At 46.3% G+C, this 71,129-nt stretch overlaps 2 protein-coding genes across 3 annotated transcripts; one reads left to right on the forward strand and one right to left on the reverse strand.

The window, feature by feature from the left end:
• The first annotated feature begins 12,064 nt into the window (after positions 1-12,064).
• LTF (lactotransferrin) lies at positions 12,065-39,560 on the forward strand. The gene is made up of 17 exons (XM_019724041.2): positions 12,065-12,197; positions 15,205-15,368; positions 17,755-17,863; positions 18,181-18,363; positions 18,721-18,868; positions 19,846-19,901; positions 22,981-23,159; positions 23,613-23,787; positions 24,681-24,835; positions 26,081-26,171; positions 27,012-27,059; positions 28,019-28,174; positions 29,788-29,929; positions 34,591-34,658; positions 36,527-36,711; positions 37,754-37,943; positions 39,346-39,560. The coding sequence occupies exons 1-17, from the start codon at positions 12,155-12,157 to the stop codon at positions 39,378-39,380; spliced, it is 2,127 nt and encodes a 708-aa protein (XP_019579600.2). The 5' UTR covers positions 12,065-12,154; the 3' UTR covers positions 39,381-39,560.
• Positions 39,561-53,245: 13,685 nt separating this feature from the next.
• Positions 53,246-55,520, reverse strand: CCRL2 (C-C motif chemokine receptor like 2). Of its 2 annotated transcripts, none has more exons than XM_019723713.2 (2): positions 55,042-55,160; positions 53,246-54,617 (listed from the first exon to the last, which is right to left on the reverse strand). In XM_019723713.2, the coding sequence occupies exons 1-2, from the start codon at positions 55,147-55,149 to the stop codon at positions 53,547-53,549; spliced, it is 1,179 nt and encodes a 392-aa protein (XP_019579272.2). In that variant the 5' UTR covers positions 55,150-55,160; the 3' UTR covers positions 53,246-53,546. The 2 variants fall into 2 exon arrangements, with proteins under 2 accessions (XP_019579272.2, XP_019579271.2); XM_019723712.2 differs by lacking the exon at positions 55,042-55,160 and adding an exon at positions 55,177-55,520 and having other exon boundaries at positions 53,249-54,617.
• Positions 55,521-71,129: the final 15,609 nt, after the last annotated feature.

The following is a 71,129-nucleotide window of genomic DNA, read 5'->3' on the forward strand; positions in this document are numbered from 1 at the left end:
GGATGGCAGCAAGTTAGGGAGCTTCCTCTTTCACAATCCACCTGGAGGTCCAATCTGATGGTGTCCAGAACGGAACTTCTGGTCTACCCCTTCCCACTCTGTTTTATCCACAGTCTTGCCCATTTCAGCTAATGCACGTCCATCCTTCTAGCCTCTCAGGCCGAGCACCTTGGTGTTACCCTCCACTCCTCACTCCTGGCCTCCCCTGGTAAAGTAAGAAAATCCCGTTGTGTCCATCTTTAAAACGTGCCTAGAATCCAACCCATCTCCCACTTCCCCACTCCTGAACCCCAGAATAAGCTGACTTATCTCTCTCCTGGATTATTGCTGACCCCCCCACAGTTGTCTCTCTGCTCCTCCCTTGCCCCCCTCTCTCAATTTACTCTCAGCCACTTCCAATGGCTCCCTCCTTCCCCAGAGTAAAGGCGGAAGTTATTCCCATTGCCCACAAGACCCACAATTCCTGGTCCCCATATTCTCCCCCTCATTCACTTGATTCTAGCCAAGCCCACCTCGTGGAGGTTGCTGGAAGATGCCAGGGTGGGGGAGTGGGAGAGGGCTTTCTCTGCCTCTCCCGGAGCTGCCACAGGTGGGAGGCAGACATCCTCCTCCTCCACATAAATGGCCCTGGGCACAGGTATGATCTTCCATGCCTTTTCCTGGACATTCGCTTCTTCCCTGTGGTGATTCACTGCCTGTTCCTTTGTCTGTTGTCCTTGGGGGAAAGACTGTCTGATTCATGTTGGTGACCTCAGCTCTTGACAAGGACCTGGCCTAGAGTAAATGCTCCATGAGGATGTTTTTGACTGAAGTGAACCTTTTCTCCCCCCAACCCCATTGCCCCAGGGCAAGGAGTCGGAAGCAGGAGTCTCTCTAACCCTACCAGGGCAGGTCTGGGCAGGTCACATGTCCCTCTGGGCTTAGAGATCCCATTTGTAAAATGGCATCAAAGGAAACATTCAGCTCTGGGACTGTCCGATTTTTTTTTTTGGTCAAATTATCTCATAGGAGCAACCTCAAGCCAGAATATTTCCAAATATCCTGGAAATTGCTCACTTCCTGGACTCTTTCCTTCATTTCCAAATAGCCATTGTGTTCTGCTTCATCTACCACGTTCTCAGGCTTTGCCCAACAGTTCCTCATTTTGTGAGTCATCTTCTGCTTTTACCTCCTCTCTTGGCCTTCTGGCGTCCACCTTGCCTCCTGCTGCTGCTACCTCATCGAGCTGCACCTTCCCCGATGACCAGGGGATGATGCTTAAGAACCAGCCGGGCCTGGACTCACCCCTGGGTGCCCGGCGCTCCCCACGGCTGCTGCCACTGCCTGCTGAGAGGCAAAGTCCATCACCTGTCCTTAGTCACCAACATAGTGACCTTCAGCTCCTGGGGAAGTGGCCACACGGGTTCTGGGAAGGCCTCCCTTGCAGCCCAGAGAACCTCGGAGGAGGGAGGGAGATGCTGTGGAGCAGAGGAAGGAGCTGAGCGTCAGGACGCAGCAGGATGGAGACAGATTAGCAAGTACCAAGAGGAGCCGCTGAGGCTGCTGGGAGGGGAAGTCTGCGGGAATGTGCGGCTAAGGGAAGAGGGCAGGGCTGGTGAGAGAGACAGAGGGATGTGGAGAGAGGCAGAGAGAGAGACCTGGAGACAGAGAAAGAGGTGAAAGTAGTAAAAGAGAGAACTAGAGAGCAACAAAGAGTTATAGACAGATGACAGGACAGAATGAAGGCACAGGGAACTGGGGTGGCACGTGTGCTCGAGGATCAGAAAGACAGATGTCGTGGGTCCAGGACAGGGGTACACTGCAAGGTTCAGCTTCAAGAGGGAAACTGTGGGGAAAGTGGCTCCCACTCTGTCCCCGTCCTACCTCCCTCCTCCCTCTCGGCTCTCACAGCTCTGTCAGCACCATCCACAAATTGGCTCATGGCTCCTCTGGGGCCTGTATGTCTTCCCTGTGGAAAGGAATCTCCTGGGATCCTCAGGAGATCCTCAGAACACAAGGTTTGGCTCACAGTGGGGCTCAGAAATGCCTGAGTTACACCAGTAATAATAGTGGTGTAATAATATTATTACCAGTAATAATATTATTACACCAGTAATAATAGTGAATATTTCCTCAGTTCTCAAACCGTGGCTTGGCCCTGTACTGAGCATCTTACAGTCACTCATTGCTTCATTCAAAAAACATCAATCAAGCAGTGCCCATGTGCTGGGCACAGTTCTAAGCATATTTATCAGTTATTTCATTAAATCCTAACAATTTTATGAGGGAAGTACTTTTAATATTTCTCTTGTCACATGGGGAAACCAAAGCTCAGACAGATTAAATGACTTACCCAGATCTGGGACATGGGTAAGAGACAGAGCTGGCTTCACACTCCCATCTCTGTGATTTTATCCACTCACTGCCACTGCCTTTTGGGGCACCAGACTATCTAGTGAATAAAAGAAAGGATGAGGGAATCACCTGGAATGGAGGTGTGGCCTTGGGGTGTGCTCAGAAGAACTGGGCTACACCTGAGCTTAGAAGAGCTAAGGAGAGGAGCACAGGTTAGGTGGAGGGAGATGGTGACACTGAAGACTATAGAAAGCACTCCTTTAAGCCAATCAGAAAAAGACTGACCAACCAATTAGAGACAAATGACATGAGCAGTTACATGAAAAAAGAGGATATCCAAAGCCCCCCACCCCCACCCCAATGAAACGGTGCTCGGTGTCATTAGTCATCAGGGAACTCAAGTGAAAACCATAATGCTATATCACTATATTCTCAACATAATGGCTAAAACAAAAAAGACAGAATTCCAAATCCTGGCAAGGACGTAAAGCCACTGGAACTCTCACATGCGTTGCGTGGGCATGAGGATTTTTACAACTAACCCTGGAAAACTGTTTGGCAGAAGTTTCTATAAGCAGAACATATGTTCTGTGCATATGCCCAACAGAAATGAGTACATATGTTCACTACAGCATTATTGTAATCGCCCCAAATTGGAAATTTCCTAAATGTCTATTACTAATAGAAAAAGGTAGATAATATTTGGTATAGTCACATATAGCAATGAAAGATCATACAACAATGAAAATTTAAGAAGTGTTTCTTTATGGAAAAACATGGGAGAGTCTCTGAAACAAAGTTTCAAGTGGAAGAAATCAGACACATTCTATATTATTCCATTTATACAACCTTTATCCAAAGGTTGTATAAACAACAAAAACAAATACATTAAGTTAGATGTCAGGATAGTGTTTACCTTTTGGGGTAGTGATTGGAAAGAGGCATGTGTGGGGATTCTGGGGGCTGGTTATATTCTATTCTTTGAATTGGGAGCTGTTTTCTAGAGAGGTGTTCAGATTTTTTGAATCCAACAAACTGTACACTTCTGATTTGTGCATTTGTTATATTATGTGTTTCATTTCAGTAAAAAGTTTACTTTTAAAAGCTGAATATTACCAGGTTATCAGACAAGAATACATATAAATATATGGTTGGTTTGACATTTGAAAATAAATCAGTGCAATTCATCACAAAAGATCAAATGATTAACTCAATAGATGCTGAAATTCAACATCCATTAATGTTATAAACCAGAATCAAAGGGAATTCCCTTAATTAAAAAAATATGCAAATTTATAGAAAAAAACTACAGCATGCAGATATCATATTTCACGGTGGAAATGTTGAAAGCTTTCCTTTTGAGGGCAGTCTCAACACCTGGATACTGTTATCTCCATATCTGTTCAACATTGTACCTAGAGTCCCTTATAGTGTGAAATGGTAGGAAAGAAAGTAACGAAGCTCTCATTACTGCATTTGTGGGACTTCCCAAAGAGTTAGAATTACTAAGTGAATTTAACAAGGCTGCCAGATATAAGGATACCATACAAAAATAGACTGCATTTCTAATATTAGCAATTGCTAGAACATGAAATACAAGTCAGAAAACGGAAAAAATGGATGATCTCACACACATATGTTGAACGACAGAAATCACATAAAGAATACATATTGTATAATCCATTCATATAAAGTTCAAATATAGGCCAAAATAAACTATAGCATTAGAAATTAGGATAGTAGTTAACTTTGGGGCTGGGGAGAGGGTGTTGGTTTGAGTGGAGGTATAAGGGGGTTTCTTGGCAATGTTCTCTTTTGGGACCTGGGAGATGGTTACATGAGTGTTCTCTTTGGGATAATTTGTTTAATTGTACATTTATGGTTTTAAACTTTTCTGTATGAGAGTCATTAAAAATTTTTTTTAAAAAGGATTATTTGGCCAGCTTGAGTTAGGTGACCCATAATGGGCAGTTGTCTGTAGCCAGATCAAAAGGGCCATGTGGTTCAAGGGTAGCCCCTTGCAGGACAGTGGGTGTTGGGAAAGAGAGGAGAGAGTTGTGGGAGGGGAGAGCAAGAAGAAAGTGATCTCATCTCACGAGGAGTTTTCCCAAAGAATAGGGGTTCTCTCTCTCTGTCTCTCTGTCTCTCTGTCTCTCTGTCTCTGTCTCTCTGTCTCTCTGTCTCTCTGTCTCTGTCTCTCTGTCTCTCTGTCTCTCTCTGTCTCTCTCTCTCTCTCTCTCTCTCTCTCTCTCTCTCTCACACACACACACACACACACACACACACACACACACACACAAGCACCATACCTGCATTTCTCAACTATGTTGCTTGGCCTACCTTGTTGCTTATTCAAAGTCATGGTTTCAGAGTCTTGGGAGGAACTTAAGCTCCCTCTTTCTTTTCTCCTTCCCTTCCCTTCCCTTCCCTTCCCTTCCCTTCCCTTCCCTTCCCTTCCCTTCCCTTCCCTTCTTTTGTTTTTTTAATAGACAATGTTTTAATTGAATAGTAATTCCACTAAATAAACACACTGTATAATAAGATAAAACAGAAACCAAACTAGAGTGTATAGCGGTTGATGTGTCGATCTGACTTATTAGGAAAGCCTTAGTTTCCAGCACAGAGTAGTTTATTTCAAGGGGGGAAGGAGGAGGAGATTCCTTAAGGACGAGTGTGGGGAACAGAGGATGGGCAAGGGATGATGCCTTGGAGCCACTGTTAGCTCTGTGGCTTTGAAAGATGGCCTCAGGGACAGACTGCAGGGAAGACAAGAGGCAGGGAACTGGTCAGGAGTGAGGCAGGACCCAAGGGCCATCTCATGACCATGGAATGGAAAGGAATGTGAGGGCACAGGAAACAGGATGAAGGAAGATTGAGAGCATGGGCACCAGATCACACATCCTCAGTGAAGGAGAAGAGGGAATCGAAAAGGACATATGGGTGTAGACCCAGAGCCACTGAGAGCCTGGGCCCACCCCTGCCAGACAGGGGTGAGGAGAGGAGCATAAGGAGGGGCAGGGTTCAGAGAGGGAAGAGGAAGACATGGAGAAGGGGCAGGAAGGAGAAGCAGAGAGAAGCTCTCTGATTGCTGAGTTTCCTTTGCAAATGGGGCAACATTGGGCAACAAGCAATTGGTTCAGAGCCATTGCTCTCCTGTCTGCCCAGCCACCATCCCCACAAGCACCACAGTCTCCAGGGACTTCAAGTGTCTTTTCAAGAGGGTCAACCAGGTGCACGAAGCTTTAGAGTCTTTTCCCAAATGGATTTTCCTGGAAATTAACACTCTCTGGAGAAAGATTTTGCTCAGGGTCAAGATCTGCTTGGTGGGTCAAGAAAAGGGGGCATCTTGCTCCCCATCTCTGCCCCCCTCTCATTTTCAACATGAACACACAGGAGGTTAAGGATGAGTGGACAGGAGGCCCTAGAGAGAACCCTCAGCCAGTGCTGTGCGACCTTGGGACAGTGTAATTCCAGTAATAATACACACGCTAGGAATAAATGCCGCAGCTCATGTGCGAGCACCTCCTAATGGGACCAGAGCTTGTGCTGGTGTTACTTCTGGTTTTAGCTGAACAAGACTGGAAGGAGGAAAGAGGAGGCTAGAAACTGGAGCTGGGAGGGAGAAGGAAGGGGAGGAATAGAAGGGAGGGGGTGTGTCCCTGGAGAGAGGTCCTAGGCTGCCAAGGACCCCTCTGGAGACTCCAACCAGCCTTTGGCCGAACACTAAGCCACTAAGATGAGAGCATCTCTTGCCTTGAAAGAGGGGTGCATTAAGGTTTAGGGGGCCTGTGCCTCTGCCTCCACAGTGTTGTCAGCTCATCACTAGTGTTTCCCTGGTGTGCACTGTCCTTGTCTATGGAAGCTGATGTGGGCTGTAGGGGAGGAAAGAGGCCTTTCAGGAGACATAGGTCCCAGCATCCGTGTAGGAGAGTGCTGGGGGGATGCAGGAATGGCTTCCCCAGCCTTTCCCGTCAGCGTCCTTCCGCTGCCCTCACACCGACCCTCCTCAGGTCACCAGGCAGACAGGTACTGCACAGGACAGGGGAGGGGCCACCTCTCAACTCTCCCTGTGCTCTTATGAGGGCTCACCCTCCTCTGTTCCATTAGATCAGGCCTTGGGTTCTGCTCAGGTCTGATGAAGCTGCTCCCCCCGAAAGTCAGGGGCAGGAGGAGAATGTCTAAATTGCTGGGAGGTCTCTGCAGGGGACTTACTGGGGACAAGGAAAGGTGGGCGCAGCCCCCTTCCCCCCAACACACTGTGCTGGAGCTCAGTGCTCCCGTCACTCTAAGGGGCAAGGTCTTCCCACCTTGGGGAGGAAGAGAAGGGTGCCATCAATTAAAGTTGTAACCAAAGGACTTTTTGGGGGGTTTTGACCTCTCACCCCACCTCTCTCCACCCTCTCCCCATCAACAAGCCCTCAGTGAGAGTCTCCCCTGGGCCGGGCCTTGAGCTGGGCCTGAGGATCCGGTGATGGGTCAGCCCCAGTCCCTTCCCTCCTGGAGTTCAGTGTCAAGGGGGTAGGTGTGGGGGAGACGGGTCAGTGATGACAATGACTGTGACGGAAAGACACGCAGCCAGGGTCAGAGCAGCCTCCAGTGGAGGGGGACCCGTAAAAATTGTAGACACATGCATTTAAGAGGGCCATAGGGAGAGGCAGAGGAGATGGAGAAAGATGCTACAGAGAGAGAGGCGGAATGAGAGAAGGAGAGAGGAGGAGGCAGGGATTAGAGACAGAGACATGGGGAAGAGGCTGGAGAGCAGGACAGGATTAGAGGAACACTCTAGAAAATGTGGGTGGCTGGGGGCAGCCACATGCTCTGTTAGAAGGATGGGCTTGTGGGGAAAATAACCGCCATGGTCTCCGCTCCAGGGTGGGCTGTGCCCTTCTGTGTCAAAGCTCCCTGCAACACCTCTGTCACTGGATGGGGACTCAGCCTGCTGGACCAAGAGCTCCCGGAGGCCAGTTCCTCCTTCCCCTTATATGCCTGTGCCCAATGAGTGGCCCTCACGAGTGTCGGCAAATATGGACAAGAGCTTGCCTGCACTGAGCGCTGTGTCAGCAGCTCACACACCAGGTTTTAACTCTACCCCCTTCATGAGATGGGTATTATCTGTGTCTCTCTTTTTACACGTGGGGGAAACTGAGGCTTAGACAAGTTGAGAGGCTGGCCCAAGTCCAGGTGGCTGTTTAGGGTGGAGCAGGTTCAGACCCAGGTACCCAACCCCATCTCCTGTGCTTCTAATCGTCTCTCTCCTGTGTCCTGCAGCCTGCCAAGCTGTCCAGAGAAGAAATGAAGGGAGGGATTGGGAAGGGGAGTCCGCCTGGACCATGGCTCAAGGGGCTGGGCACTCCAGGCCTGGAGCTGGGGAGAAGCCTCTTCCAGAGAAACAGGAAGACGGTGGCTCCTTGCACCGCTGAGCATCCAGCTTAAGCTGCTTTGCAGTGAAGGCCCACCTGAGCTTCCCACGTAGGGTGCAGCCAGCTGAGCTGCAGATGCTGAAGGCTGCAGAACAGGCCCCCTCCCTGCTAGAATGCAGCCCCAAGGAAGGGGCAACAAAAGGGGTTCCAGGGTCAGGTGCTTTCGCGGGGAGAGGGGGTTTCCCTGGACAAGGACGTCTTTCTTCTGGGAAGAAATTTGCATGGCTGGCCCTGTGCCAGCCACTGCCACCCTGCAGGCTGCCCTTGGCTGGCACCTTCCCAGAAGTGTCTCTGGCTTGGCCTGCTGCACACTCTCATCTCACTGGATGTTGTGATTGGATGCCCGTGAAAGGCAGAGTTCTGTCAGGGACACGGATGCTACCCTGGCCAGGGGAATTGAAATCTTCCCCTGGGGAAACCTGGGATATTTCCACTGTCCTTTGGACCGCTGTGGGTAGTGATGCAGTGCCCCTCAGCAGGTCTGTGGGGTGCGTCTGGCACTGTGACAGGGTCTGGATTGTGAGGAGGGGTAGGTGAGGAGGAAGAGAAGGAAGAGAGCTGTCCAAGGAGATTAAAGCCCTTTGTCTCTTGGCGTTATTTAATTGGGCAACATTTGGCAACAAGACATGTTAGTTAATAAAGCCACTGTTTTCCTGCCTGTCACCCTTCAGCTGAGCTCCCTCCTGATGGCACCATCCCCACCTACCCACAGACTCACCGGAAGGCTCGCCAGGACCTTTGGCTCTATGCATGGGGGCCGCCGCGGCGCCAACATGATGGCCTTGCTCCAGAAATCATGACCATCACGTGGGCCGAGAAGCAGGGAGTCCTCTGCCCACCTCTCCCTCATTCTTGCTCACTCTCTGCTCTCTCTTCAGGGTGCTCAGCAAAGGAGTGACCAACACTAATGAGGGATCACTGGGTAGGGGTCCCTGGCAGATTGGCCACTACCCAGCTGTCTGACCGTGGACAAGTTACTTTGTCTGAGTCCCCTCATCTGGAAAGCAGGTCTAACGAGTCACCTCGTGTGCTTCTGTGAGGACCAAGGCCACGGCTGAGTTGTGGAAGGGGCTGGATGGTGCCTGGTCCACAGGAGGGGTGCTTGCCGTGATCAGGAGCGGAGGATATGTCTGGGCCTCCGTCTGCATCCTGAGCTCTTGGAGAGTTCTGGGTCCTGTGGAAGAAAGCCCAGGCTGTGGCCCCATGGGAGACTCAGGGCTAGCCGTTTCGTTTCTGCATCTCACTCATCCTCAGTTTACCTGTTCTAGAGCGGAAACAGGGACTTTCTTAACTCACAGAGCTGTAGTTACAGTTGCATGAGACAAGGTCGCCAACAGCTCTGTTTGGAGTTAAAAGTGCCACCCATATGCTGTGGATTATTACCTTGTCTCTCTCCTGGGATGGCACTCCCCACCCACCCCACACCAATATGGGCACTGGATGCCTCCACACGATGACAAACACAGGCAGTGGTGTGCTGTAAACTGGCTCTCCAGAGCGGGAAAATGCCCTGACTTATATAGATAGCATTTGCTAACTTCCATGGTGTAAACACTCCCACTGTGACTGATTTTGAGCTACCAATTGTTTAACAACCCACCACAAAATCCTAAATATTTAACAAGTGGCCCTCTACCCAGCCAGTAATCTCACATCACCGGCAAGGGCAGGAAACAAGGCCCCAGCGTGAGTGGACGTCTTGGGAACTCCTTTTTTCCTCTATTTCATCTGGAGCCAGTTCTGAGCAAATCGTTCACTTCCTTCCCAACAGTCCTCTTGGGTTTGGAAGCTAGAAGACTCCATAGAGGGCAGTGTGTGGGGTTTACTGCCCTTTGGTGGGGAGGGCTTAGCTTGGGCCAATGCTTGAGCTGAAAAAGGGTCACGGTGTGAATTTCAGGTGTGGAGAGGGCGTGTGGGAAGACAGGTAGCCTCCCTCACCTGCCTGTTAAACAGCAGCTCCTGTCATTTTATGGAGATTTGTACCATGGCCACCTTCTCTGTCCTCCTTATACTCAAGCCATCCACCGGCTCAGCATTTGGAAACCTGTACCCCACCTCTCTGCAGACTCTTCAAGATCTGGCCCAACTCCTCGCACATCAGAGATGCCCCATTGATCGAAGTTGAATTAATGGGTCCAGACACACAGGCTCTGGGTAGCCTGGCAGAGCCAGCCCTGGCCCCACTGTTTTTCAGACTTGACATGTTGCAAGCAGGATCGTCCACCCATCTCCTGTCCCCTCTCTTCCTCATTCATTCATTTATTCATTCATCCAGCCAACATTGATCATCAAGTGCCCATCACACGTAGGGCTAGCTGGCCAGAGAACTTGAGGATGGCTCTGAGGCTCTTTACTTGGTGGGTTGGTGCACAGTAGTAGAACTATGAGAGAAGGTGCAGGACTGGAGAGAGTGCCCGAGTTCCATGTTAGATGCATTGAACTTAGGTGCCTACAGGAGGAGCTGCACAAGGGACAGAGAGACACCTGGTGTGGAGCTGAGGACAGAGGAGGTGACTTTGTTAATCCTTCCAACAAGAGTTCCAGGCCAGAAAACTCAGAGTGACCTTTAGTTGTCCCTCATGCTCAGGTACTTGGTCACTGGTCACCGAGTTCATGCTCCCAAGCCTTTGCTGGGCTGTTTCCTCTATCTGAATACTCACCCTGTAGAAACCCTACTCCTTCCTTCAGGTCAAACACTCTTCTTCAAACTCTTCTGGAACCCTCATGATGGGAGCTGGCTGGTCTTTCCTCTTCTGGCTCCCACCCTTACTCTGTTTGTGCTGCGTTGCCTTTTCTAGGGCGTCTGGGGGATAGAAGTGCCAGCCTGTGCCTGCCCCCTGCCCCTGGCACAAGTCCCATTGTGCCATGAGCTCCTGAGGGTAAGGACGGACCCCTCTTCTCTGTGGCACCCACCAGTTCTGGAATGAATGAATGAATGTTAATAATAGATCAGCTGAAGTTCACTTGTCTTCTGGGCAGACCTATCCTTACATCTGCTTCCTTAGCAGATGGCCTTGGAGGGCTGCTCTGCACGTGTCCAGCTCAGCACGGCCTTGGCCTGGGGCCGGGTCATCCCCTGCAGACACAGCAGGAAACAGTCTGCCCTCTTGCCACCCCCATTCTTGCCTCTAGGGCACCCCTCAAGCTCAGCCTCTTGGTAGTGCTTCTAGGTTCTCTGGGTTCTTGCCAAAGCCCTGTCAGACACAAGAGGGTCGAGAAGCCCTTGACCTTCCAACCCATTGTTTTCCTAATTTGCACTTAGAGATAGAGACATGGCTTGTGACATTTCTTAATTATTTTATAATAATGGAAGGGCGGAACCGAGCTGGTAATTTAACTACCAAGATGCTTCAGTGCTCCTGAAAATTAGTCAATTTTGTATTTCTTCACTCTTTTGAAATAGTTTATTGCAATTATTGATGAAAGAAACTTTTAATGTTGTAATACTGTGTTTCCAAACAATGAGAGCTCCTGGATCTGTCACCCAAAACCCAGCTGGTGATTCTACCTGCGTGCCCACCCTCCACAGTGCTGCTGCCCTAGGTATTGCTCTAGGAAATGCAGTTAAAACCAGCTTTTTAGGATAAGCAGATTTCAGAGTCACATATTGGCCAGACTGATCTGTCAAGAGGGGGTGTTCAGGTGGCCCGTGATTTCCCTTACTTTTAGTACCTTACTTCTTCACTCAGTATCTCTTGGCGCTAAGTTCACATCAGCACGTACAGGTGGCCTGTCCTTGCTCTGTTGTCTGAGAGCTGTACTGTGGTCTCAGCAGGGCCGGGAGGGACCCCACGGGCAGCCTCTGCTACCTCTCCAGCTGTCCCAGGCTGCTGCTCACCTCAGGCGAGGCAGTAGTTCCTCTTTAGACCTCCAGGCTGGCTGCTGCGCCAAGATGGAGGGGGGTTTGCTTGCCCTAACTGGCTCCCAGATACTTTAGACACTATGTGCTAAAGGAAAGGTGAGTGTCACCGTCAAGATGATGCACAAATATTCACCTTAGGACCCCTGCTCTGTGTCCCACGCTGTAGGAGGCACGAGACCAGAAGGAGGGCAACTCTCCAGGGGCTTGCAGACGAATGGGAGAGAAGGAACATCCCAGCGGGAAGCAGCACCAGGTAGACTCGGGAGGTGGCTGTGGGCTGGGTGTCCTCTTTCCCATTGCCAAGACCTGCCCAGGCACCTTTCCTTCTCCCCTGCCCAGTCTGCCCTCCACCGTCCCCCTCCCCCACCAGAGTTCTTTGGCTCCAGGAACTAGGTGTGTGTGGAGGGAGGGGGGCGCAGGGGCACCTATTAGGCCACAGGGCGGAGCAAACCCTGTGAGGTCACCAAGCCCTGGATAAAAGGGTGCAGAGCACGGGCAAGTAGCAGAGCCTTCATTCGCTGGAGTCAGGACCCCAGACATGAAGCTCATCTTCCTCGCCCTGTTGTCCTTCGGGGCCCTTGGTGAGTGCAGGTACTTGGGGACGCGCCCCTGGCAGGCGAGCGTCCCCATCACTGCGCCCCGCGGGGTGGGCGCCTCTATCACTGCGCCCCGCCGGGTGGGCGCCCTGGTCGCCGCGCCTCGACGCGTTGGCACAGAGCGCCTGCAGCCAGGGAGGCACCCGGGAGTGGGGCCGGGTCCCGCCCACCTGCCTGGGCAGGAGCCAGTCGCGGCATGCCAGAACTGCGCAGAGCTTCCCAAACGGCATTCCCAGACCCTGTCCCGTTTTGTCCTACCCAGAGTACCGTGACACGAGGTTTACATGGGAGGAAAATGAGACACACAGACGGACGGTGTGTCACTTGCCCAGACTCACAGCAGAGCTGGAGCTCAGATCTGAGCTCCTGCAAGGGTCGTGTAACTTGGGCAAGACAGAGCCTCTCTTCATTTAAAAGAACTGTCCAAACATCTTCCCACACAGCTGTGAGGCGGCAGGGGTAGGCAAAGGTCTACACACGCCTCCCGCTGCAGAGGGGCCCCTGGTGGAGGCGCAGACCTTCCTCATGAGACCCCTCTGTCAGAGGGTGGAGAGAAATTGTAGATTTCTGGTTTGAAATGTGCCCGGGCTAGAAGGGACTAAATAGAAAGGACTAAACAATTGTTAATTCTGTACCTAAGTATGTGAAGTAATTTCTGGGGTACTCTGAGGGTGCTCACCGGTGATGGACATCAGTGACGTGAGTGTGTGGCGGAAGCGCTTCCTCAGTGGGAAGGAGAGTCCGAGGCAGCAGCAGCAGAAAGGCTGTGGTGGGCAGCAGCCCCCAGGCACCTAGGCCGCATGTGGGGGTCGGAGTGAAAGCACTCCCCCCACCCACCCAGTCTAGTGCAGCCTCCCTCTGTCTGAAGACATCTAGGCAGGACTGGAAGCTTCCTGGATGGAGGGGGGGCGGGCGGTTAGAGAGCAGCCGTGAGCTTATGCCCCCAAACCTAGGGAGTGCGATGCAATACCTGTGCGTGCCTCCTGGTCCCCTTTTCCAAATTCCTTCCCAGTCTGTTGCTCATGTTTTTATTTTCTTAACTGTCTTTTGAGACACAAAAGTTTTGAATTTTGATAGGTCCAATTAATTAATTTTTTTAAATTTATGGACTGCTTTTGGTGTCATAGCTAATTAATCGTTGCCTAACTGAGGTTGCAAAGGTTTTCTTTTGTGTTTTCTTCTAAAAGCTTAATTGCTTTATCTCTTACAGTAAGTTCTGTGATCCACTTTGAGTTAATTTTTCTGTGTGAGGTGGGGCTCTAAGTTTATCTTTTTGCATGTGGATATTTAATTGTGCTAGCACCATTTGTTAACAGACTACCCTTTCTGTCAATTGTCTTAGCACCTTTGTCAAAAATCAATTGACTGTAAATATAAGAATATAGTTCTGGACTCTTAATTCTGTTTCATTGATCTATATGTCTACATTTATGCTAATACCAAATTGTTTTGATCACTGTAGCTTTACAGTATGTTTCAAAATTAAGAAGTAAAATTCCTCCAATTTGGTTGTTTTTCAAAATTGTTTTGGCTTTTCTATCTAAATTACATAAAATAAATTGTATAAATATAAATTATATAAAATTGTCTTAGCTATTTTATATAAATTTATTTATTTATTTTTTATAAATTTCAGAATCTGCTTATCACTTTCTGCAACAACAACAACAAAAAACCTGCTGGAATTTTGATAGGGATTGTGTTGATTCTCTATATCAATTTAGGGAGGACTACTATCTTAATGACACCGAGGCTTGTAAAACATGAATGTTTCTCCATTTATTTAGATTTTCTTTAATTTCCTTCTGCAAAGTATTGGAATTTTCAGTAGATACATCCTGCATTCCTTTTCTTAAATATCTTCCTTAGTATTATTTTTTTGATGTTTTTGTGAATAGAATTATATTTTTAATTTCATTTTCGGATTATGCAATGCTTGTAGGCAAACATATCATTGATTTTGTATATTGATCTTGTATCCTGTGACCTTGTTTTACTTGCTTATTTGTTCTAATAGCATCTCGTGGATTCTGTAGGATTTTCTAGATAGAGGATCATGTCATCTGCAAATAAGTCCTGTTTACTTCTTCCTTCCCAGTCTGGGTGTCTCCCCCCCCCCCCCCCCCCGCCTTATTGTTGTTGCTAGGACCTCAGTACTATATTGAATAGAAGAAGTGAGAGCGGATGCCCTTTCTGTTCCTGACCTTAGGGGGACAGCATTCAGTCTTTCACCACTTTAGTATGATGTTCGCTGTAGGTTTTTCATAGATGTCCTTTTTCAGGCATCCATGTGGTTTTTAAGAGCTGTGAGCACATCTGGTCCAGCCTCTTCCCCAATTGCATAGATTCTAGCCACAAAAGCAGGCTTGGCAGGAGAACCAGTCTTTCCCATACAGAGGTGAATGGGGGTAACTCAGGCGCACTGACCCATTTGGGACATGACTTGCTGCAGCCACTGACAAGGAGTCGGGTGTATTTTCTTCCATTTCCTTGACATCCCCTGGGTAGATGCTTGTAGATACAACACTTTAGAAGGACCAGGATTCTCGGCTGGACATTGCCTCTGCTAAGCAGCCAGTCACTCAGCCTCCTCAAGAGCCAGGTTCCACATCAGGAACAATTATCCCTTTTCTGCCTGCTTCCCGGGTTCAAGTGGGACAAGGCAGGTGAAGAGCTCTGTAAACTCATGCATGGGATCACCATCATTTTTCCAGGGGTGGGAAATGTGTCAATCATAGGAAAGAAAAGGACCCAGAGGCTCTGACTGTCTCCTGCGATTTACTGAGAATCACAGCTCTCTGGCCAGGACAGAGTGCTTATTAGGCCAGCAAGACACCTCCACCTGAAGAGAGTAGCCTGACTTAGCCACCGAATGGAGAGGGAAGGGGAGGAGCAGAGAGAATGGAGGAGTCTGGAAAACTCCGTCAGAGGGGGAGGCAGTCTCTTCCGTGGGCAATGGCTGAGCCCTTACTCCTTGGCCTTTTTCTCCCAGGACTGTGTCTGGCCGCCCGTAGGAATAGCGTTCGATGGTGCACCACATCAAAACAAGAGGCAAGGAAATGCTCCAAATTGCAACGGAATCTGAGAAAAGAGCGCGGCCCCGCTATCTCCTGCGTAAGGAAAGACTCCCCCACCGAATGTATCAAGGCCATCGCAGTAAGTCAGCAAGTGCCGTATGTTGGGTGGGGCCGAATGGAAGGGAAGGGAAGGGAAAGGAACGGGTAAAATAGAAAACCTGCTTTCCAGTCCTCCATCTTCTTTCCTTCCTGGGCACCTGTCAGTCGGGAGCAATCTTCTCCTATAGGACACAATACTATTTTGAAAGCAGAAATTAACATTCTAAAGTAGAGAGGAAATGGGTAAGGAAACAGATCTCAACATAATTTTGTTATAACAACTGCACAAAAATGACAGAGCAATAGTCATATTGGATGAATATGTAAGACTGGCAAAAGTCAAGGTTACTCTGAAAGGTATTAGGTTGGTGCAAAAGTAATTGTGGTTTTTGCAATTATTTTGAACTCTTTTAAACTGCAATTACTTTTGCACCAGCCTCACAAAGCGTGCAGAAGATCATTACCCCTAAACCCTGAGAGAAACCATCTCAGCTGATTGTCGTCCCCACATCACGTTGTGCGGCAGGGCCTCCCAGGGCACCAGGCCCGGGAAAGACATTTGTCCAAGACATTGTCAAGGAGAGAGAAAAGGGAATCATAGCTTGTGGAAGATTTCAGATTCCTTTTCTTTTCTTTTTTTTTTTTTTTTTAAAGATTTTATTGGGGAAGGGGAACAGGACTTTATTGGGGAACAGTGTGTAATTCCAGGACTTTTTTCCAAGTAAAGTTGTCGTCCTTTCAATCTTGGTTGTGGAGGGCACAGCTCAGCTCCAGGTCCAGTCACCATTACTAGTTGCAGGGGGCGCAGCCCACCATCCCCTGCGGGAGTCGAGGAATCGAACCACAACCTTGTGGTTGAGAGCCCACTGGCCCATGTGGGAATCGAACCGGCAGCCTTTGGAGTTAGAAGCATGGAGCTCTAACCGCCTGAGCCACCGGGCTGGCCCTCCTTTTGTTTCTAAGATATAAGATCTACTGAAATAATTTTTACTGATTCACTCAACACATATGTTCTCTGTGCCACGGCAATGTGTACTGGACTCTAGCACAGAGTGGGTAATTTGTGTAAAAGTTTCCAGTAAGATTTCGGGGTATCAGGACAGTAATTAGGATAAAAATAATCTAGTTTGAGCAATGATTTAGAATATTATTTTACAACTGTGACCTTTGGACAAACAGGAAGGGAAATCTTTAGCTTTTAAGCAATGAACTAAATCGTGAAGTAAACTGACAGATTTTGAAATACAGAAAATTTAGTCCATTGCCAGTAAAAACATTACAACAAGAAATGTAGAAAGCCCCAGAGTGAATATTCACCAGCTCTGACAGGGGATTCCTTTTACATTCTATAAAGAAGCAATTCAAGTGGGTAAGACATGTAAGATCACATAAGAAAAATGACATGAACAGAGCATTCGTAAGAGGGAATTCATTATTAATAAAAATACTTAGGAAATGTTCACCTTAATAATCAGAGAAATACAGATCTAAGCAATTTGTTAACACCTGCATTTTCTAAAGTGATAACACTTAATAAAATGAAAGCCTGTCCTGTTGGTGATTCTATGGTGAAACTGGTCCTCAGGGTCTGTGGCAGTCTAAATTGGCATTATGGATTTTCTGGAAAGCAGAATGGCGACAGCAGTCAAGGCCATGAAAATACGCATGCTAATTCTCTGGGTGATTCCACCCTCAGACGCCTATCTCACCACAAGGGTCTTCAAAGGAAAAAAAGCTATGAGGATAAAGCTATCCATGAAAGCATAGTTTTCACAGAAAAAAAAGTCAGAAATAACCCAAGTGCTGAACATTTGGGAGAATTACTTAATAAATTTTGGAACAACCACATTATAATAAAATATTACGAAGTCTGTAAAATCAATAAAAGCTCTATAAAAGTAAAAAAAAATGTATACAGTTTTAGATGAATAAAGCAGTGCACAAAATATTATCTTTACCAGATTGCAAATACAAGAAATATGGAAGCATATGAGAAGTAACATGCAAAAGAGGATGAACATGGTTTATTATGATAATTTTAAGATATCTTAAGAGTTAAAATTTCTATCCAATGAAAAAGAACTTAAAAGAAATAAATATAGAGCTGAAACAGGGGAGAAAGCCTCTAGAACAGACAACTTTAGATATAAACGACGGTGGAGGGTGTGATCAGCAGAGCGATATAGGTGGGCAGGCACAAGAAAAAGGGACCGCGTGCCAACCTCGGGAGTTAAAGCAGTTGGTTTGGTGCTCATTGTCCCAAAAGAGGGACCCTTGGCTCATGCCACCTCTCACAGGATGTGAATGGACATAATAAAAAGCTTACCCTTTTGACATTCTTTCCAGCCACAGAGCCTTCTGTCATCCTGAAATCCTGGGTGAGGGCAGGTTTTTTCCTGCAGCCAATCTGGCCTCTTTGCTTTCAGACAAACAAGGCAGATGCTGTGACGCTGGATGCCGGTTTGGTGTATGAGGCAGGCCTGGACCCCTACAACCTGCGACCTGTAGCAGCAGAGGTCTACGGCACCGAGGAACGTGAGTCTTCCCTGGGGACCCGGAGCTGGGGTGGCCCTGGGCTCGTGCAGTCAGACTGGCTGAATGGCAGAGGTAGGGTCTCAGATAGCATCACACTTGTGGGGGACGGAATCTCTGTGCTCTTTGTGCCAGAGGCTGACCGATTTGGGAAGGATCCTGTGTGCTCCGTGGGGAATCGGGGCCGGCTCTGGGCTGCTCTGCACCAGGTGACACTGAAGCACCCGGGTCCCTTTTCCATCAGGGCCTAGGTCAGGGTGGGCTGTTTTTCTCCTTTGGGTCCAGGCCAAGAGCTTTCAATTCTGTCTGCCCCTTTGCAGAGCCACAGACCCATTACTATGCCGTGGCTGTAGTGAAGAAAGGCAGCAACTTTCAGCTGAATGAAGCACAAGGTGTGAAGTCCTGCCACACCGGCTTCAACCGCTCTGCTGGGTGGAACATCCCTATGGGCACCCTGCGTCCATACCTGAACTGGGCAGGGCCCCCAGAGCCCATTCAGGAAGGTAAGATGGTTGGGGGTTTGTGCCTGACCTCAGGCAGGGGTCTGTCTCTACTCCAGTTCATACACAGCCATGTTGGGACCATACAGGTGAACAGGTGGGATGGCTCTGAGGAGGAGGTGAGGTGAACCAGCTCGATGTGTCCTGGTGGGGACCTCTGCACCAGCTGCCTTTGGGAGCTGGGAGCTGAGTCTGCTCTCGGCCAAGGTGCATCTCTGAGCTCCCAACCTCATGACAGAGATGACACGTCTGGCACTGGACGAAGAAGGGGCTGCCCAGAGGGGATCGCACACTGGGAGGTGTAACTGGCTGTGGCCAGGCTGGCTCACACTCTGTGATCTATTTCTCTGTATTCAACAGCTGCGTCCAAATTCTTCTCCGCCAGCTGTGTTCCCTGCGTGGATGGAACACAGTACCCCAGCCTGTGTAGCCTGTGTGCGGGGACAGGGGAAAATAAATGTGCCTGCTCTTCCGAGGAGCCATACTTCGGCTACTCTGGTGCCTTCAGGTAAGTGAGACTGTTTCCTTCTCCCCATTGGCCTGAGTGCTACATGACCCCAGGTCAGGAGGCCTTTTCTCTGGCCCCAAATAGACTTCAACCAGCTTGTAGAGACCAGAGAAGCAGTCCAGGATTCCTACTGCTGTGAAGCTAGAGAAACTGAGTCCAATGAGGGTCATGACTGTGCCCAGTGCATGTTCCCCTCCAGCCCCCCAGGGCCCCACACGTGCCCACTCACCTCTACACCAGCCTGATAAGCAGTCACCTAGCAGTGGCTCCCTCATTCTTCCCAGAGAACCCTGAATCTGCTTTGCCCCCTTGTTGTCTGACTAGCGTTCTGACTGCTGACTTCTAACCATAGAGGGACTGAAGGAGTCTTGTCAAGAGACAGCCAGTGCCAGGCTCCTTGCTGGGCAGGATGGCGGGGTGTCCTGGCTGACTAGGTCTGCCCTAACCGAACCTCCCCCCACCCCTGCCCCAAGCTGGAAGACGGTGAGCCCTGCCTGATTTGCCTCTGTACCCTCTCTGCCCCCGTCAGGCTGACGCTGCTCCTCATCCCCCCCTCTGCCCCCTGGGCTCAGGCATTTTTCCAGAGGAAGGCCCACTTCTCTGCCGGCCAGGGTACATTTGCCCACTCAGTCCTGGGAGAAAGAACCACACGGCCAAGAATATGGAGTCTTTGTCCTCTGCTATAGAATCTTCAAAGCTCTCTTTTCCATAGAAAGACATAGTTTTGCTCTCTCAGCCCTTAGAGCTAAAGGATGGGGCGTCTGGCCAGCACCCCCGCCTTCCTCCTCAGGGTCTATCTGGAGGTGGCCCCTGCCATGTTCCCAGCCGGTGTATCACACAGCCTGAGGGTCCCGCCCTCCGAGGAGCAGACAGCCACTGGCGACAAGCCCCAGGGCCCTGTTCCACAGGGAGCCACCAGGAAGAATTTGGGGCGGCCTGCTCTGTGCTGATTCTTCTGGTGCCTTCTCATTTCACAGGTGTCTGAAAGACGGAGCTGGAGACGTGGCTTTTGTCAAGGACAGTACCGTGTTTGGTAAGAGCAGGGAGAAGAGCTGTGCGGGCTGCCTCCTTTCATTTTATTTTATCATCATTCTGAATGCTGAGCTAATTCGATTCCTCGGTTCTTGGCACACCTATTACCAAGGTTCCCTACAAGGCACAGCTCTTGTTTTATGTGATTTCATAGTTTAAATGACCAGTTTTCTTGAAATCTTCCTCTGCCCTTCTCTTTCCCCTCACAGACACCATGCCCCAGTATCTTCTGACATGTATGTGCTCTTGCACAATCCAGTGCTGGTTTGGGTTTCTGGGTTCTAAGCTCACAGAATTTTTCCTGAGTGTCAGAAAGCATGAGGCAGCCCAGGTTTTCCACCCAGCACTTTGTGTTAGAGAGTTGTACGTGGGTCTAATTCAGTGGTTCTAACAGCTGAGGAATGCTCCACGGAAGGCGACCACCAGATTTTATTGATCTATCACCATAGCGGTGGACGAGGTCCCCTTGTCCTTCCCTTTACCACAGACAGCATGACTCATGAGTGTCCTCTGACTGTCCTTCTGGAGGATGTCTCTGAGGGACTACACACTGAAGCACAGTAGCTGGGTACGCACGGGCTGAACGCATTCTACACTGGACCACTGGGACAGACCCCCCCCTAATTCCATCCAGGACCACTGGACAAGGCCCCCACCTTCTACCTGGAGCTATCAGGTTACTCTCAGGAATTACACCCCCACAGAATTCTGCAACTGTTCTCATTTCCCCACAACTTCAACTTAGGGTATTTTTGACTTTCATATTTTTTTTTGACTAGAGAGCAATAGATATCTCATTGTTGATTTAATTTGCATTTTTCTGATATCTAGTGAGTTTGATCACCTCAATATATTTGCTAGGAATTTGGGCTTCCCTTTTTTATTTCATAACCTTGGACAACTCTTCTATTAAGTTTCATAACTGTTTCTTCATGATTTTGATACAAGGATAGGAGTTCCTTCTCTCTAAATACCAAGCCATTGTTGGTTTTAGACTTTAGGAAGATCTTTTCTCAGTCAAAGAATCTGTTGCTAGCATCCTGTGTGGAACAGTCCTGGACATTGATAAGATCCAATCGATTGCTTTTGTCCTGTTGGTTTGTGCTTTGGGGGTCTTTGAGAGATGCCCTCTTCACCCCAAATCATAAAGATTTCCTTCAATAAGATTTAAAGACAGCCTTTCTTGCAACATTGTTTGTCTATATGTACTTGACCTAGGTGTGTATTGGGCTTCAGCATTTCCCCCCTTTATAGTGAGATCATGGTTATAATAACAACTATAAAAAATTCCACTTTCCCCCTACTGATTTGGGGAGCCACTTCTACATCAAATTTGTATATCTTCACAGATCAATTTCTGAGTTATTTTGCTTCACTGGTGTATTTGTATTTTCTGCTTTTATTACCCTGGCTTGTTGTACTGGGTACAGCATCTTAATATCTGGAAGAGAGACATGGTGGGGGGGGACTTTCTCACCCTACACTTTGCTGTTCGTTTTCAAAAATTTTAAGCTAAAATTATTTTGTTGAATTTGTAAAAATGCACAGTTTAAACTTCACAGTTTAATTTTTTTTCACAGTTTAATTTGAATTATAATTATTTTGAATTTAAATTTTTCCATGAAAAATTGAATATTTGCAATGTTAAATTGCCCAATCCCAGATTATGATAAATCTCCTCTGTTTGATAATACCTCTTTTTATATCTTTAATAGAACTTAAAAATTTTCTCTTTGTTGGTCTCACGCATTTTTGGGGTGTGTGGGATGAGGCTAATTACTATTTAATGATTTCAGTTGCTATTATAGGACCGTATAGTCTGTATTAGGTCCTGTTTGGTTTTTGTAGAGTTCCCCTGCTGAACTCGCTTCTTAATTTTATTTGTTTTTTTCTTGGTTTTGTTGGCTTTATATGTAGATGATTTCAATATTTTTAAATAGAGTTTTTCTTTTTCCTTTTAGTGTTTACATCTCCTATTGCTTTTGTAAATTGTGTAATCTAGACCTTCTGGAATTGTGTTGTCAGTGTGGTAGCTACCATCCTTGCCTTGTTCCTAATTTTTAAATGAATGTTTAATTTTTCTTATTTTAGTATGATTTTGCTGTAGATAATATTTGGATAAATGGCATTTCTCAAGTTCAATAACTTTTTCCAGATCTCTATATTACTAGTTTTCTGAAACTAAAAAAAAAAAAAATCATAATAGACATTGACCATATAAATGCTTTGTTGGCACCTACTAAGATGATTTCATGGTTTTCCTCCTTTAATCCATTATGTCGTGGATTACTTCAGCTTTTTTGATGTTTAACCATTCTTTTATTAATGGAATAAACTGATAAACCTTAATCCTGATTGATTCATTTTAAAAATACTCTTGTTAGACTGATTTAGCAAATATATTATTTGAGATTTTTACATTTATGTTTATAAGTAAAAGAGGCTTGCGATTCTTTCCTCCTGTACTTCTTTCTCTGATTTTGAGATCAAGTGTATACTAATCTCATAAAATGACTTGATCAGGTTTCTGTCGTCTTTATATTCCGAAGCCATTTATACATGATATAGATGAACATTTCCAAATTGGGCTGAACTCACTCATTTAAACAGTCTTGTCCCTTCTTTTGATGCACCCAGTGTTGGGAGGTGACTCAACTGTATTTCCTCCCTTAAAATTTTTGTCATTTTTATTTTTTCTAGAGCTGTGGGTAAGGCAGCACTTCTTGGCTGGTGCCTAGACTTGTCTCTATCATGTGACCCTTTTCTAGGTGGGGTTGCCATGGAAACAGATGGGGTCTGGCTCAGTCTCCTGGGCTCAGCAGGCAGCAGTTACAATACCAGGACAGTCCATATGATGCAGTCAGAGCAACACTGGGCTGGCCCCCAAGGCTTTCTGGGCATTGTCTTGACCTTTCTGAGTATTCTGGAGCAATCCACTGCCTTTCTGACTGCCCAGTTTTGTCAACTGTATAAGATGTCTCTTCCAGCTCAACTTCATGGGGGTCAGGAACAACAACTCCTGGTTACTGCCTGGAGTAGGCTCACCTGGGCCCCCAACCCCTCCTTTCCTCTTTCCCCAGAGAACCTGCCAGAGAAGGCGGACAGGGACCAGTATGAGCTGCTCTGCCCAGACAACACTCGCAAGCCAGTGGATGAATACAAGGAGTGCCACCTGGCCCGGGTCCCTTCTCATGCTATTGTGGCCCGAAGTGTGAATGGCAAGGAGGACTCGATCTGGGAGCTTCTCAACCAGGCACAGGTATCTGCCCCCACGGTCCCTCCACCTGCGTGGATTAGGTGGTGGGAGGTTCCTTCCTCCCCTAGCTTCCCGCCACTCTCGAAGTCCTTCTGCAGCCTCACTGCACAGGAGTTTATGAATTCAGTGGACTGCTTGCCTAGGCTGTACTCTGGACAGCAGAAACTGCAGCACCTCCAGCATTACCCACTGACAGTGTCTCATGGGCTGGAGCAGAAGCGGGGAGGACAATGCAATATTCTCAGGACTCTCAGGTGCTTGGACCCCAGCAATGCTCTAAAGAATAAGCCGTAACTGAGCTATGTCAGAGGGTCTGCATGAGTCCCTTGCAGGAGGAATCAAACGAGGTTCCCGCTCTCAGAATCGTCCTAAGTTCCAGATACTCTTTTCCAACACTATGCTTTGTGTCTTCCTTAGTGAGCGCTGACATCATAAATCCTGCTTTTCCTTCATCAGATCAAGTTTGGAAAAGGCAAGTCGTCGGCCTTCCAGCTCTTCAGCTCCCCTCCTGGGGAGAAGGATCTGCTGTTCAAAGACAACTCCCTGGGGTTTGTGAGGATCCCCTCGAAGATAGATGCGGGGCTGTACCTTGGTTCCAAGTACCTCACGGCCATCAGGAACCTGAAGGAAAGTGAGTGAGGACAGGCTGGTGCGGGAGGTGAGCCATGGCTGCGCCCCTCTGGGGACAGCACCTCGCACCGCCTCGTGTGTAGGGCTCTGCTCAGTGGTCACTCGTCCATCTCCTGGCCACTGGAGGTCTTCGCGGTGCTAGGGTTGATGCATGTGTGCATGTCTTCTGTTGACCAAGTCAGGGCATGTGGGAGTGTCTCTAAAAGGTGTCGGCCACCTGCGTCCCTTTGTACAGGCTCACCAGCCCTGACAGAAAAATCAATTTGATTCCTATGAAGTGAGAACTATAACATGAACCAAGAGAGCCAGGCCTCTTCTGGGTGAACCCAGAGGCCTGGTGGCACCTTGCCCTGTGCCTGGGCCCTGGTCTTGGCTGGGGATACAACAGGGGGTCTGCTCAGCCACGGCTCTTCCTCTACTGGGGGGCTTGGGGTGGAGTCTGGGTGAACCCAGAGGTTGCATTTTCCTTACTGGTGGTGACTGCCGGCCCTAGGGGAAGTCAGGGACAGGCTCAAGCTCCCCTAGGGCGTCTTGTGGGGCTGCCACTGTCTCTGCATCCTGGAGCTTTGATCCTGTGGGATGGAGATATCAGGCGAGTCATTATACTAAGGATTGAAGGGTGGATTAGAAGGCAGGGGAAGAACAGGAATGAAAAACAAGGTGGGCAAGCACCCCTGAAGGAGGGGCTGGGAGCTGAGACAGGAGGGGGAGAAGGGCAGGTGCCTGCCTGAAGACTCTTCTGCCCAAGAAGTAGGTCCGGTCCACGTCTGCCGGAGGGTCAAGCAGAAAAGGCGCTCTGAGCCAGCGGAGCTGTGGCCCCATCGAGGTCTGCAGCATGGGAGTGTCCCTCGCAAGACTCAGGGCTCCTGTTGACCATTGTGTCCCTCTGGGCAGCGTCTGCGGAGGTGGAGAAGCGGCGTGAGCAAGTCGTGTGGTGCGCGGTGGGCCCCGAGGAGCTGCGCAAGTGCCAGCAGTGGAGCAACCAAAGCTCGGGGAGAGTGACCTGTGCCACAGCCACCAACACTGAGGATTGCATCGCCCTGGTCCTGGTAGGGGGCCTCCCTCCGTGGGAGCCTGTGTTGCGTTCGGGTGGGTGGGTAGGGGCAGTGGGCTCCTTAGAAGATCCCAGGTCATGGGCATCTGCTTAGAATTGATGGGGCGTCAAGAGGCACTGCCAGGAGTGGGGGACGGTTAGGAAGGATGGCCTGGGTAGGGTCTGCTTGGGGACAACACACAGTGTGCAAACAGGCACAGCTTTTAGTTCAAAAGCTGTTCACTGTGGGCTTGCCTCTCCTCGCATTATATAAGAAGAACAACGCAGGATTATGGCAGGTACTTTGGAAAATACAGAAAGGAATGATGTAAAATAAATAACAAATAAATGAATAATACATACGTACATACGTACATACCACGTGGGACCTCACACAGAGGGACACCACTGTGAAAGTGTCGGTAATTTCCCACTCCAGGATTTCTGGGTACAGCGACTCAGGCTGACAACAATGCTGGATCATACCAGTTAGGTAGTTTTTGAGCCTTTTACACTTACTAGTATATCGCCACCATTTCCCCACATGAATATTCTTTGAAAACACCTCGAAGTCATAAGTTCTTTTGAAGATGCAAGCCATTCATAGATGAGTAACGTGTGGCTCAGTTTAGTTATGATGCTATTCCTCTTTGTCCCCTTACTTTGTTCTTACCAATAACCCTATGATGAGCTTCCTTGAATAGAAGTCTTTATCCACATCTCCTGTTATTTTTAATATTGTTGTAAAAACAAAATTAGGATGGGGCCAAAGAGGGAGTTTGGGGCTCTTGATAAATCTGTGTTCCCATGTTGGAGTGTGGACTCAGTCGTTCTGATGACGAGCCCATTTAATTCTTTCTGCTCGTTTGTTGACCCACTTCTGTGTAGCACTGAGTGTGGGGCTAATGAGTGGAGATGAGACAAGGCCAGCTGGTCCCATCTGTCTCAGGGAGCGAGGCTGGTCCAGGAGGGCGTCCCAAGAGGGCTTGGAGTACAGGTAGGGTTTTGTCCAGAGGACAGAGGGTTAGTGCAGCCTGTGCCTGGTTTTTCCAATGGAAATGACAGCGTGAAAGGCATGTGGGGCTGGCAGGGAATTAAGATGCACGTGGTGTCCTTTGGGTGCTCAGTTCAAACACCCCTGCCTCTTTCTGCTACTCTGTTGGGACACCTGCCATAAAACCATTCTCGCAGAGAGCTATATAGGCAGGTGGGACAGGAAACAGCCTGACCGTGGTGCAGATGATTTGTTTTGTCTTTGCAGAAAGGAGAAGCTGATGCTTTAAGTTTGGATGGAGGATTTATCTACATTGCAGGCAAATGCGGTTTGGTGCCTGTCCTGGCAGAGAGCCAAAGTAAGTATGTGTGTGGGGGTGTCCTCTCTGGTTTATTCCCCCTGGGTTATGGGGTGGAGTTCGGCATTAGTACCCCTACTCGGTGGGTCCAGATGGAGACATTAAGATGGATGGACACATTCAAACAGGAGAATCGGGAAAGAAGAAACAAAAGGGGCTGTGTTACCTACAGTGTCTCTTCTATTGAGAACTGACAAAGCACACATTGGTTTCCTCATTTTCATTTTTGAAAATATTTTTTGGTAATGTATAATGTACATACAGAAAAGTGCACATAAGTGTACAGCTGAATGACATTTCACAAACTGGTGCATGCCCAGGCACTAGTGCCCAGATCAAGACACAGCAAGTTTCACAAGTCCCTTTGTGTCCTCCTGTCACCAGCCCCCTTACTGCAGCAAGGGTAATGACTCCTGGCTTCCAAGTGCACAGATCGGTTCTGCCTATTTTTGAACTTTATGTAAAAGGAGTTGTACATCATGTGCTTTTTAAAGTATCTTGCTCATTGTTGTATGTGTGCTATTCATCCATAGACGTGTGCAGTTACAGAATATTCAGTCTCATTGTTTAGGATTCTATTGTGTGACTTTACTGCTATTGTTTACCCATTCTACTGTAGACGGGCCTCTGGGTAACTCCCAGTTGGCAGCTGTTGTAAATAATGCTGCTATGAACATCTGTGTCCGTGTCTTTTGGTGAGCAAATATATGCATTTCTGCTGCCTGGAGCAACGGGGACAGTCTCTTTGAATTTGATTCTGCATGGTAGAGATGGAAAAGTTTGTGACTTTTCAACAAACCCGAGAGTTTCACGACATTTTGTTTGTTCTTATTCTTTCAGAATCCGAAAAAAGCAGTGACACAGACTGTGTGAATAGACCCGTGGAAGGTGAGTGGGAATCGGTTGCTTTCAGAGTCAAGGATAAGTTCTTGTTGCTAGAGAAAGAGGTGGCAGGAATTTACAAAACGCACACAACAGACACAGCCTTCGAAGTCATACGTTCTTTTGAAGATGCAAACCATTCATAGATGAATAATTATAGTTAATATTTACAGTGACTTTCACACTTGGTAGAGAGCTTTCAGAGTCCCTCAGTGTGCCCTGGCCATGTGGAAGGAGCCGTGTCACACCCGCATCTCCTAGGGATGAGACGCAGTGGTCCAGATAGTCTCCCGAAGTGCCCTGGATCTCACAGTCGTAGGCGACACTGTGGCAGCTGCTGGCCTCTTGGGCTAGTCCCGTGCTGTGCACCAGCCACACCTTCCCGTCAGAGCTGGCGCTTGCTCATCTTCAGAAGGGCTCTGCAGGGAGAGTCTGCCAGGTGCATCTGGTCAGCAGGAGGATTGCCACCACACTGACCCTTTCACAGTGCAAGGCTCATTCGGACTCAGCACGGGACGGTCCTTGGAGACACACACACCCCTGCATCCAGATGGCACTTAGCCTGGTGGCTGTCATTCCTCTGGCCCGATGAATATTGCAGTTGGTGATTTTTGCACTACCGGGGTCACGCTTGTTGTTCAGTGGTTGTTGCTTTAGTAGCTCACATCTAAAGGTGAATTGCTGGTTTACAACTCAGGGACAGTGTGTGGCTGGTCAAGGACAGTCCCTAGCAACCACTTAAAGGATCAGCTTTTCTTACGATCTCATTTCATAGCCCAGATCGATCTCACTGTAACATGGGACAGCAGTGTGAGCCCTTTTGGGGTACCTAACAATGCCCGTTACCTGGGGGAGTCATTGCTGGTGATGCTTCCTGACCTACTTTGGCCTGGGTTGCAGACAGCTGCACTAGAGCCCACATCCCAGTCCCCAGGAAGGTAAGGCTGGCTCTTCTGTCCTCCAAGGGTATCGTGCTGTGGCGGTTGTCAGGAAATCAGATGCTGATCTCACCTGGAATTCTCTGAGAGGCAAGAAGTCCTGCCACACCGCTGTGGACAGAACCGCAGGCTGGAATATCCCCATGGGCCTGCTCTTCAACCAGACAGGCTCCTGCAATTTTGGTAAGGAGTCCTGAGGGAGGTGGGTGAGCCACCTGGGCAGTGGGCATGTGGAGCTGTGGAACCTCAGGGACGGGAGGGGGCAAGGGGATTTGCGGGCCCACAGCCCCTTTTGGTATAAGCAAGCTCAAGGACACTGAGTGGTGTCCCGTGCCTCATCCGCCCCAGTCCAAGGTCAAACACTGGAATATCACTCTGTTCCTCTGCACCCTAAGAATGGATGCAGGCTCTGAGAAGTACACAGGTTAGTTTTGATTTCTTCGAGCTCCAGATCTAAATTCCTTCCAGGTGCTGGCTTCCTAATTTGGGAAAAGGCACCTGCCTGCCTCATGGCAAGTAACTTCTGTTACTAAAACAGAACTGACTTCTCGCTCCACACTGCAAAGGAAATGGAATAAGATCTCAGGGATCTAGCCCCACCTGCTTCTGGGGCCTTCTCTTCCTGCCATACTTCATGCTCACACCGCATGCGTAAGCCATGCCCTTACCTGCTGCGGGCCCGGTGATGTGGGGGTGTCCGACATGTTCTTGCCGCGTTTCACTTCCTGAGCAGGTGTCTCCTCGGGCAGGCTTTCAGCAGGCTGTACTCCTCACCAGCACTGCATGCCATTGTCTCTCCACAACTCCCTGGCTGCCTCCAAGCTGGCTGCTCCCCCACCCCTGTCTGAGGCTGGCACGTGGTGTGGCTCTTCCAGGGCTGGGACTGCAGTCCGATAACAGCTGCTACTTGCTCCTCAAGGCAGGACTTTCTTCTCACCTCAATTTCCTCTCTCCTCAACCCATATTAATCCATGTTAACTCGCTAACCTGGGTTAAGTCACTGGATGCATTAGTTCAGATTACATTCAGCTAAAAGGACAGAGAACACCAAATAGTAGTGGCTTACGCAAGACACAGGTTTGTTTCTGTCTCATGTGAGTGAAGTCCAGAGGTTGATCGTCCAGAGCTAGTATGATGACAGCATGGTGTCAGGGACCTGGGTTTCAAACATCTGGCTGCTCTGACATGTGTGGCTTTCATGCTCAAAGACACCTCAATGGCCCCTGTCACCATGGGCGATCCAGTCCCTGCTTCTGCATTCCATATGCAGAATGAAAGAAGAGAAGGGGCTGAAAGCATGTGCCACGATGCTTTCAAGACACTGGCACTCAGCACTCCCACTCATATTTCACTGGCCAGTACCTGCCACATCGCTGTATCGGCCACAGGGCATGAGATCAAGCCTTTATTCTAGGGGACCAGGTGTCCAAGTAAGAAGCAGGGTTTCTCTTACGGAGGAAAAGGGGAAATCAGATCCTGGAGTAGGCAACCAGCAGGTTGGCCTACAGGTGGCCACGCTCATCAGTTGAGTCCCCAGCTCAAGGCTGTGATGATAGGACCCCCTGTGTAGTCACAGACTCTCGTCCCCTGCCCCAGTCAGGTTTCCTGTCAATGAAGCCTTTTCTGATTTCTAGTGGGCTGTGGATCGGTGGTAACATCACTGCTTGTGACAGTGACTGTTCTATCTGTCCTGCGCAATATCATGAATCTAAACCAAGCTGCGTCCCCTGCTGGGGAAAGGCCACTTATGTGAACTCAGGTAGGAAACACTGACTTCCCATGTTCCTTCCCTACAGATGAATTCTTTAGCCAAAGCTGTGCCCCTGGGGCAGACCCGAGCTCGAGTCTCTGTGCACTGTGTATTGGCAACGAGGCAGGCGAGAACAAATGCGCGCCCAACAGCAATGAGAGATACTACAGCTACGTCGGGGCTTTCAGGTGAGTGCTGTGATCGAGCTCCACCAGGATAGGGCCTTATGCCTCATCCTCCAACAGCCTGGCACTGCGTTTCTAAGGGACCACCTTGGGGGCCTGCTAATGGGCCGCACCAGTGAGGGCTCCTCCCACCATCCTCACCACCCCAGAAAGTGGGGGCTGGCACCTGGCTATCTGACCTCAGCTTTGTTGGGCTCCCCCCTGTGGCCTGGAGCCAAAGTCCACCTCAGTGGGCCTCCATGTCTTCATCCTCAAAATCAAATGGATAGAGTATGTGGTATCTTAAGTCCTTGCTGCAATTCACGTTTATGGAGAAGAGTTTTCTTTTTTATGGCCACTACCCTCACCCTCCAGTCTAGGTCATCATGTTTTACATTTCACTTTCCTCTTTGATTTTGGCCTTAGAAATGGCAAAGAGACAAAGCAGTATTGCGGTGTTATTCTCCACTAGTGAAGTGAAAAAAGAACAAATAGGGCTTCAGAATTATAAGCACTTAGTGATTTGCAGTAACCATCCACAGCCCACATTTTAGAACCCCATCATTCATTTGGATGTTTCTCAAGGGCACTTACTATATTAGGGGTGTGAAGGGCAGAGTCCTTCCCCACCCCCTTTTCTCCATTCTCCAAGAATATATTTTACCACCAGATGGCATCACATATCTGAGAATGACAGGGATCAAACTGATCTTTGAATTTCTTAATATAAATTCAGTAGCCTCTTTCTCTCCAGTGATGAGATGATATAAAGTAGCTTTTACTCTACTCTGACTGACTCCTAAGAAGATATCTTGTGAAAGTACACAGATATCTTTAAGGGATTAAGGATCTGCAAATGGAAAACTTGTGATGATTCCATTCGGAAATATTGAATAGACACACCTATCTGATAAAACCCTAAGGAAATCATGCAGTTAATTCCCCCCCTCACCCAAACTCATGGTAAGGTATTATTTCACCGGAAACACCTACGCTGCAGTATTGATACTACAACAAAATGCTTGGTCTTTTGTTCAAGTTGAAAGCTGGAACGGGAAGTCCTAGTTTCCTCTCTATTTCTAACTAATATCCCTGTATTGCTGGTTCTTAATTTTTAACTGTCAGCTGTTTTCTGATGACTTTCTATTATGGAAAAAGAAGATCTAGCCTCTTGTACTGCTCTTGTGTCTCATCCGCCCACAACCACAAACTTCACAAACTTCCCTTTAGCTCCCAGCAAGATTGCGTGCGTCGTATTCAGTGCTTATGTTATTGTGAATACCATGTTTCCCCGAAAATAAGACCTGGCTGGACCATCAGCTTGAATGCGTCTTTTGGAGCAAAAATTAATATAAGACCCGGTCTTATATTATATTATAGTAGACCCGGTATTATACTATATTATATTATATTATATTATATTATATTATATTATATTATATTATATTAATGACCTGGTCTTATAAGACCAGGTCTTATATTAATTTTTGCTCCAAAAGATGCATTCGAGGTGATGGTCCGGCTAGGTCTTATTTTTGGGGAAACAGGGTATAGAAATATTATCTTCATGTTAAATATGTGGGATCATAAGATTGCATTTCCTTTATTATACCAAGTTTTTGTACGCTCTGTACAATGTTAACAGATGTCTGATTTATTCACTTATTTTGTTTTCTGTGCTTTAAAAAAAAAAATCACTAATTCATCTCCGAACCCGCTACCAGTAGTCTAACTCTCCTAACAAGACGTACACAGAGTGGGTGCTGTCCCAGGCTTATCATTTACTTGGGAATGTTACTCCTGAAGACCTCCATCCTCCTGCCCAGTCTGTACTGGTGCCCTCTAGGCTCCTTGTGGTCCTGGGATTCCCCTTGACCATTGTTCTAGGACTTCCCTTTGTCTTTCTTCATGTTAAAGAGCCTATTTCCTGGCTCCCACATCATTAGCTCTTTCGGTTTTGTTGTAACAGAACACATCTTTTTGAGAAAGGGTGAATAGGACTTGCTAATTTTTGAGTATTCACATGTCTGAAAACATCTTTATTTTACCTAAAATGATATATAGTTTGGCTGAGTAACTAAGTGTAGGTTGAAAAACATTTTTCCTAGGAATTTTGACAGGATTTCCATATCTGGGGTACGGCAGCACTAGGCTATTTTGCCCAACTCTCCCACTGAAAACAAGCAAAAATGCTGGATTAAGTGATCTCTCTCTCTTCCTCTCTTAAAAGCATTGACTAGCTGACAGAGTAATAAGGAATTATTAAATTAAAGTCTGAGGGAGAATAGGAATTCAGAGAGCTAAGTGGGCCCACTTTGCCCTGAGGACATTTACCTTTTCTGACAAACTTACTTTAAAGTAAGAGTGAACCAGAAGTAACTTTCATGCTTACTCCTGCTAACGGGGAGGAGAATACACACTATCCCTGAGAAATTGAAACCATGAGCTAGTTCTTGCAAGGATTTGTAGCTCAAACCTGTGTCTCCTAGGATGATCCAGAAATTCTCAACTCATACAGTTTTTTTAAAAGTGGTCCCAGACTACTAGTTTCTCTAGCAACCTGTCTGAAAGACAGCATATTCAGATTAGGCCGCAAAGACTGCTCAAAAATACTCTTTCAATAATAATGAGCTGTATACAGTAAATATTAACCAAACACACAGGAGAAAAAGTCACCAGGAGCAAAATCCAGCAGTAAAAGCAAGTTAGCATTTTTAAAAGGAATAGAACTTCTATAAAGGAAAAAAATACAGCAATTGAAATTAGCTATGTAATTGACCAGATCAACTGGTTAGACATAACTAAAAAGAGTAAAGTGGGAGATAGGTGAAAAAAATTATCCAGAATATAACATAGAAAGACAGAACATATAGCAAATTTTAAGCATTAATCCACTGTCTTGTGATTTCTAGAGTTTCTGTTGAGAAATCTGACACTATTTTTGATTCTCAGTTCTTTGTACATGACTTTCTTTCTTCCTGAAAACTTTTTTTTTTTGAGTTTTCAACAATTTATTTTTGGCTTCCTAATTCTGAGAGAATAAGCTTTTGAAGACTTATGAGGTGTTTTAGACAAATAGGTCTGTACAAAGAATATTTTGTGAAGAGTAATTAAATCAGACACATATAATTTATATTTCTCTCTAAATTTTCAGATATTTAACAATGAATGAAAAATATTCTTTAGGAAAAATGAGGTTTAGAAATAGTGTAAAAACTATTTTAAAAAATTCTCCAGTGTTCTGAAACTAACAATGATTTTTCTGTATGTGAGTCTTCTGTTTAATTCATTGGATTGGGCACTTGGTGGACCCTTTTGTCTAGAAACTCAAGTTGTTTGGTTCTGGAAAATTTTACTTCATTATTTCTTTGATAATTTTTATCCTGTTTTTTCTGACTTCTCTTTAAACTTTAATTCTTAAATTATAGACTCTCCTGGATTATCATATCATTTTCTAACTATTTTTATTATTATTTGCTCTTCTTTACCTTTTAGTTTCTGTGATATTTACTCAGTTTAATCTTGTAATCATTATATCATTTTAAAGAATTTTTATGATTATTCCTTTTTACTTCCTAAAAACACTTTCTGTAGTCTGACTGTTCCTGTTTTAGATCTTCCTGTTCTTGTTTCATGAATGCTGCACTGCTTTCATCTCTTTAATGATAGCTTAAATTAAAATTTAAAAGTTTTATTCTCTTTCCTACATTGTCTCTGTATCCTCTGAATATAATTGCTCTAGTTTCCATCTTTTCTGACATTTCTTCAAATATCCAGTGGTCTCTGGCTGTTTGTCCATATGTAAGAGTGAAGTACCAGAGCTGACTGTTCGCTCTGCATCAGTTACCTCATCTTGATGAGTATCAGCCTCACTCTAGGGCAATTTTGATTTGTGTCGTTTCACTGTGGAGCATCCAAATATCAGAACCTGTAAAATATTTTCCTTGAGTGGATCAGATTTTCCAGACATGGAATCCTCCTGTCTGCTTCTTGGGAGTCTGAGAGGGGTAAAGAGCTATGATTTAACCTTCCAGGATATAGATTTTTCACTCCACTATTCTTTGATTTCTGTGTTGGGCCTCTGTCCTCAATTCTGTTTGGTTCTCTGGTCCATAGTGTTGTACAAGTTCACTTTCCCTGTGAACCCCTTCAGTGAGGGGGAACCAGCTCCAGCTGCACGGCATAGGAGGATACCTAAACTGCGTCTGTAGGCTCTATGCAGTCCTGCTGTCTCAGCCACTTGGAGTCGTGTCTAGAACTAACTTTTGAGACTTTCTGGAGTTCTGCAGTGCACATCAGTTTTCTTCTGGGCTTCCCCACTTCTAACTTACGTTACAGCTTCCTTTGCTCTGCTGGGTCCATTACTCCTCATCCATTTGCTCTCTAATTTCCAAAAGTTGTCATTATTATCTTCTCTTTTTCCCTCCTTGCTCTCCTCTTTCTCATGGGTCTATAGCTTTAAAAAATCTCATAAATGTCATTTTATTGGGAATTTAAAAGGAGGGAAAATATACATATGTTTTCAATCTTCTGTTTTAAACTGTAAGTTCCTGGAAATATTTGTCTTTATCTTTTCCATGTTTACTTCCATGTTGCAGATGTTGGAATGTATATAGCAAATATTTATGAAAAATCTAATAGCTTCTCTTCTCTGACAATGTGTTGATTTTTCTGGAACATTTTAGGTGCCTGGCTGAGAATGCTGGAGATGTTGCTTTTGTGAAAGATGCCACTGTCTTGGAGAACACTGATGGTAAGTGAAGATGTTTCCCCTTCCCCTTCACAGCAGAGTTCTGGGCATCACAACACAGCCAGTACTGAGATTTGCAACTGGGAAGATCATATAGTATACGCTTTCGCAGACTTTTGATTAAGTTAGTTCTGAAATTTTTTACCTCAATATGCAACATGGTAGCGTCTATAGATGTCATATTGATTTTGAAACAGCTCTCTCTCTCTCTCTCTCTCTCTCTCTCTCTCTCTCTCTCTCTCTCTCTCTCACACACACACACACACACACACACACCAGCAATACTCAGTAGTAAATGTTTCTTGGCATTGCCTAGACAACCACAGAAGCACACCATCTGCCTGACCCAGCCTATGGGAAACTGTATGTGGATGATACTAAAAAAAAAAACCCAACAAAAATAAACAAACAAACAAACCAAAAAACTGAACATATGCAAATAAAATTTCCCTTTTCAAAAAAGAAAGTAGAAGCCTTCATTCAGCCCCACGTGAGCCCCCCATCCTGAATCTCCTTGGGAGTGAAGGGAACAACACCACAGGCAGATGTAGATGGCGGATGATAATCTACCAGCCGGTGTTGAATCATCATCACTCTCTTCCGACTTCTAGATGAAAATCATAATGACGAAATTCAAGGCTCCTAGCCATCTGCTACCTTCCAAACGGCACGCCTCTCCTCAGCCATCACCACACAGCCTCCTTACCCATCCTCCTCAGCAGATGACTTGCCATTTTGCCCCCTAAGAAAGAACTGCCCCAACTTTCTGCCTCCCTCCTTTAAAGACATCAACAGCCACAGCCACTCCTGCCTCTTCACGTCTCTTGGGAGAGGCACTGAGGTCAGACGTATAAATTTGGAATGACCTCAATACAAATAGGCAAAGCAAAGAGAATGGTTGGAGTGCTTTCTTGAGGGGAGAGGGCAGAAGGATAGAGGCAGGGGTCTGAACAATGACCTTGCATGTACACACACTTGGACACACATGACCCACATACAATTCCATCTCAAATTTATGAACCATTAATCTAACTGGTCTCCAGGGATCAGGTTGATGTCTAATTTCATTTTAAGCTTCTGTGGGATTTTACAATTGTATTGTATTGGAATTGACTAAATATATTTGATAAACCCATAGAAGTTCTTCTCTTTCTCTGGTCAAACTCAGAGCATTTGAATAGGAAAGGAAGGAGAGAAACAATTTCTTCTTGAACATAAACCAGCTATTCTTTTTCTGGAACTCACTGGACAATATGGCACAGGTAGAGGGTTTCCTTTTTAAAAATTAAAAAATAATTAACAGTGTCATTGAGATACAATTCATATACTATAAAATTCACCCCTCCAGAGTGTACAACTCAGTGGTCAGAGCTGTGCAACCACCAACCTCAGAGCTGTGCAACCACCAACACAGTCCAGTTCTAGAATGCCCACAAAACCCCGTAAAGAAACCTTGTACGTAACAGTCGCTTCTCCACTCTACCAGAGCTGACAGCCATCACTCCACTTTCTGTCTCCCTAGACTTGCCTATTCTGGACACTTCACAAAAATCCTACAATGTGTGGCCTTTTGTGTCTGGCTTCTTTCACTTCGCATCGTGTTTTCAAGGTTCATCCGTATGCAGCATGTATCAGTCCTTTACTCCTTTTTATGGATGAATTCTGTCTCATTGTATGGATCCAGCATTAATATTTGCTATGGTTGAAGTTTGTATAGCTTGTGTAGGTCAAAGCTCCTTTCCCTCCCCTTCACATCACTGCATCCCCAGTGTGTGCGTTTCAAGAGGCCAGCGGATGGGCACACCCACCTAGAAGAACCGTTTCACGAAGCTGGGCAGCCGTGGCTGATGCCACCTTCTTTCTCTCTTCAGGACGTAGCACTGAAGCGTGGGCTAAGGACTTGAAGCTGGAGGACTTTGAGCTGCTGTGCCTTGATGGCACACGGAAGCCTGTGACTCAGGCTGACAGCTGCCACCTGGCCAAGGCCCCAAATCATGGAGTGGTAGCTCAGAAAGAGAAGGTAGAACACCTGGAACAGGTGCTGCTCGACCAACAGGTATGGACCACCAGAGTCTGCTGCCCTTCCTTAACGACCTGGGCTTGTGTTTGGTGGGGTCATCACGGAGCTGGGTGAGTCAGCCCATCTCAAGCCTTTCTTTCTAGTCCCTCTGCTTGATGCTGGGGGTGACAGTATTTGCTTCGTCTTGTGGGTCTGCCCAGTCTCAATGAGCCCGGGCATTCTGGGACTGACTTAAGTCCTGTCCTAAGTCTCATGTCCCTGGACTCGTGTTCACAGCCTGGCTCAGAGACAGTGACCGTCCTTGTCCCTCCTTTTGTTCTTTGAGCAAAGAGAGTGGTGACCGAACCTTCCTCCCACAACTAGGTAGCAAGTGGCCTACTCTGGTGATGCTTACTGAATCTGGCTGAGCGAGCAATGTTCTAGACACGGCCCTTGCATTTGTCATCTCTACAAACAACAAACCCAGAACTTCTGTAGATTTCAGTCTATCTATGAGAAGTGGTGTGAAGGAAATCCTGTGATTGCCTTTATGTCTGTGATTCTCTATTAGAGCTTCTAGTTTCGTATGGAAACATCGTCTTTCTAGGTGTGCTTTAAAGACAGGGGCCCTGGAATGGTAATGACAGGTACAGCAAGTGGCAGTCACTCGGTCCGTGGCAGAGATGATTTCCAATGCAGACCGCCTCTCTGGGAGAGCTGGCCTGTTGGAATTTGGCTGGCGATCAATTTTGGGGGCAGTTCTCAAAAAATCTTCAGCTGTCACCTAGTCACCCATAGAAGTTCTAAGGATGGAGACCACTGATTAAGAAAGGAAAGATGGTGGGAGGGGAGATCACAAGTGATGAGGGGCCTGGGTGCTGTTCAGGGTGGGTCTGCCACCTGGGGCATGGGAAGCAAGAGGACATAGGACAGAGGAGACTCTGCCAAGGCAGTGAAATGACACCAGAACTCAGCTCCCTTCACCCCGCAGTTTTCCCAGGGCTGATTCCCGGATGCAAGAAGTGTTCTTGTTCTCCTGAATCCACAAACTCTCCTGTTTTCCTCTGCTACTCACTTGCTGTGTGCCCTTTTGACACAGGTGAAGTTTGGAAGAAATGGACAAGACTGCCCGAGCAAGTTTTGTTTGTTCCAGTCTGAAACCAAAAACCTTCTGTTCAACGACAACACTGAATGCCTGGCCAAACTCCATGGCAAAACGACATATGAAACATATTTGGGACAAGAGTATGTCACGGCGGTTGGTAATCTGAGACAATGCTCCACCTCCCGTAAGTGGACCATAGGCAGCTGCATGAGAAGCCACCATGGGTGAAAGTCAGGATGGGTGGTCAAACGTCATTCTAAGAAGGAAGACGGCTATAACAATGTTAAGGCAATGTAATATCTCTATGCCTCGGGAAATTACAATCTCATTGATGAGGTGTAAGAATTAGAACATAAAGCAGTAGATAATATACTAACTTTTTATAACGCTGATAGTGACTGTCACGGAGTTTTTAGAAACTGATAATTTATTTTATTCACTAAATGAAATGTATGTGTATATGTGTGTACACATATACACATGTACATATATATATACACATATTGTATTGAGAAATGACAAATTCTGGTTTCTAGACAGTTACCATAAATACCAACTATAGAGAATACAAATGCTCAAGAAACATTTTAGCTGGGAAGTACTGACAATAATTCAATTTTTAAAGCACATTTAGAAGATGTCACAGAGTGTTATGAGGCGTCAGGTGATTCACAGTTTCCAGTGGGCATGGCCTCCCCTGTGCCCCACTAGTCATCCAGAGTCCTACCTGGCCCCTCACCCAGTTGGAGGCATTGGAATTGGTGGTGTTGGTGTGTGGGGGGGTTGGTCCAGGGATGGGGGTAGGGCCAAGAATCTCAGTGCTTCTCAACCAGGGGTGATTTTGCCCCAGAGGGGACACTTGGCAATGGCTGGAGATATTTTTGATCCTCATAACTCAGGGGACGCTGCTGGTATCTGTGGGAAAAAGCCAGGGATGCTACTAAAGAAAACACAGAACAGTCCTCACAGCAAAGAATCCCCCAACCCCAAATGCCAGTAGTGCCGAGGTGGAGAAGCCCTGCTCCCGGGGAATTGTGCTGAAGGTGGTTCTAGGACTATAGTCAGAGAAACCCAGCTGTAGGGCTATTCTTGAAAGCAGCCAACTCACGATGGTGTAGACTGCACACCCGTGTCTATCCAAGCTGAACCCTCGGCACTTAGCACAGTGACTCATTTGTGAATGAGCAGGTGAACACTGCTGCAAACAGATTTTCATGAAGGTGACCTTGTTAATTGCTCATGTTCCAGAAGTTAGAGGACCATCCCTGTCTCATGCACCTGAGAGTGTGGCAGCTGATTCAATTCAAGACAAGTTGGGTGGGTGGGGTGTATCACTTGGGCCAGAGCAGGTGTCACCCAGGTTGGTGAGAGCCAGAGCTGCGAGTACTCCCTTGGGCTCTGCAGCTGTTAGGAGGAGAGGCTGTGGGGGAATGTGAGTAGGGCAGCATTCACTTAAGGTGGTGGGAGAAGAGCAGAAGAAAGTCTGTTTTAGTAGACTCTTTGATTGCTTTGCTGATTTAAAAAACAACAACAACAACAACAAAAGAAACCAGTTTCTGAATCTCCTGCTTTGTTGTGTCCCACAGCACTTCTGGAAGCCTGCGCCTTCCTGAGGAGATAAAACCCAAGAAGATGGCCCATGCTCCCCTCAGGGAGCCCCAGCCCTTTACTGCTCCCGGCCCCAAGCCCACTGGGGCCTTCTTCTCCCTTCCTGAGGTGCAGTTCTCTAGTCACATGTGCTTTCACGATTCCCTGCTGTTATCTTAGCAAGAAATAAAATCAGAAATGCTGTTGATTTTCATTGCTGGTGAGGCGTCATTCATCTTGCCTAGAACTGTGTACTGAAATCATGGGTCTGACCAAATACCCACACAGTTGGACCTGTCCTTCCAAGTTTTCCAGGTCCAACTCCTCTTTCCTACAGTTTTCTGTGATGCCAGATGGTCTGGAATCTAAGGACAGGCCACGCAACTATTCTCTCCAAGGGCATGTGACTGGTCATGCATATAGTTGTCTCAGTGTGTGTGCGTGTGCGTGTGCGTGTGCATGTGCATGTGCGTGTGTGTGTTTCTAGGGCAGGGGAGGGAATAGAGACTAGGAATCAAGGGATCAATGAGAGAAACTGCGTATCAAGAAGATTGGTGAGTATCTGGTACTTTAAGTCAATAGCAGCAGGTATAGAAAATGTACAAATACAAGCATGATAGGAAAACGGGATAGATGTCTGTCCCTTGGCCTTATTGGCCCTCTTCCTCTTGTCAACCTCTAGTCACTAGTTTTCCCCCCACGTTTCTCAGCCAAGGTCTTCAAACATGGTCTAGGCAGGTTGCCTTCACTTTCTTCAGCAAGTGGGGTGAGGTCACTTGTTCTCTCTTCACCCCACTGTACTTTGATTCTAACCTGTTCGCTCTCCTGACGTGATTCTGGAAAAGGACACCCCTGCCCTCCCAAACCGCCAAGCTTAGGAGACTTTCGCTGTTTCTGATCCTGCTGACCACACTGTTTCCTCACTGTCCACGTCACTCCTCCTCCGTTCTGGTCTTTCTCTGCTTTCTTGAGGGTCCAAGCTTTGTCCTTTAAGGGAGTCTCCCATGGTTTTCTGCTCCAAAGTTTTGTTTCTGACCCACTGTCTTGGTGCCAGGAAAGGGAATTAAGGGAGAACCAAATGGTTTCAGTTACAAACGCACAGACTCCCCTCATTGGGGGAGTGAGCAAACGGGGCCCAGGGGTGGCCAGGTACCTGCTCCCTCAGGTTCATAACCAGGTCAGTAACCCTCAGATGAATGCCCAGGCAGCGTCTGTGTTCAGGGGAGGCGTACGGAGAGAGGCTAGCAGCCCCCAGGAAGGAAAGGGCAGTGAAGACCAGTAAGTGAGGAGCAGCTGGCGTATCGGGGCAAAAGGTGTCCAGAAGAAAGCGAGGCCCCGAATCTGTGGGAATTCTGAGAAAGACCCTGAGCCTCTAGTGTGGGAGGTAGACACCAGAGGTATATTATTTGGAATTTAAATGAGCGTTTCACCCCAGAAAATTAAAGGCTATGGAGACACTTGGGTGAGGCAAGAATAGACAGAGAAAAAGAAGAAAAAGCACAACATTTCCTCAGCTTCAGCTTTGCTGGGACAACAGTCAAAGCTTTTCGGTCATTGGAAAGACCCAGAGTGTGGACTTGTCTTAGCAAGAGAAGCGTCCCTGTGAAAGGCTGCCGAGCCCTGTGTGTCTGATAGTCTTGGAGGGAAACAAAACCAAAAGCTGTGTCCACAGTGAACTCCCCCAGACAACCATGCTCATGGATTCCTCCTGAAGTTGGAAACGTGTGTGTCACGTCCCATAGCTGCACAGATGCTTCTTTCTCTGCCCTCTCGGTGTCCAGGCCATGCCGGTCAAACCTCTGAACCACCACCAGACCAATGGTCCCACCCCGTTTCCCCCCCTCACACTGAATTGAGTGTGGGCTCCCCTTGGTGTCTCTGTTTTCACTTCCTCAGACTCCAAGTTCCCTACAGTCTTCAAGGACAGCTCACGACCTTGCATTCTGAACAGCTTTTCTCTACTTCTCGAGCCCCTGGCAGGGCCTTCAGGCCTGTGTTCAGTTGCCTTCCTCCCTGAAATTCCCTCTGCCCCTGAGCGTGGTCCCTGGGGAAGAGGCCACCTTGTTCCCTTTGTCCTGGTGGAGAATGACATCCAACAGATTCAGGAATGTAATCTGACCTTCTTGGTGCCAGACCTTTGCCCTCAGGAACCCGAAATGAAATGTTTTCTCGGCCTACTGTTCTGCTCTAGGCCCCTGGTCTAAAATGTCGAATTTTCTGGAGCTCGGTTGTGCTATTTCACTGCAACGTACAAAAACAAACAACACCCCCTACCCCAACCTCCTTAACTTTCTCTTCCTCCTAGAGTTGGGAGAGAGCCTGAGGGTGTCATTTCCTGGTCATAGCCCAGTGTTTCGAATCATTAAACTTAGGATACGAGAGAAAGGGGGAGAGGAAGGCAAAGAGAATATGAGCTTCAGGGTGACAGTGCTCTCGTCCCAGCTGCCTTTCCTCTCCAGACTTGCTCCAAGCGGATGTGAACAAGGAGAAGCCAGCACATTCCACAGCCCTGGGCCAGACAGACGCAGGGCAGCCCGAGCCTTTCCCGACACTGCCCTTCTCCTCCTCATCTTCAGCCTCCAGAATGGTGGTTTGCCACTGCTTTACAGAGATGTAAGAAGAAAGACAAAAATGGTATAGCGGGCATCTCCCCTTTTCTGAGCCCGACCTTGTTAGAGGAAGTCACACTTCCCTCATCTTCCCCCAAGTGGAATTAACCTTCTACATACGTCAAGAGTCTTCAGACAAATCGAACCACTGGGAATCCTAAGGGCAGCTTTACAGGAAAAGACCTGAGCACAGGGTGGCCACACACAGTTTGGGGTGCGGGTAAGGGGGAAGTGCGATGGTGCAGGGGAAATACTACGTTAGAAGAAGCGAGCATTTCATGGTGCCTGGTCAGAGATCAATCAGAGAGTGGCCTTGCCAGCCCATATAGGGCTTCTATGCAAAGTGCGAGGGAGGTGACCCTTTCCCGGTGTATGTATAGCTCCCTCCTGGGGATGGCGGCCTGGTGAGCAGTGTGGGCTGCATTTCAGCCCCCCTTTCAGAATGCCATAGGCAGGCTGTACCTGCACAGCTGCACAGGCCACCACAGAAACAGAAGACTGACCAGGGACAAGAGAGCCCCGACCCCTTTCTCCCCTCTCCCAACGCCTTCTGGGATATTTCACAATTTCTCTTGCATTGATAATATGTCCCCATTCAGAGAACTACACAGCAGCTTCCAAGATGGGGTTCCCTGTGGGGGAATCATTCACATTTGATCTCAGATACCCTCCCTTCAGGTTACTGCTTTATCTTTTTGTAACATCAATCACGCTCCCTGGCCCAGTAATGACTTCATTCCTCCTATTCCAGGTCACATTTTTAGGACTGGTTTGGGTACATGTCCTTATCATTTTTATATCTACTGGGGACTCTAAGTGGTATGGGTGTAGCAATTCTGAAATCTTTTATGTGTGTGTAGATTGAGAAAATGAGAAAATGTGTTGATGTTTTTGGGACCGAGAGTTACTGTGAAAGAAGAAAGATAGAAATATGTAATGGGGAAAGCAAGGCAGAATCTGTGGGTTGAGCTGGAATGGGAAGTGTTAGTGCAGACTCATAATTTGGGTACAATTTTCTTTGTGAGTGTGATATAGTGCTACTAACTGTGCATACTTATCACTTGGAAGACATTTATTAACTTGTATTAGATTCTTCTCTTGATGTTTACCTTTTAGCATGGCGTGTCGTTAAATTGTACACCACTTCCAATTGAAGATTAGATGGAAGCTCTTCAGTTGCATCATTTGATTTTGAAATATGGAAACCTCTTTTTTCCTTGCATTGAGGTCTGAAAAACTCCTTTGGATGAGTAGTTTAAGCTCAGAAAATATATCTGATACAAATTTGTAGGAGAATGGAGATCTCATGTCTTACCTTTTAATAGTATGGGAAGTGTATAAAGTGGCTTGACCTTTCTTGTGATTCAAAGCATAGTTGTCGAGTGACTTGGCTATGATATATGTTTCATATGTAAGTGCTATTTGGTCTTGTAATTCTAGGTTGAGTTTATTAAGAAACAGAATCAATTCTCCAGAAAAATATAATTTCCAGAGCCATTCAATGTTCTGTCAGGGAGATAAAGACAGTCCTTGTTCAGAAAAATTTCAGTCTTGGTCCTGAACTCAAAATATCACAATGAAACGTTACCACTGCTAAGCCAGCAAACTGCTGTGTGGCCGGGCGAATTGGGATATTAAATTTTCATTTCTGAGAAAAATCCACAGAACTGATGATGGTGGAGTCTACAGAACACTGAAGCTCATTGCTGACACTACTGGTGTAACACACAGCATAAATATAAACATTTTCCACAAAGTACAACCAATCAATAAACACTGTCCATGTTGACAATTGTTGTAAATTGTCCAATTAAGCCCCCCTTTGTTTTGTTCAGCACATATTTTCACCACCATCAATTGTAACACATCTTAGCAGATGTGTTGTGTGGAAACCAATTAGGTGTCCTACAGGTCAATTCAATTATGACACTAACCACCCAGACATAACACAGCCCACAGGCTATTATAACACAGCCCATAGGCTAAGGGCTCCGTCCCTCAAGACTGCCCTCCTCCTTCAGGTGCCAATCACAAGACACTGCTCTCACTCCTGTCACTCAGGAGGAAGACCACATACATATTTCTTATTCTATCATGACATCACAGCATGGCTCTTGAAATGCTGTTGAATTATATCTGCCTCCCTGTGATTTGAATGCACCAGACAGCAGGAGGATGTGATGCCAGTGCCACCCACCATCTCTGTCACAACTACTCAACTCAGCCACTGGGGTGCAAAAGCAGCCATCTGCAACACACATATAAAGGAATGTGGCCGTGTTCCAACAAAACTTAATTGATGGATACTGAAATTAGATTTCTGTGTAATTTTATGTGTCATAAAACATTGTTCTTTTGATTTTTTGCCCCCCAACTATTTAAAAATGTAGAAGTCATTCATTGCTCATGGGCAATACAAAAACAGGTGGCAGGTTGGATGTGGCCCAAGGGCTGTAGTTTGATGACCCTCTTTCCAGTATGTCGCTGTCTGTCCTGTGGTAGGAGCATCTCAGTTTCCTTCCATCCACTCTTGGAGGGGGGCGTCTGGCTCTGCCTGGTGTGCAGGACGAGTTCCTGAAGGTGCTCTAGAAGCATCTTCCAGTCCCCCCAGGGGGCCTCAGCGCTGGGGCCGGTGCTGGGAGCACTGCGTCAGCAGCAGACTGCAAGTATCTACCTGTGCCTGTGTAGTGTCACCGGAGCTGGGGCTAGAAGGTGCACCTGCGGGAGAACCCACCACTCTGCGGTGCTGCGAGCTTCCTGCCACATCACATCAGGAGGAACATCACATGCTTTGAGGTCGCCATGCTTTGCCACCTAGTTTAATAGTAAAATAATCCACCCTCCACAGCATCTTAATAGTGTGACGTTCAAAGCTCCCTTTTCTATTCTTTTCTTCTTTTGACATGATGGGCATGCGCTGCTAAATGCGTTAGGAAATTGACTGGCAGCCTGAATACTGTTTTCTCAGTTAGCTTTTACTCATAAAGGACATTCAGAATCATTTAGCTGGCCATTGTTTTCAGAAATAATTACAGGCCAGTCCTGAGTGGGAATAAGTGGCCTGTGCAGCCTGACACTTAGAGCCCCGTTTCAGCTCAGCTGCTGTGTGGCTGTGTGACTTTGGATAAGTTTCTGACCTTCTGTGGACTCAGTTTTGTTTTTGGTGAAGCTGAGGAATTTGGGCTTGTTCTCTCTGCAGCTCTCCTACAGATGGAGTCTCACCCCAATTGTGAGGGATTGGAAAGGAGGAGACTTTTAAAATTTGTACTTGCGGTCAATCTTTTTTCTTTGTTTTCATCCAGACAATATCAAAGTCAGTTTTCCCCTTCAACTTTGTCTTATGAAAATTTCTATTTATGCAGTGCAGGTCAAACAGGATTCAATGAACATCCATGTATTTTTCACGTAGATTTGACAATTGTTAACATTTTGACATATCTTCTTCCTCACTTCCTAGATAGGCACACGGTGTGTGTGTGCGTGCGCGTGTGTGTGTGTGTGTGTGTTGTGTGTCTAAAGTATTTGAATGTAAGGTGTAGCCACCATTACATTTTGCTCCCAAATTCTTTCTCATGCCTCCCCTAAGAGAAAGGACATTCATTCTCCTGTAGAATCATAATTTCATTGTTACTCTTGAAAATGATAAATCTATACCATCCGACACCTTGTTCATATTCACACTTTCCCAATTGTCTCTAAGATGTCTTAAGCTTTTTTTTTCAGAACTAAATCAAGAAACTTAAATTACCAGCCATCCCAAATCATGTTCCTTCCAAAAACTAACACCTTCTCCTCCCCACAAATAAGCATTATCTTGACTTTTGACTAGTTTGCCTTCTTTTGAAGTTTCAGAAGTAGAATCATATATTACAGATTCTTTTTGTCTGGCTTTCTTCTCTGTCCATATCATATTGGGAAGATGCTCCTATGTTGATGACGTGAAGTGGGGGTCAAGTTTCATTTTTTTCCCCATATGGATATTTAATTGACCCAGCACCTTCTGATGAAATGGCCCTCCTTTTCCTATTCAAGCAATTAAAAAATAATGCTTATTCTATTTTGATTTTTTTTTGCAGTGATCCCCTGATTAGTTTAGTAAATCTGTTTATGTTCCTTCTACCATTATCCCACAAACTTAAGGTCTATTCCTACACATGTTCCACATGTTCCTGCTAATTAAAAAATGAAAAAAATCGTGCCCTTCTCTCTGGTCATGCTTCTTATCTCATCCTTTGGGGCCGGCTGGGATGTAAGTCAAGTTGTAGGTCTAGAAGCAAGGAGATGTGGGAATAGGTGCTGAGAAGGACAAAGTACTTACCTCAGGGGAGCCCATCACAGGTTCTTTAGGCAAAGGTGTTAACCTCCTCACTTCTACTGGTGAAGAAATTTCAGTGAAATTTAGGGGTTTGAGGGTGTCCATCTTCATCAGAACCTGACTATATGTCTCCATCCCAATATTCAGGATCCCATTCTTTCCTAATCAATGTCATAACTTTAGCAAAAGAAATCTTGTAAGGTCGAGAATTCAGTTTGTGTTGTAATTCAGTCACTTTCAGGATTAGACTTTGGGTTTGGTTTTCAGAAATCACAGCCATGCTACAAGAGATGAGTTTCTTTTAAGGCAGCCATGGAAGCTTTCAGTTTCCTTATGCAAACTTCAAGCTGGGAATTTAAAGCTCTGAGCTTATCATTTTTTCCCCTCCAAGATCTCCAGCACAGTTGAAAGCAACCAACCTACCTTATTATAATCCTTATTTTGACCTTCTTGACCTATGGCAACAAACACTAGGTCACCCAGATCCTTGCTTCCCGTAGGCTTTGATTACAGGTATCTAAAGGTGATCATTGGAGTAACTAATTTGCAATTGTATGCCACGGACTACCAGGGCCTCTTTTACTGTTGGAAACAGGTCATTGGTGTTTTTAAATCTAATCAGACGAGGGAACCAATTCCAGAGAACCCAGAACCAGTTCAGAAAACTTATCCTTAAGATTCTGTTCCTCTGGATGACACTCAATAGCAAATGTTCCATCAGTCAGAGAAGCAGGACTGCTAGGAGACATACTTCCATTAAGGATTTGTCACCAGGCTTTGATCTGACATAATTGTGGGACCTACCTGACCAAGGTGTCTCTCTATAAGGCTGTTGTCATCACGCCCAGTGCTGGGACAGGAAGTTCATGAGGTACAGCTGGGAAGGGGAGATGGATGGATATAAACAGGAAGAGAGCAAGGATGCGTAGGGACTCACAAGCATGAGCGGGAGCCCATGAGGACAGACTGAAACCATGTCAGCTCTTGTTGCCCTGACCTTGCTGATAAGGGTGTGTGGGGACAGAACCCCAAAAAGCAGTTTCCAGGCTCTCGGCCTCACATAGACAGCTGCTGGCTCAGGTAGTAAATGGCCATCAACTATGATTGGATGGCCATCAGCTGTGGCTAGTTGGCCGTCAGCTGTAACCAGTGAGCCATTGGCCACTAATATAACTGCTGTGGCTACGCTAGCAGAAAAATGGGAGCTAGCAAGAAGATGGTGGCTGAGCTGGCAAGCGCGGATTGCAGAGAGGCAGATGCCGCCAGAGAGAATATAGTGATATGACTCCCATACTTATGGCTCCGTGGGTGTTCCTTTTTGGCCTCACCGTGTCCTGCGTTCTTATGTGGGGAGTGGGAGCAGAGACCCCGCAGGCCTCCCTGCGTGATAAATGGCGCAGCGAGCAGGGTACGGTGCTGTGCCGGCCAAACCTCCCCGAAAGGCGGTGGAGCAGTTTGTGCATATGAACACTTAGTCTCAGGAAAACCAGGAGGAGCAGCTGCCGAGAGCTGGACCCCCGTGGAGGGGTGGGAAGACGTGGACGGTTCCCCAACCAGCATAGGCCGGAGAAAGCAAAGGACATTGCGGCCCTGTGGGCTGGGAAGTGCTTGCTGAGGCAGCCCGGATGCAGGACTTGTAGTCCCAGGAGGAAACGCTTGCTGAGTCCTCCATGGGAGCTGAGGGTGAGGTCAAGGTCGTCCCTCATCCCCTGGACAGCCCTGGCGAATGACTATGGACTATGGGGAATTGCCTTCCATCCCTAATTTAATGGACCACTTGACTGTTTGGGAACATACCACCATGTAGTGGAACTGGCGGATGTTTGCTTTTGTGTCTTGACCGGCCGCCATCGAGAATATGTAAGTACCTTGATTGTGAGCCACTGTTGTTCCAGCACGGTACCCTGAGCGGCCCAGAGAGAGTGGCAGTGCCCTGAGAGCCCTGGTGGGTCCAGGAAGTCTGGCTGAGCCCAGAGAGAGTGGCAGTGCCCTGAGAGCCCTGGTGGGTCCAGGAAGTCTGGCTGAGCCCAGAGAGAGTGGCAGTGCCCTGAGGCCCTGGCTGTGCCCGGGGAGAGTGGTGGTACCCTAAGAAGCCTAGTAAGTCTGGCTGTGCCCAGAAGTACTGGTGGTGCCCTGAGAAACCCTGGCTGTGCCCAGAGGGCCTGGCTATGTCCAGGATATTGCATTCACCTCCAGGTTCCTCGCACACGGCCCCTCGTGGAAGACGCTTGTCGTGTAGATTGTGAGGTGAGAGCCTGTACGGGTGGAGTGTGGGGACAGAGCCCCAAAAAGCAGTTTCCAGGCTCTTGGCCTCACATAGAAAGCTGCTGGCTCAGGTAGTAAATGAACATCAATTGTGATTGGATGGCCATCAGCTGTGGCTAGTTGACCGTCAGCTGTAACCAGTGAGCCATTGGCCACTAATATAACTGCAGTGGCTACACTAGCAGAAAAATGGGGGCTAGCAAGAAGATGGTGACTGAGCTAACAAGAGCGGATTGCAGAGAGGCAGATGCCGCCAGAGAGAATATAGTGATATGACTCCCCTACTTATGGCTCCGTGGGTGTTCCTTTTTGGCCTCACCATATCCTGCGTTCTTATGTGGGGAGTGGGAGCAGAGACCCCGCAGGCTGCCCCGCATGACAGGGTGACCTGCAAAAGTCATGGCTATTTATCACAAAGTTAAACCCTTGCACTTGGACTTGGAGTTGGAGAGGCTGAAGGAGGATCTTGGAGCAGGCCTGACACACAACAGTGAGGGGAGATAAGTGTCAAAGTGTGTGAGCTACAAAATGGCTGCTGCTTCACTTCCACCCTCCAAACCTCTCTCAAAAATCTCTCCTGGGTCTCATCCCTGGAAACATGCAGGTCAGAGAACTCTGGGAAATGTAGTTCAGCCTAGCCAAGCTGACACATTACAAAGCCACCACACTCTACCAGGAGCTTATCTGAAGAAAACAATTTATCGTGAGTAAACAGTTCTTAAGAATGATGTTACCCATCACAGAAAAAGTTGAAATCATAAAAATATCCAATGTTAGAGTATAGAAATTAATGAGTTTAAGTATGTGAACATGATTACTTCTTACATAATCTATAAAAATAGACATTTTAGACACTGTCTAGAGACAGAAGAGGTATTTATGGGTTACAGGTGACTAAAGCAGAGTGCAAAATCCTATTGTATAAGTGCAGTTATGAAAAAACATGCCTGCAAATGGAAGGTCGTGTGCAAAAATGAAAACAGCTGGGATAGGTTGGTGGCATGTTAGGGTGACACGTTAACTGTGATTTTAATACTCCGATGTTGCCATATGGTAGATAATTATTGTTTTGGTGTTTTACTACCCTCCAGCCCCACAATTCCATCCTCACTATTAAAGCAGCTGGCATCGCTGGGACCTTGAGTGAGAGGTGGAGGGAGAGTTATGTCTTTCTGAAGCCATGAGATCATATGGATTCTTTCAATTTAACACTAACAATGTTAAAATCATCTAGAATTTTCCTTCTAATATACAAATGTTCAATTTATTTTCTCTATGATACCCTGATGAAAACTGTAACCCTTTTCAGGAAGTGCTCCTGTTACCTGTCGGTCAACCCCTTCCTCCTGACTTCCCTCACAGGCTTGAGTATCACCTGTCTCTGGGGGAAAGATAACTCCTGCTGAGTTGGCTGAGTCTTTCTCTTGGCCACCTTCTCATCCATCATCACATCCCATCTCCTCTAGTCCATTCAGAGGTGATCAGACAAACTCTGCCCTGGCGTTCTTCAGACATGAGGTGGAGACACAATGAGTATATACGTGAATCGTCATCGGATGGAGTTGTTGCAAGCTTAGGGACATAGGCTGTGTATTCTGCAGATGACGGAGGGCCTGTGTGCACGGGTTAGCTGGGAAGGTCCTGAGCCTCGGTGAGCAAGCTGTGTGCAGCCCAATGAAGTGTGAAGCAGGTGCACTGCAAAGGCAGATGCCTGAAACAGCGAGTGGGCAGGGTCTCTGGTGGGGAGGGCTGCTCACAGATTCACAGAGTAAACTAAACCCGCAGAGCTGGTCAGAGGGCAGAGGAAAACATGCTCACTGTAGGTGATGGTGTCATCCTGCCCACCAGGCCCTCAAAGAGGCAGGAGCTGAGCCACATGTTCCCTGTGCCTTTGGGCAAACGTATTAGGCATTTACCTGGAACAGCTGCAGGAGGCCGAGGTAGGAAGGAGGAGGCCTGTGAGAGCTGAAATTCAAGCACCATCAGGGTTCAGGCAACATCCAGGGAAAGCACGCTGCACACAGCATTCCCTGAGCCCATCCCTGTGGTGCTTTCCCAGCCCTCATAGCTGCCAGCAGCCCTGCAAGGGGAAGGCCTTATCCCCAGTTGTCTGAGGCTCAGGGAGGTCAATGGCGGGGTTAGGTCACACAGGAAGGGACAGACACCCCTTTCAAGGCCCTCCCAAGAGGGGGCCTCCAGGGAAGTGACTCAAACCCCAGCTGTGGCTAAAGGCCAAACCTCAGGGGAAAAGACATCAAGGGGTTTAGAGTCTGAAATTTGGATCAAAGATTTTCTTCTGTTAGAAGTGCCAGAGATGGTTCTTTGGAGAAGTTTTTTTCAGTGTCTAGAAATGGGCAGCTGAGAGGAGCAGCAATCATCGGACCGGTCTTCCCCCAATCCTCTGGACTGTTGTCAAAAATCCAGTGTAATCATACACAGGAACTCACTCTGTGCACGAAGCCCTACAGATATTTGGGAAGCACTGAGCACTGGGTGGAGGCAACGGGCAGGACAGGAAAGGACACTGATATCAGAAAATGACAAGCCCGCTATTCTGTCATGACAACCATGTGAATTCAGCCTCAGTCCCCACTTTTATAAAATGAGGCAGGTGAGACTCAATTTTCTTTGAAAGACTGGTATGTGGCACAGGTAAGATATCTGGGAAGGCACATGGCAGAGCGTAAAGTCCCGTTGAAATTCAGATGTGGCACAGTAGCCCTAGACCAGGAAAGTGTGAGCAGCTTAGGAGGGAGGACAACGCTGGCTCAGGTGGCCGCGGCACATTTGAAAACAGGAAAAGACAAGATTACTTGTTGCTTAACTGAAATTCAAATTTAACTGGGTAGCCTGTATTTTTTTCAACTTTAAATGTTATTGCTTTTTTATTTACTATACCAATCGTGTTTCCCATTTTCAAATTTGTTCAATTTGTGCCCACAAATAAATAGAATTGAGATGAACAGAAGATTGCTCATGAGATTTCAATCTTTCTTTCAAATTTCCCAAATCAGAGTTACTCTGACCTGATAGAATTTTTTTTTTTTTTACATTAGAAAATAATTTAGTTAAAACAGACACACTGTCAGTTTTTCTTGAATACACTAGCCACCTTCTTTTTGGGTTTTCACTGGTTGTTAGTTTCCTAATGCAGTGGTTTGTGGAAAAGTGGAGAAGCATGTGTTATTTTTACCTTTGGGATAATAGTCTTCTTGTTCTAACTCTGGAGGAGACCTTGCTGGATTATTAACGTTCCAAATATACTGCTCATGTGTGTGGGCTGTTGTAACTAGATTATCCATCGCGAACTTTTGATTTTCGATAACCATTTCACTCTCAGTCACTGTAAGAGTTTGCAGATCCTTTTTCTCTAGTCAGTCTATGCTTTCATTCTGAAAATTCTGACAGGATTTGTCCTTTGAGTTCACCACTGCATCTGTAAACATCTGAAAATGATGTCATTTTCTGAGATTTATGTCCCACATGTGGTAGGAGAAGTGGATGGAGAGTCCAGATCAACTGGTATAATTTGTGAGGAGAATGTCTCTGTCCCTTTTCCTTCTCCTCTTCTTGAACTTCTTAACCCTCTTTTCATATCTGCTAGGATGCTTTCTTCCAAGGTCTCACTCTTGACATGTCATGGTGCCTTTATTTGCTATTTAATATCATTCTGGATGAGTTTTGTCTTAGTCACCTTGGGCTGCCATAACATGATACCATAGACTGGGTGGCTTTGAGAATAGAAATTTATTTTCTCCTGGTTCTGGAGGCTGGAAGTCTGAGAACAGGGTACCAGCATGGCCGGGTTCTGGTCAGGCACTCTTCCTGGCTTGCAGATGGCCGCCTTCTGTCTATGTCCTCACATGGTGGGGAGAGATTGAGAAAGCTCTCTGGTATCTCTTCTTATAAGGGCACTAATCCCATCACGACGGCCCCACCCTCATGACCTCATCTAAACCTAGTGGCCTCCCAAAGTCCCCATCTCCAAATACCATCACATTGGGGGTGAGGGCTTCAACTTATGAATTTGGAGGGCGTACAGTTCATCCATAGCCCCCACTGAGGACATGGAAGAGACAGTACTTGCTACAGACTGTGCTCCTCTGGAGTCTCCCCAGGTACCACCACCTCCTCCTCCCTACTCAGCGATGGAGGTAGGAGGCTGTGGTCCATGGGCATTCTATATTTCCTCTGTCAACTCTACATGGGACATGGGACAGAAACACGGGCACTAGATCTCCCCAGGCAAATACTTATTGTGATGTTTTGTAGTCACAGGCTGCTGAGGCTGGAGGTATATGTTATACTGAAAGGGACCAAATATATATTGTGTTAAACATTTCTAAACCTAACCTTACACTTATTTTTGCTAAATAGTAGGAGGAAGTACTAGAAACTTTGGGAGGCTCCCAGTTTGGGGGTCTCAAGGGTATAAAGAGTAGCAAAGAAAGCTTAGAGAACTCCCACAGAGCTTGTCACTTTACCTCTCTTTAATCAGAACCTGCAGCTGGCCAGTTCTTTCAATCACCTCTAAGAAAATATGCCTAAAATATTCTATATGAACAGGTCACTTTTAATTTGGAATGTGGTCCAATTGGTTTTAAAATTATGTATTTATTTCATGTGTTTTCTTGTCCAGTTTTTGGAGGTCTGGCATGCTGGACACAGCATAGGCTCTGGACTGGATGGCACTGGGGTTTATGTCTCAGCCCTGCCACTCTCTAGCTGTGTGATCTTAGACAAATTTCAGAGCCTCAGTTTCCTCCTCAGAGAAATGAGACTAATTCCCCCTGAATGCACCATGGACAAGAAAAGAGCTCACTTTTTACAAAGAGCCTAGCACAGTGCTGAGATACATTCGAAGCTCAGTAAATATTTGTTCACCTCCCCCTTTTCTTCCTGTATCTATTTCATATACAGATGAGTAAAAAAAAAAAAATTATACAAAACAATGTAATGAAACAAAAAACAAAACCAATGTTTATTTATCCGGATTTTGATGCAAACTAGTTTACACCTCAGTGGAGTGGTCGTGTTCTCCCCATGACGTATCTTGTGCAGAGTCCTCGGTGGGTGGTGGGGGAGTGTTATCACACGGATAGAAAAGGTGGCAGAGGTATTTCCTAAATGCCTTGTCGAGGAGTCCGTAGAGGAGCGGGTTGACGCAGCAGTGGGTGGCTGCAATGATTCTCGTTATGTGAACGCTTCTGTCCAGGTTGTAGCTGCTCCTGCAGTCCTGCAGAGAGAAGCGTTCCTTGAAAGTAGACAGGAGAAGCGCCATACCGTAGGGTCCCCACATCAGCAGGAAAACAACCATGATGGCGAAAACAAGCTTGAAAAGGTCATACTTCCTGTCCCTGGACCTCAGTGTTATTCTCATTTGCATGTAGCAAAATATGAAAACTAGCGATGGCACGAGAAGTCCCACGATATTCACCTTTAAGGTGAGAAAATGCTTCCAGAATGTCTCATCACCTGGTAGGAAATGTGGTCTGCTAAAGAAGCACTTGTATTCCTGGCTTTGTAATCCCATCTGGGATTTGTAAGGCAGGAATTCAGGCAAAGTGACCAGGATGGCTACTATCCATGCCAGGACACTTGTGATGATGCCACAGGCCATCTTGCTGGTGGCTGAGAAGTTTCTCACGTGGAAAAACACCAGGTAGTTCTTCCCTGTCAGAAGGACATTGAAAAATGCCTCACTGTGCAGGCCCATGGAGGAGAGCGCCGCGAGAATTTTACACATGGAATCATCCAGAAGCCCCCCATGGGAGGCGCTGTGAGCCCAGAACGGCAGGGTAAGCAGGAAACACAAATTAGAAATGGCCAAGTTGAGGAAATAGACATTTTCCACGTGTCTGAGTCTTTTATATTTGACCAGGATAAGCACAACCAAGCAATTGTCCAGGAGACCAAGCAGGAAGACCGTAGTGTAGAGTGGAGGCAGCAGCTGGGCGGACAGGGTCTTGGCGTCATACTGGGGGCACTGCTCTGTTTCACTGTGATTCAGCTCGCCCACTATGAGGACGTCGTAATAATCACCGTCTGCTGCTGATGTGTCATTAGCCATCTTCGGGCTGCCCTGCAGAGAAATGAGAAATGGTTTTCCCTTCACACAGCTGTGTGGTCCTGGAGGAGACAAGCAGTACTACTGTCCACGCAGCTATGTTTTCCCTCCTCTGGGAAGTAATTTTAGCCAGAGGAGGTCTCCATCTCAGAAGATTGAAAAGAAACATTTCTGTAACATGTCCCTACTTCCCCAGGGCAGCTGCTAAGCCCCGTCTTCACGAAGCACTTAGGCGCTGAGTAGCGTGCTAATGCTACGGGCAAATACAAACCAGCAGGACGCTTCTTCAAAGAACTTCATTCTCTGGGTAGAAGCAAGACCTGCCCACTTGAAAACAATGTATAAGAAAACACACAATTAAAGAGAACCAAGAACTGTGGTTTAGTTTCACAAAATTTCTGTCAGTCATAATTTCTACATGTTTAAAAAGTTTTCTCACCCCTTGAAACAGCTTCCTGTGAGAGGCAGAGAGGTCTGAGTTCTTCTCTCGAAGGATATGAACAAATGTTTGTAAAAGCGAAACCATCCTAAGCATCAACATGGACATAGCTGGTTAAAAACATAGATGACTTACCACTTGACCGAGTTCCTGGGGGGAAGGCTGGGGCCTCCCGACCTACCATCTGAGTTGCTGTGGGAATGGCCTGGGACAGTGGAAAGACCGGCTTCCTTTTGAACAGAAGGTCCTGACCTTCAGGGGCAAGAGAAACCACTGTTTGTTTCTGGTAGCTCTGCCCACCAGTCACAGGTCTTGGGGATCGATGGAAATAAAGCCACTGGAAAGCTCCCCCAGACCCCCAGAGTGTTTCTTAAGCCTCTGAGAGAAATGGGGAAGTTGTTTTCTCCTCTGCCTCCCCCTGTACCCCGCCTTTGATTTCCCCATGGCTGTAGACAGCCGTCCTCCTGGCTTCCCCAGATAAAGGAACTCAGTTACAGCTGCTCCTTGGTGATAGGGAGGGAGAGTAGGAGGGGCAGGAAGGCGCTTCTGACATGCAACACACTGAACAGGGAACAGCGGAGGAGAAAAGTGTCACCCGGTAATGCTAATACTTGCAGGTGGGCCTGCCGTCAGCATTAGCAGAAGCCCACTCCCTGAATCAACACAGGCTTTGAGAACTTAGAGTGAGATCCCCAGTGAGCCACGTGTGCTTACGTGTTTATTGCCATCTTTGAGAGTGCCAGTGAGCGTGAGCTGCTGTGAGCACTGACGGGGAAATGGAGGAGGTAGGCAAGCTGTGAGGAGCTGACCCTACTCCGAGTAGGAGAACCCAGCACAGGAGAATTCCATGATAAGGACATGGAGGCATCATTAAATCGGGGAATAAGTTCAACCCAAGACAAGGCTGGGGGTGGGGTGAGCTTGGAGGCTGGAGAGAGGAAACAGAGAGAAGAGTCGAGATGTGAAGTGGGGGAAGGAAGTACTGGGGAGGAGGGAGGAGGACGCGGGTGGATTGGAAGGAGGACAGACTGGGAAGAGGGACTGGAAACAGCTGAAGAGTCTGTAGGAACTTCTCCCAGATCAACTGTACCTGTGAGTGACCTCAGGTGGGGACCAGTTCTACAGATTGTTTTAGTGCTCCTGTCGCCAGTTAAATGACATCCTGTTAATGCCAAAGAGGTATCTGAGGAAGCATTCCATATAGAACATGGGCCTGTTAAAAGAGAACTAGAAATGAGGCAACTGTTAAGAGAAAGGAAAAATGAAGGTAAGAAGGGCCCAGACGGATATGTGATGGAACATTAAATACAACTCAAAGGGAAATGCACACATTCCTTCTTATGGAGGGGTTGGTGCTGGTGGGAACAGGGGCTGTGACAGATTCCTCCTCTCCTCCCCCCACAGTATGGGCTCCTGCCAGTGACTGAGGGTCACCGTGCCCTGGGAAGCTCTGCCCATTGGTCGTGGCCGAGGTTTGGGGACCAGCGGTTGTCCTTCCTGGGGCCCTCCCTCCTGCAGCAGGACTGTTTGGAGTGACACCAGGCCTCCCGAGGACCTGGAGTGAGTAGGTGATGGTGTCTTTTCACGCTTTATTGCCTGATGCTCACTGGTCAGTCTCAGGCAAGAGGATGAGAGTCAAATCCAACTTTGAGACATGAGAAGTCACATGAATATATGCATGTGATGTGGTTAAGTGGAGTGAAATAGCAGCAGGCAGGCGCCTCCTATGTGTCACAGAATCATGTGAAATTTGAAGTTTCCCACAGGGAAAAAAATACCGTTTTGTAAATTTAAGATCACTCTAACTTCCCATATTAGCATGGCCTTCGCTTTCAGTATTATTTCATTTTGGCTTCATTCCCAGCATTCTGTTTATCCGTATGTAGGCCACTGGGACTCCGTTTAAAAAAATTTGAGATATAATTGATGTAGAACATGGTGTAAGTTTAAGGTGTGCAATGTACTGATTTGATACATCTATGTAGTAATATGATTGCCATCGTAGCATTAGCTAACACCTCTGTTGCCTCACATAATCATCACTTGTTCTAGTGGTGGGAAGAGTTAACACCTATTCTCTTAGCAAGTTTCATGTTTATAATCCTGTTTTGTGCTCCATAAACACTGTACTGTGTATTCGATCTCCAAGGCCATGGGACTCTTGAAACTTCTCAAGCGGTAGGAAGGAATGCTTGGGAGGTCTGAAGATAAGGGAAGCGGAAGGTCTTATGTACCATTCCGACATCTGGAACCATCGAGGGTCATCTCTGAAACTTCACCACATTCTGTGGCTTTGGCACGTGGCTCACAAACCTTACCCTTTAGGGTCTGAGTTCCTCCTTATGAACATAGTTCAATCTCAATTTCAGTTTAAGAAGCTATCACATTATAACTCTCCTTCCCTGGTACACGTAGATCTCATTTATGCATTTATTTAATAAGTATTTATAGAGTGCCTAGCATCGTTCTAGGTACAAGACATATAGGCAAACATCCGGACCTTCATAGAGCTTACATTCTACAGACAAAAACAAAATAAGTAAGTACATTGTAGGGTAGTAGGAGAGAAGTCCTGTGGAGAAAAACAAAGCAGGAAGGAGAAGAGGGAGGCCAGTTGGCTCAGGTGCTCACGTTCTGTACATAGGATGGTCAGAGAGTGCTGAGCTGACAAGAGGAGCCCTGAAGCATCTGACAATTAGGACCAACACATAATGCTCCTGTCCCCCTCCTTTCTTGGTACCAAGTTCTTATTTGTGTCAGGGAGCTTGGAAAACACACTGGGTAATGGATTCAGCGATAATTTTATAGATGATGCAGAAATATTCTTTATGTTCCATTGATCCTCAAAGATAAGAGAGGGATTGAGATGCTGCTAAACATATTCTCCAGTAAGCAAAAGACTCAAGACTCGAGTAGGAGGTGACCTCATCTCCATCTTTTCTCAGAACTCTCTCAACTTCCTGGTCCGCAGCTTCAAATATAATCGTGGCCACCTGCGTTCTTTCCTCTTTTTGTGGAGTTGATCCTCTTGTATCAAAGGCTGATTTCTCCTGCACTCTGGATGTCATTCTGCCTGACTTCTATCAGTTGTTTACACGTTTTGTTTTAGCACCAACCTCTCTTTCTCTATTGGGTTCTTCAGAATTTTAAAATGCTCATTTTTAAACTGTCTCTCCCTTAAATAATGACTATAGACCCACCCTTAACCCCACACTCTGCTCACTACTTAGTCTCCCTCTTCTCAGGTAGCCTTCATTAGTGTGTAAACTCACTGTTCCTAGTTCATCATTGTTCATTCCCTACTCTCTCCCACCCCCACCTGGCTGCTGTCCTCACCGTTCCACTGAGATTGGTTTCCCAAGGGTCACCAGCCACATCCTGTGGTGAAATGAATTCAATTGTTCTGCAAAGTTGGGGCAACTAACGCATCACATGCCATGAGAAGGAAGTGTCCAATATCTCCCTGTCCCCAATACAACAAAAAATAACAAAAACCCAAAGTTAACAGTACACAAACACAACTACCTCCAGGGCTACCCAAGCTGAAGAAGTCCTTAATAGTTTTGAAACCCCTACAGAATTTAAAAAACAGGAGTATTGGACTTTGCAGTAAAGATGGCAAACTGAAGCGGGATCACAGACTCTCCCCCTTCCAGTACCTTATAAAATGACCCCAAAATAGTTTCAACAAAAATCTGAATTATTTGCTAGTAGCAACAGAATAAGAGACAGGGTACACTCTTATTTCAAAACTTTGAAATGTGGTGCATTAGAACTGTGTGTAAACCTAATGCTATGACAGATACAGTACTGAAGAAAGAAGGACAACCAATAAATGATGAGAATTATCCTAATGCTCTCCAAATAGGAGACAAGTGGACTCAGAATGTATGTCTCCCTAGCAAAACAAAGGAAAACACCTACTGAGTTAAAACGCCCATATTCCAGAAATGTTTGTAGGACTTTACATATTGTAAGACGATGTGCTGAATTAGGGCAAGAAGACAAATCCCACGGGAGTGGAATATACCCATGTCTACACTGAGGGGGTTCTGGTAATAACCTTTTGCTCCCTTTTTAGTATTTTGATTCCTTATAAAATACTTTTAATCAAATCATGGTTTCATCAGATCGTTCAGGGGTTTAATCCTCTAGTTTACAAAGCCTGTCCAGTGTTACTCATGGTGATCCATTTCCTTGTGTTTTGTAATCTCGATGTGAGCTCATATTTATTGGTGATTATTTTTTTTCTGCAGCAGCTTTGTGTGGACTAAAGGGGGAGCCCTATTTTCTGGAGAAGTTTTGTATTTATTTCAGCCGGGGGTCCTGGGGGCATCAATGGCCTGAGATGAGTTTTCCTGGTCTGTTTTTGGGGGTCTCCCATTTTGAGGGTATTATAAAATTGAACCTCATCTTTACATGAGGCACAGGTTTTGAATTCTCAGAGATTATTTCCTCTACCACTTAGAACCTGGGCAAAAACTGATAAGCTTTCTCCTGCCTGTGGGCGAATTTCTTCTAATCCACATTTTCCCAAGTGCTATCTTTATGTCAGCACTTGTAAGTTCCGGCTCCCCATCTCACATAGCCCGAGGCTTTGCTGTCGTTTGAGTTACACTTAGTGTGTGGCCTTTGATGTGTCTACATCAGACAGTGATCAAGATGGTAAATACTCACTGAGTTGTGTTCCAATGAATATTTGTTGGAAAGTCATTCCTTTATTCATTTCACAGGTATTTAGTGCCTGCTGTCTTGTAAATCTTTCTTTTGCCCTTCTGTATCTACTCTCCACTCTCCTCTACCCTACTTTAGATCCAGGGAGGCTTACCTTATTAATCGCCGACGTCCCCCACCCCCCTAACCCCCTTCTGATTTTCAGCTGGGGTTGGCCAATGGGGAGTTTGGGGCAGGAGATGGGAGAATGAGGTCAAGGGATTTAGCTTCCTGGCTCCTTCCTGGTGGGGTCTCAGGGGTCTCCTTCTTGGTGGGGCTGCTTTGTCCCTTGACTTATGGGCAGCTCTTGTCAGACACACCCTCCCCTTGCCCTTAGCCGTGGCATTGGCGGCCTGCTCTCTCTAGCATTAAGCACTTTACAATGTGCTGAGCTTTCCCTGGACCCTGTCTAAATCTTTGTAAAGCACCCTCTTGCCAAAATGTCCTCAGCTGTCCTACTTGACTGTGGCACATGTTTTCTGACAGGACCCTGCAGGACACATCTCCCAAGTGCTGGGAACTTTGCCAGGCCCTGGGACAAAACGATGATCAAAGTGACCCCGTTCTCTACTCTCATGGCACTAACATTCTAGAGGGAGATGGTCAAGCACATAATGACTTATCATTCAGGGAGTCATATGCTATACTGGGGGGAGCACGTGGGGGCTATGGGGCAGTCAGCAAGGGCACCTGGCCCAGTCCCCAGGGTCCAGGGCAGGTTCCCCGGAGTAGGTGCCGTCTAAGCTGAAAGCCTGAGTGGGAGTTAGCCACGTGAGGGGTGCAGAGGCCTCTTCTCCTCCCCTCCCCTTTCCTCCTAGTCTCTTTTTTTTCAAGGTCCTCAAGGGACCATCTACTTGTGTCTCAGAGATGGGGCAAAGGAAGGGAAAGTAACACAACTGAAGGTAGAGACATTTTATTACTTATTGGCATCTGTCCCTGAGTGTTGGTGGACGGGAAAGTTGAAACCAAGAACCAGATTATTTTAGATTGCATTCCTGGGAATGCAGAAGTCTTGTTGGAAAGGTTCCCAGGAGACACACTCGGAAGGGAGTGAGCAAGGCAGGGCTGGGCAGAGGGAGAAGCCGATCACATGTGGTTACAGCTGAGGCTTCAGCTGCCCCTGTGAACAACTCTGGAGCTGGCCTGGTCCTTCAGCACTGTCCCCCCTGAGGGAAGGGGGCCAGGCCCTGCCATCCCCTGGGACGGAGCACAGCCTAGGAGGCAGGTCCTGGTGGCTCAGGGTGGCTCCCAGCAGCCTCATCCACAACAGTAGAGAGGGTGGGTGTAACTGACCCTGAAGAGGACACTTGGGCAGAGCCCCCAACACCCACTGAATAGGCTGAGAGGTCTGGGTTTCCTGAAAATTCCATTTGCCCTCATGACCAGAAATGGAAACTGAAATTTCAAAAACCACCATGTTGTAACACCATGAAACCCACGCGTGAGGTTGTGTACACTGTATGAGTCATGTGCACATGGCACTCACTCCACTTGACCGGTCCCTTGGCTACTCACTCGTGGTCATCAGGGTGTGAAGAGAAAAGTCCAAGGGAAGTTAGAAGCTCCCTCCAGCTCCATCCTCCGATTTTCTCTTTCTCTTTCTCCTTCCCCATCTAATTGGCCACACTCCAGCTTTTGTAGGGTTGGCAGATTGGACAGTAACTGGTCCAACACTAACCATAGTTATGTTAAATAGATAACAACTCTTTTCTTATGAACAGAGGTGAACGGTAGTACACTAAGTAGCATCCTCGCTTTCAGAATGTTTCCTTTCCATATTTATGTGGGTTTATTTCCGGGTTCTCAATTCTATTCCACTGGTCTGTTTTCCTGCCAATACCATGCCGTTTTGATTATTGTAGCCCGTAGTACAAGTTAAAGTCAGGCAGTGTGATACCTCCAGCATTGTTCTTTTTTCTTAAGATTGCTTTGGCTATTCGGGGTCTTTTGTGGTTCCATACAAATCTGATGATTTTTTGTTCAATTTCTTTAAAAAATGCCATTGGGATTTTGATGGGGATTGCATTAAATCTGTATATTGCTTTGGGTAATACGGCTATTTTAACTATGTTGATTTCGATTTCCGATTTTTCCAATCCATGAGCACGGAATATCTTTCCATTTCTTTGTGTCTTCTTCAATTTCTTTTTGACAAAGAAGCAAAAAACATACAATGGAGAAAAGATAGCCTCTTTAATAAATGGTGCTGGCAGAATTGGAGAGTCACATGTAAAAGAATGAAACTGGACTGCTATCTGTCACCATGTACCCAAATTAATTCAAAATGGATCAAAGACTTAAGACTGAAACAATAAACTGCATGGAAGAAAACATAGGTACTAAACTTATGGTCCTTGGGTCCAAAGAGCATTTTATGAATTTGATTCCAAAGGCAAGGGAAGTAAAAGCTAAAATAAATGAATGGGACTATATCAAACTTAAAAGCTTCTGCACAGCAAAAGAAACCATCGACAAAATAAAGAGGCAACCAACTGAATGGGAGACTTTTGCAAACAGCACCTTCAATAAGGGGCTAATATCCCAAATACACAAGGAACTCATACAACTCAACAACAAAAAAACAAACAACCCAATTGAAAAATGGGCAGGGGACCTGAAGAGACATTTCTGCAAAGAGGACATACTAATGGCAAATAGACATATGAAAAAATGCTCATTGTTACTAATCATCAGAGAAATGAAAATAAAAACCACAATGAGATATCACCTCACCCCAGTCAGAATGGCTATCATCAACAAGACAAATAGTAACAAGTGTTGGAGAGGCTGTGGAGAAAAAGGAACCCTCATACGCTGTTGGTGGGAATGCAGATTGTTGCAGCCGCTATGGAAGGCAGTGTGGAGGTTCCTGAAAAAATTACGAATAGAATTACCATATGACCCAGGAATCCCTCTCTTGGGTATCTACCCAAAAAAATCTGAAAACACTTATCCATAAAGACAAGTGTGCTCCAATGTTCATTGCAGCTTTATTTACAGTGGCCAAGACGTGTAAACAACCAAAATGTCCTTCAATAGATGAATGGATAAAGAAGTTGTGGTACATATACACAGTGGAATACTATTCGGGGGTAAGAAAAGATGAAATAGGAGCATTTGTGACAACATGGATGGATCTTGAGATTATAATGCTAAGCGAAATAAGTCAGACAGAAAAAGTAGAGAACCATATGCTTTTACTGATATGTGGTATATAAACCGAAAACAAACAAAAGAACAAGACAAATAACTGAAAGAACAAAAACTCATAGGTAATAGTTTAGGGGTTACCAGAGGGTAAAAGGGGAGGAGGGAGGGTAAACGGGGTCTAATATATGGTGATGGAAAGAGAACTGACTCTGGGTGGTGAACACACAATGTAAGATATAGGTAATGTATTATAGAATTGTACACCTGAAATCTATGTAACTTTATGAACAATTGTTGCCCCAATTAACTCCAATTTAAAGGGGAATAAAAACAATACTCTTTAACAAAATTAAACCACAACAGATTTTAATTGTGGAAGACAGAGTTGGGCCCTGCTCCTCAGGCTGGGTGGTTGCTCTGGGCCCCTTAGGTGACTGAAGACTGCTTCCTCCCTGCCCAGCGCTGCCCCAGGGAGGGTCCTTGAAGCTCCTTAGGGGCTCTTCAGCCATTCCCTTCCAGTTCTGATAGCCTCCACGGACTTGATCTGAGCCGGCTCCTGTCTCTGCACCAGAGTCCGCTGTACCCGTCTCTTTCTCATTTCAAAGGATTCAGCCACACCCTCCGGAAAGGGTCATTGGCAAGGACCCCTTACTCTCCCAGAGAACCAGGACTTTTAAACCACGCAGGCTGCTCCTGTCCCCTCTGGAGAGCCTAGAACTTGAGGACAAAGTTGTGCTTTTCAAGGGGGAAGGAGGAAATACGATTCTGTGCCCCTTTGCCACGAGTGGGCACAGGAAGAAACAGGCAGGAGTTCTTGTTATATTGTTTTTTCGATTGCATCACAGAGCCAGTGGATGTTTGTTCCGCTCTTATCTGGCTCGGTGGCCCTGTGTTTGACATCGCTGACACTTCCTCTTCCTCCCAGAGTTCTCTTCTCTGCAGTGGGCTCTGCCTGTCCTGGCACCCCTTCTCCTTCTCCTTCGGGGGCACCTTTGCTATCTGTGTTCCTCAGGGTTCTGTCTTGAGCTATGTGTCCACCCCTATGGCATCCACTGCCCGTGACCCCAGATGTGGATCTCCACCCATGTGCTCTGCTGGGTTCAAGGCCAGCACATCCAGCTTCTCCTGAGACTGCCCCCTGGATGTCCCCCACAATTTCCAACTCAACCTGTCCTAAAAACTAAGCCCATTATCATACGCATATATCCTGAACCAGGCTGCCCATCCCTCTGCGCCAGGGCCCAAGCCTTGAGCTCTCCTTCCATAAATCCAAGTCCTCATGAGTCATTCTCCTTCGTAGCTTTCAAGTTCATTAACTTCTCGCCACTCGAGCTGTTTTCCTTGGCAGAGGCCTCCATGGTGCCCCAAGGAGGGCACTGCTAAAACCTCCACCTGGGTCCTATGCCTCCTTCCACTCTTGCCTTCCATGCCAGGGCACGTCCAAAGTAGGCATTCACTCCTGGGCTGCAAAGCCCTCTCCAACCCCACCCCCAGCCCACACTCCTCAGTGGCATTCAAGGCCCGTCCTCATTTGTTTTTTACTCACCACCTTCCAGTCCCATTTCTTTCCAGTCCCTTCTCACTTTCTACTTTCACCCAACCACTCACCATTCCCTGAAGTGGCCTCCTCCCCAGGCCTGCATGCTGCTCCTTCACTATTTTCACTAAAATTCTTCCATCTGTCCCACATATACACACTCTTCCTTATAATTCTCCTTGTGCAGAGATAACCCCCACCCCCATATACACACAAACTGGATCACTGAGAAAGATACCTGGCACCGCTATGTTCTAAGGGCAGCTTGCAAGGTGGGGGACAGGGGACACACACTTGCCAGGTCCACTCCCACTGTGGGGGGAGTCTGAGAACATTCTAGCTCCCGAGGGACTCGCTATGAGCATGTCGTGCATCAACAAGTGTGAGAGGCCATGGAAGTGGTCGACTGGTATAAGAGGTGGATGAGGAGAGAGGGCCTGGGGACAGCCAGAGGCTCCTGTGGTCATGCAAAGAATCCGGAATGTTCCATGAGTTTGGAGGACGCTGTAGGAGTCGGTGACAGGCCTGAACCAGCCCGCCACTGGCCTCAGGGTCCTCCTGGATGAGGCTGGCGTAGGGTTTCTCCACCACGGCACTGCTGACATTTGGGACCAGCCACGTGTCTGTTGTGAGGGATTGTGCTGTATGTGGTGGAATGTTGAGCAGCATCCCTGGCCACTCCCCCAAGTCGTGGAAACCAAAACGTCTGCAACACGGCTACAGAGCCCCTGGGGGAAAATCGTCCTCTGGTCGAGATGCACTATACCAGAAGAATCAACCGTGGGAGGGAAGGGAAAATGCTTTCGCAAGGACACTCCAAACAGAAAATGAATCCCATGCACTTGAATTTGACTGACAAATCACAGGGGTGGATTGAATATGCTGGGAAGAATGAAATGGAACTGGGTTTTAAAACAAAGGCAGCTCAGGATGAGGAAAAACAGGATCGGTTATAACATAGTTTCATTCGTGCATCTGAGTTGGGACCTGATACAACTGTGAGATAGCAGAAGGCTCCTCCTTGGGTCTCAGGCTTTAGCTGAGCCATCACCACTGCCAGGAAGCCAGTCTGACAGCCAAGCACTGGAAGCCTTCCTTGGTGCTGGGAGCATGCCTCACTCTGCGTCGTGATTATCTGTTTATCTCTTTGGCTTCTGTCTCTAGACTCATATCATTCCTTGAGTACAGGAATTTAGCACTAGCACACTAGCTCCTCAAGAAGTACTGAGTGAATAAATGATTAATTTAAAGTGCAAATCCCCTGACTTAATAACACTTTCCACTGTAATCTGTTATTTACTCTGGGGGAAGGATGAGAGAGGAGGAAGATGAGGGGGTGAGAGGCAAAAGCAGTAATTTTTTTGTGATTAATATAAGGCAATTTCCAAAAGGATAGACAAACACCTTGTAGTAGAAACACCTGGTGTCTTCATTTTAGTCTGCTACAACTAATTACGATAGAATAGACTGGCTTAAACAACAGACATTTATTTCTTACAGTTCTGGAGCCTAGGAGTCCAAGATCAAGGTGCCAGCAGATCTGGTGTCTGCTGAGAGCCCACTTCCTGGGTTAAGGATGGCCTTCTTCTTGGTGTAACTTCACATGGGAAGAGCGGAGAGAGAACAAACTCTAGAGTCTCTCTTGTAAGGGCACTAATCCTATTCGAGAGGGCTCCACCCTCACAACCTCATCACCTCTCAAAGGCCCCACCTCCTAATACCATCACCTTGGGGGTTAGGATTTTAATATATGAATTTTAGGGGTCACAAACATTCAGTCCATAACAGCTGGTGAACAGATATCTACACATCTGTGTATGAAAACCCATCCATTCAACTGGTAAAAGAAAGGGACAGTTAAAAAGTGTCGTGTGGAGACACACTTTTTGCTGAGTGGGTGGGAGAAGTGGGGACTTTACACCTTCACTAGTAAAGGTGCTCCAGGTATAAGCAGTGGAGATGGACTCAGGCTCACCCAGCAATGAAGGGGAGTGCTGGAAGATTCCTGGGGTTGAGCACAGGAGCATCTGGACTTGGAAAGACATGAGCCTGGGTAGTTCTGTGTTGGGACATCTCCCCGAGGTGGGCGTGAGTCTTCTCTTCAGGGCACTGCTGGCACGATGGGGTCTCCTCACGGACATCATTTCTGGGAGTAAGAATCTGACTGGCTTGCCTCAGTTTTGCGGTAGGCAAGTGGCCTGATTTATGCCCACGGCAATGACCCTTGAAAGATCATCAAAGGGGGACTCTATAACTGATCTGACAGCCCCTGAACCCCCACTGACCAAGGTTCCCACCACTCTAATGGTGACGGGGTCCCCCCACAGGGAGCAATGAAAGGTCTCACCCCACCCACGGAGGGGTCTTGCCCAGGAATCACAACTGCAAGTGATTAATTATAAGTTCAAAGAATACCGGGCACAGAGGACTATGTTAAATGACATCCAGGGGGGTGCAGTCCTTTAACCAAAAGTACAGAAATAGATCCAGACATTTTGGGGGGATTTCAAATATTATAAAGATGCCATAGCAATCAAAACAGCATAGTATTGGCTTAAAAATAGACACAGATCAATGGAACAGAGTAGAGAGCCCAGACATAAATCCATGCCTATATGGTCATTTAATCTATGACAAAAGGAGCAAGAATTTACATTGGAATAAAGACAGTCTATTCAATAAAGGGTGCTAGGAAAACAGGAGATACATGCCAAAAAAAATGAAACTGGACCCCCTTCTTACTCCATATACAAGAATAAACTCAAAATGAATTAAAGACTTAAATATAAGATCCAAAACAATAAACTTCTAGAAGAAAATATAGGAAGCAAACTCTCAGACATTACTCTTAGTAATATTTTTTTACTGATATATCTCCTTAGACAAGGGAAACAAAAGAAAAAATAAACAAATGGAATTACATCAAACTAAAAAGTTTTTGCACAGCAAAGGAAACCATCAACAAAACAAAACAAAAACATCCTACTGAATGGGAGAATATATTTGCCAATGACACATTTGATAAGGGGTTAAAATCCAAAATTTATAAAGAATTCATATAACTCAACAACAAAAAACAAAAGAAACCCCCAAACAATTCAATTAAAAAGTGGGCAGAGGATCTGAACAGACATTTCTCCAAAGAGAACATACAGATGGTAAATAAATATGAAAAGATGCTCACCATTACTAATCATTAGAGAAATGCAAATAAAGACCACAATGAGATACCATCTCACAACTGTCAGAATGGCCATCATCAATAAACCAATAAACAACAAGCGTTGGCGAGGATGTGGAGAAAAGAGAACCTTGTTCACTGTTGGGGGGATTGTAAATTGGTGCAGCCACTATGGAAAACAGTATGGAGGTTCCTCAGAAAATTAAAAATAGAACTATCTTATGACCCAGCAATTCCACTCCTGGGTATTTGTCAAAAGAAATCCAAAACACTAATTCGAAGAAATATATGCATCCGTATGTTTACTGCAGTACTATTCACAATAGCCAAAATATGGAAACCACCGAAATGCCCACCAATAGATGATTGGATAGAGAAATTGTGGTACATTTATACAATGAAGTATTACTCTGCCATAAAAAAGAATGAAATCTTACCATTTGCAACAACACGGATGGATCTAGAGGATACTATGCTAAGTAAAATAACTCAGACTGAGAAACACAAATACCTGATCTCACTTATATGTGGAATCTAAAGAACAAACAATAGAAACAAACTCATAGATACAGAGAACAAACTGATGGTTGCTAGATGGGAGGTGGGTTGGGGGGATGGGTGAAAAAGGTGAAGGGATTGGGATGTAGATATTGGTAGTCACAAAGTAGTCACGGGAGTGTGAAATATAGTATGGAGAATATAGTCAATAACATTGTAAAAACTATGGTGTCAGATGGGTACTAGACTTATGGGGGGATCACTTCATAAATTATGTAAATGCCTAACCACTGAGCTTCTGAGCTGTACACTTGAAGCTAATATAAAATAATGTTGAATGTTTACTATAATGAAAAAATACAGTCATGGGATGTAAAGCACAGCATAGGGAATATAGTCAATGGTATTGTAATAACTATATATGGTGCCAGATGGATAGTAGATTTGTTGGGGTTATCACTTTGTGAGGGGTGTAAATGTCTAATCATTATGTTGTTTTGTACACCTGAAACTAATAAAAATAATAATAAACAATATAAAAATATTATAAAGGTGGCATTTTAAGTTAGTAGGAAAATTATTTAATAATGCTCTTGGGACGATTGTGTGCCCACTGGGGAAAGGAAAACTTGGATTCCCATTTCACTCCATACTCCAAGATAAATTCCAGAAAGAGCAATACTAATTAGGAACATGAAATCATAAAAGCTTTTGGGAAAAACAATGGGAGATTTTCCAATCTCAGCATGTTTTTTAAATATACCAGAAAACGCAGAGACCAAAGAAAAAGTTGATAAGTTCATTTGCATAAAAATAAAATCTCTCTGCGTGGCAAACAACAGCAATAATAATAGCTAAATTCACTGAGTGCTTGTCATGTGACAGTTAATACATGTTACATATTTCCATATGCTAGTTAATGTATGAATTCATTTACTCCTTGGAACAGTCTATGAGGCTGGTATTACTATCCACATTTCGCAGATGGAAAAAGTGAGGCACAGACAGCTTAAGTAATTTGCCTGAGATCATAAAGTGAAAAGAATCAAGGTGTGACATTTAAGCTGGCATTTGTGTAAAAATAGGGGATAAGAGTATAGGGTATAGATGTGAATTTGCTTATAAATGCAGGAAATATCTCCTGAATGTTAAGAAACTGGTAACTTAACTTCCTCTAGGATACTCGCTGGAGACAGGGGTGGGAAGGAGAGTTTTTCACTTACTTCCTTTGTTACCTGCAAACCAGAAGCCAGAGGGGACACAGGGAAATTACAAAACCAGCCCCAAGAATTCAAAGAGCCTGGTGCCTTGTCTGCAAGCTTCTCCCCACCCTCCGTGACCCTGGCTCAGGGCAGTGACACTGGGACAATAAGGAATAAATACATTCTGTTCAATGTAACCTATTTAATGAGGCATAGATCCTACCAGTGGGTTTTGGACAGGCTTTCTTTGCAAAATGGTCATGATATAACACTGGCACTAAAAGCCGTGAACTTCAGGTGTCTGCAAATACCTCTGCTTGTCTGGAAACCCCAGTCCGTGGGGCTTATGTGATCTGCCTTCTCTCCACCCCCTGCCTCCACCCCTACAGGCCTGGGATTGAGTGGCTGGAGGGAGCTTATGACGCCCACTCCTCTGAGCCTCTCCTTCTGTCCTGTGGATAGAAGACCTTTTTTTCTTTTTTAATTTATTTTTTTAAATTTATCGGGGTGACAATTGTTAGTAAAGTTACATAGATTTCAGGTGTACAATTCTGTATTACATCATCTATAAATCCCATTGTGTGTTCACCACCCAGAGTCAGTTCTCCTTCCATCACCATATATTTGATCCCCCTTACTTTCATCTCCCACCCCCCACCCCCCACCCCCCTTACCCTCTGGTAACCACTAAACTATTGTCTGTGTCTATGAGTTTCTGTTTCTCATTTGTTTGTCTTGTTCTTTTGTTGTTTTTGGTTTATATACCACATATCAGTGAAATCAGTGAAATGGTTCTCTGCTTTTTCTGTCTGACTTATTTCGCTCAGCATTACACTCTCGAGATCCATCCATGTTGTCACAAATGTTCCTATATCATCTCTTCTTACCGCCAAATAGTATTCCATTGGGTATATATACCACAACTTCTTTATCCATTCATCTATCGAAGGACATTTTGGTTGTTTCCATGTCTTGGCCACCGTAAACAAAGCTGCAATGAACATTGGAGCACATGTGTCTTTATGGATAAATGTTCTCAGATTTTTTGGGTAGATACCCAGGAGAGGGATTGCTGGGTTATATGGTAAATCTATTCGTAATTTTTTGAGGAACCTCCACACTGCCTTCCATAGCAGCTGCACCAGTCTGCATTCCCACCAACAGTACATGAGGGTTCCTTTTTCTCCACAGCCTCTCCAACACTTGTTACTATTTGTCTTGTTGATGATAGCCATTCTGACTGGGGTGAGGTGATATCTCATTGTGGTTTTGATTTGCATTGATAGAACACCTTTTTGAAAAAGCAAAGTTGATGGTGTCTAACTGTCGGGTTTCTTGTGGCCTGCAGGATAAAATCTGCACTTGATAGCTGCACATAGACGTTGCACACAGTAGGCAGTGAATAAATGTTGAATCAGTGAGTAAATGAGGAGTGTGGAATCATAAGTAGTTAATGCATTTGAGTACAGTGCTGAGGAGATTCCCTGCTCCTGTCACCCTGTGCTTTGCTTCCGCTCAAAGGGAGGGCAGAGTGTTCACCCAGGGGACACTTCCTAGTCCTGTCCTCCTTCCGTACTGGCCACCATCCTAACCTCCCTCGTGAGTAATGCCCTCACTCATCCACACTCACACAGTCTCTATCTATCTATCTATCTATCTATCTATCTATCTATCTATCTATCTATCTATCTATCTACTTAGCTACCTATCTACCTATCCACCCACCTATCATCTATCTAACTCATCTTTGCTGAGCCACTTTAGACACTTGGACTGTGCCTCGTTCAATTTCACTTCTGCAAACTTG

Source organism: Rhinolophus sinicus, linkage group LG10 (genome assembly GCF_036562045.2).
Source record: "Rhinolophus sinicus isolate RSC01 linkage group LG10, ASM3656204v1, whole genome shotgun sequence".
Lineage (NCBI taxonomy): Eukaryota > Metazoa > Chordata > Mammalia > Chiroptera > Rhinolophidae > Rhinolophus > Rhinolophus sinicus.

Excerpts from the sequence above, each read along its gene's own strand:
- LTF (XM_019724041.2), top strand. The coding sequence starts at position 12,155 with ATGAAGCTCATCTTCCTCGCCCTGTTGTCCTTCGGGGCCCTTG. Across the intron at positions 19,902-22,980 it reads CAAGGACAGTACCGTGTTTG|AGAACCTGCCAGAGAAGGCG; the intron begins GTAAGAGCAGGG and ends CTCTTTCCCCAG. Across the intron at positions 29,930-34,590 it reads AGCTACGTCGGGGCTTTCAG|GTGCCTGGCTGAGAATGCTG; the intron begins GTGAGTGCTGTG and ends GGAACATTTTAG.
- CCRL2 (XM_019723713.2), bottom strand. The coding sequence starts at position 55,149 with ATGTCCATGTTGATGCTTAGGATGGTTTCGCTTTTACAAACATTTGTT. Across the intron at positions 54,618-55,041 it reads ACAGGAAGCTGTTTCAAGGG|GGCAGCCCGAAGATGGCTAA; the intron begins GTGAGAAAACTT and ends ATTTCTCTGCAG.